This window comes from Pteronotus mesoamericanus, unplaced genomic scaffold (assembly GCF_021234165.1).
Source record: "Pteronotus mesoamericanus isolate MK-2021 breed Mesoamerican mustached bat unplaced genomic scaffold, CSHL_Meso_final scaffold_85, whole genome shotgun sequence".
In the NCBI taxonomy this organism is placed as follows: Eukaryota; Metazoa; Chordata; class Mammalia; order Chiroptera; family Mormoopidae; genus Pteronotus; species Pteronotus mesoamericanus.
Window position 1 is genome coordinate 65,202,409 of NW_026555329.1, and position 70,464 is coordinate 65,272,872.

At 48.4% G+C, this 70,464-nt stretch overlaps 2 protein-coding genes across 3 annotated transcripts; both read right to left on the bottom strand.

Annotated features, from left to right (window-relative positions):
* Positions 1-9,250: 9,250 nt before the first annotated feature.
* Positions 9,251-37,615, bottom strand: RBM28 (RNA binding motif protein 28). Of its 2 annotated transcripts, XM_054563889.1 has the most exons (20): positions 37,381-37,615; positions 33,512-33,670; positions 33,097-33,191; positions 32,632-32,707; positions 31,960-32,052; positions 30,891-30,962; positions 29,884-30,088; positions 29,582-29,724; positions 27,718-27,790; positions 25,083-25,192; positions 22,240-22,313; positions 21,313-21,448; positions 20,263-20,327; positions 18,392-18,550; positions 16,419-16,568; positions 15,996-16,070; positions 13,413-13,681; positions 12,677-12,776; positions 10,550-10,728; positions 9,251-9,614 (listed from the first exon to the last, which is right to left on the bottom strand). In XM_054563889.1, exons 1-19 carry the CDS (start codon positions 37,496-37,498, stop codon positions 10,594-10,596), a joined length of 2,307 nt encoding a protein of 768 aa, XP_054419864.1. In that variant the 5' UTR covers positions 37,499-37,615; the 3' UTR covers positions 9,251-9,614; positions 10,550-10,593. The 2 variants fall into 2 exon arrangements, with proteins under 2 accessions (XP_054419864.1, XP_054419863.1); XM_054563888.1 differs by having other exon boundaries at positions 9,251-10,728.
* Positions 37,616-42,084: 4,469 nt separating this feature from the next.
* PRRT4 (proline rich transmembrane protein 4) lies at positions 42,085-50,184 on the bottom strand. The gene is made up of 4 exons (XM_054563979.1): positions 49,518-50,184; positions 49,328-49,432; positions 48,857-48,976; positions 42,085-44,015 (listed from the first exon to the last, which is right to left on the bottom strand). Exons 1-4 carry the CDS (start codon positions 50,167-50,169, stop codon positions 42,190-42,192), a joined length of 2,703 nt encoding a protein of 900 aa, XP_054419954.1. The 5' UTR covers positions 50,170-50,184; the 3' UTR covers positions 42,085-42,189.
* Between the last annotated feature and the right edge of the window lie 20,280 nt (positions 50,185-70,464).

Consider the following 70,464-nt stretch of genomic DNA (forward strand, 5'->3'; position numbering starts at 1 on the left):
CTCAGGCAGAAGCCTATCACTGATCCAAAATCATTCAGCTTTTGAATAAAATACTTCTTTCCTTTTTCAGCAAACCTCTGCCTCCAGAGTTTGCCTGTGTTCCGCTGCGGGCGGCTGAATCCCACTTTGTTCAGTAATTGCTGTGCAGAGAAGACTCGCTAAGTTTATTAGCCCAAGTCCCAGCTGGATCACGTGTTCTGAGTCCAGTGAAAATGGGTGGGGCGCTTGGGCAGGCAGGGGGTTTGCTGTCCCAGAAGGTCTGCAAGCAGAGGAACAGGGGCCTTGCCTTTGCACACAGCATTCTCTTCTACTGTCCTCATCGGTGCCTCTGGGTGCGGGGATGGGGGTGGCACCCATATTTTACTTAATGAGATGACCCTTAGCACACACCTGACACACTGAGCACTTGGCAATTGTTAGCTCTTTAGGAACTATTGTTAGTTCAGGGCACCCGTCCTCCTGGGGAAAAAGAGCAGAGGCAAAGGGTTCTCTCCCTTGGCCAGCTGCACCCACACACAGCTGGCTTCGGGGCAGGAGCGCCCAGCTGGCAGCTGTCCCCCCAGGCAGGGAAGCAAGGGTATGTGATTTCCTGAGCAGTCACTTCAATCCTAATGTCCCTTTAATAGTCCTTGTCAAATTGCCATGTCTCTCCCCAGAGGTTTTCATAACTATGGAAAATAAATAGCCATTATCTGACCTCCAGGGAAATGAGGATGTCTGCAAATTCCAGGAAAGGCAGTTATAAAACCAAGTAGAGCCAGTGCACCCTCTGGGTATTGGCAACCGCGACGCGAAGCCAAGGTATGGAGCTCTGGCTACTGCCAAGGAAATCACAAAATAAATGTATTCACAGCTCAAACTCTCTTTTCACCTATTGTTATTACGTATTTGGGTGCCCGTGGCCTCAGGTAGCACAGGAGAGCCAGAGGGAGGGGGAAATACACTCTAAAAATGTGTGGTGAATATATGGTGATGGAAGATGATTTGACTTTGGGAGGTGGGCACGCAGTGCAACAGATCATGTATCATAGGAGTCGACACTTTAAACCTATATAATCTTGTTAACCAATGTCACCGAAATAAATTTAATTTCAAAGAAGTAATTAATTGATTTTTTAAAAATGTGATGACTGGTTTCTTTCTTCCAGGGCTTGCAGGGAAAGGAGCTGGTCAAGCAAAGGAACTCATTTTTAAGTTAATAATTTGTTATAAAAGCCTGTCATTATTGATTACATGAATGAAGTTTTAAAAGGTTGCACTGCCATCCAAAGAACGTGTGAGAAGAAAAATGTCCTTGAGAAGAAAAACGTCCTTCCTTTTCTTACCATGTGATGTGAAAAAGACAAACCATTTTTAACCCTAAAAACATTTGGTGTAGCTGGCAAAACGTGTTTTCCAATACCAGACACATAGTTCCCTAAATCGGCCCCAGGGGAGAGCTCTGGGCTGGCTCGGAGCCCTGCTCTGGGCCTTGCTGGAAACAGGATGTCTCCACCAGCCGTGAAACTGGGACAGGCACAACTGCCAGAGCTGTCGATTCTGCAGAGGAGAGTTATAAGAGGGCTTCAAACGAGCCCTGCTCAGCCAGTCTTCATTTGAATTGAGCAGTGCTCAAACCTAGCCTGTGTTATGAGGGCAGCATAATCAAAACTCTGCAAAACTCAATTGAGCCCCCTCACAGCCAGACCACCTTTCCTCAGGCAAGTTGCATCCGCTCCTCAAACAGCCAGCCTGCCCGACCCTGCCCAGGAAGGGTCAGGAGGAAGGGAAGAAAATGGTTCCCTTTGTTCTCCCTCTTTCATCTGGAGCAAAGTTTAAAGCCAGGAGGGAGGTGGAGGGGCCCACCACCCCTGACCCACCCACCCACCCATCCCCTTGGGCTCTCCCAAGGTATGGAGAGGGCCTACATCCCAGGACTGCCTCTGGGTCCCAGAACAGCTTCAGGGAGGCCCCAGGTCCCAGGCTGAGGCTGATTGGCAGCCCCCCAACCCTGCCTCTGCCCACACTCCACTTGATCTCGAGCCTGTGGCTGTGTCCCTGCCCCCTCTCAACAGCCACGGGCTGTTCTGGGCCACATCATCAGTGACCTGGTAACAAGCAGGGCAAAGGAAGGCCATGCTCCTTCAGGAAACTCTCTTTTGTACCAGTGGGGAAACTGAGACCCCTGGGAAATAAGCCCAGGGGCAGCAGAGATCAGCAGAGAACAGAGCACTGGCTGGGGGTTAGAAGGCGGAGCCCATCCCGTGCTCCTTCCCTGCCTGGGCCTCCGCTCTCCCCATCTCTGAAGTGGAGATTAGGGTCGTCAAACTGCCTAACACGTGAAGGGGGCCTGCAGTCTGATTTGGAGAGGACGTTTTAGGACTTCACGTGAACAATGCTGGCTAGGAAGGGGCCCACGCGCTCTGCCTCTAGGTTGTACATCATTTCATTTGTGCCGTTACCCACCCCTGAAGCAACACCAGCCTGCTTTGCTCCCCAGGACGCTGCTGTGGAGCTGGTGGCGTTGAGGATTGGCCAACTTCATACTCTGGGAACTAACGGCCACTGTGCTCCTGGAGGGGGGATATTTGTTGGGGTGCTTTTGAAAGCCAATTATCTATAATTCTGACACCAGCCTCAATTCTGCAACCAATTTTGATGTGTGGGTTTTTGCCCCCACACTGGAAATTTCCAATACCAGCTGGATGTTCTACAATTCAACTACATTCCAACACTATCATTCTGGAGTTGGGATCAGATCCCAAAGGTTAAGGGTTCAGCTCTGCAAGACTGTCCCTACCTCACCTCAGATGCTAATTGAAAACCCAGGTTGTCACCCGTGCTCCTGACCAATGGGCCCTGTACTGGAGTTTCAACCAACCCCCTCCCTGTGTTCCACTGATTTTCTAGAGCAGCTCACAGAACTCGCAGAAACATTTAGTTACAATGTTATGGTTTGTTATAAAAGGATATAACTCAGAAACAGCCAGAGGGAAGAGATGCATAAATGTGGGGAAAAGGTGTGAGATTCCATGCCCTCTCCATACACCATTCTCCCCTAGTCTCTACCTGTTCACCAACCCGGAAGCCCTTGGAATCCAGTCCTCTTGGGGTTTTATGGAGGTTTCACTACGTAGGCCTGATTGGTTAGCTCACTGGCCACTAGTGATTGGTTCAACCTCCAGCTCTTCTCTCCTCCTGTCAGAGGGTGGGACTGCAAGTTCCAGTTCTCTAATCACATAGTTGGTTCTCCTGGCAAAGTCCAAATATACCCTATGTTTCTCATTATAAATCATACCACATTATCTCATTAGAAGGGGATACCTGAATCCCATCTTCTCATTGCAGATAGTATAGTAACAATGTTCTGGACCTCGCCAACCCCTCCCTGCCCCCCAGGTCCCACCTTCCCCAACGTAGCCTAGAATGCAAAGACACCATCTTTCCTGCTGTAGAACCCAAAAGGAAAAATCTCATCAAAAGCACAATGCTTGAGTATCTTTTGGCTGAAAAATGCAAGCAGACAATGCAGGGTTAAACTCAGGAAAGAGGAAAAGGAAGGAAAAATGGAGAGGGTGAGAGTGAGAAGGGGACACTTGAGAATCAGCTTCTTCCGAGAGGGCTCTTTGTGCAGGCAGCGTTCAGGGCGCAGCCCTGTGCGGAAGCGCCGAGTCTCTCCGGAGCCCCTCAGGCAGCAGGGCTGGACTGGAACAGCAGGGGCTCAAGCCACAAAAAGGCCTAAGCAACATCTGAGGAAAGTTGCTGTGGGCTGAGGCCCAGGCAGTGCAGGGAAGATGAAAAGGAGAGAGAGGAACTGAACTTTACTGAGCACCTACTATGGAGAAGGAGGCTAAGAAAAAAGAGAAAGTGAAAACATAAAATGACAGGCTAGAGAGCGATCACTGCAGCAGGTGACTGTCTGGTAGCTTCCTCCTCCTCCTCCTCAGTAACCAATTCCTAAGGACAGCCATGTGCCAGGCCTGGGGCTAGGATTACAGGGTGAGTTCTTGCTATCAGGGGGGCTCACAGTCTACTTGGGGAGGCAAGACCTTCTACAGAAATGACAAGTGAGCCACAGTATCTGTCAAGTGAGTGGATGCCGACCAGTGTGTCGGGAACTGCGAAAGGGATCACTTTGCCCTGGGATGGCTGGGTCCCCGGGGAGAAATCGGCTTTGAGCCTGAACTTGAATTCTGGATGACACGTGAGTGGAGACAGACAAATCAGTATGGATGGGCAGTGTGAAGAGAACACAGGTGGTGTGTTCAAGGGAGCATGGCCAGCAGTTTATTTTTCTTACCATTTTGTGTTTCAGAGCCCTTTCACATACATCACCTCAGGAAGTGACTCTGCTGTCCTTCACAAGCCCAGCTCAGCCCTGGGACAGATGGCCTTCAGTGAGTTCAATGGAATTAAATGATGTCCTACTATGTGTAAATCATTGTTAAGAACTGCAAGGTGTGCCAAAAAGTTTAAAATGTAGTCCCTGCCCTCAAGGACAGAGAGGGTTTTGCTTCTGTCAAATGGCCTGTGAAGGAGATTCCAGGTGACTCTGTGGCAGTGAAGTCCTATGTCTGATAAAAGGCAGCACACTCTGAACAGCATGGACCGGTCCAAAGAAGAGTGGGTTTACCCTCTGTCAAGGTGCTCCACTTGGGGATGGTCCAAAAGGTGTCAGTGACTCTGCAGTTTTCTTCTCAGAATTGATTACCAGGCTCAGTCAGCCTCGTGCCTTTCATATTCTTCCCAGTATATTCCTCCACAGCAGAGGGTTGTCTGCAGCCAAATACCAGTTCAGAATCAGAAGCCAAAGTAATTGCAGATGTACCTATAACTTCCCTGCAGCTGGGCCACTGAATAACACCTGAATTAACTCTGCGAAGGAAGAGGACAGGAGTGAAAGCAGCAATATGAGGCAACGCACGTGGTTAATTTCTCAATGAGCCAACCTTGGGCTATTTCTCTCAGGCCAAGTAAAAGGCAGTCTTGTCTTGGCCTGAGAGAAATGAAGCAACCTAATCCTGGCCCTTTGAAGGGACAGGTAGGGCTGAGTGGGAGAAAGCAGGAGTGGAGCATCATCTGAGACAAACTGAAATACAAACGTATCTCAGGCATCCTCCGTCTGATGATGTGGCTACTGCCATGAACAGTCTACAGAGACGTTAAGAACTTTCCACGCTGCATGGGCAGAGTTGCAACTTATATGCCAATGGGCAGATACCCATCAGTCATTTCACAAAAAGGGAGTTGCAGGCGTACTACACACGGAACTGGCTATGTGAGTAAGATTCTTGACAGTCAGCACTCATTATAGCGTATTTGACCCCCTGCTTCCTCAGATGAGTGAAGGCCAAATACATGGTGAGAAGGGGGTTGCCTTGAGTCTTGAGGTTCCGGGCTCTGAATTTTTAATTGGAAAACCTCCTTTCAAGGCAAACACATACCAAAGGATGTTTGGAAGTGGTTTTGAACAATGAACTCATATGCCTTAACTCTGTAACAGAAGCTGCAAATCGCATGTGAAGACAGTTGAATAAATCTTGCTGCACATTAGGTCTAAAGGAGGGACTGTACGTCCTGGATCAGAGCAGGGAGCGGTTCTTCAAAACTGCCAAGTAGCCAAAACACACACACACACACACACACACACACACACACACACACACACACACACAACCCCTGTAACAGAGGTCTGGCCACATGGCTGGGCAGAGGGGAGGGACACTGGAGAGGTGTCGGAAAGTGCCAAAGGCAGAGGATTGAAGCTGCAGCTGAAACCACACGCAGGTGCCCATACCCCTGGGGAAGGGGAAGGGTAAACAACTAAGGAGGCTTGTGACCCAGCAGAAGGAAGTTTGCATAGCATATGCACAAACTGAAAAGGTCACATGTATCATGGAGGTGACACCCTGCCCTGGGCAGAGACGCTGTGCCCCTGTGCATGGCTAAAACCTCTCCCACCCGCTTCCACCGCTTCCGAATCATGGCGGCAGGAGAGGCAGAGACATTGTGCAGGCCGGCAAGTGCGGTGGACGCCAGCCCAGACGGGCTGGGAATCTGGACACTTCCGCCTCACGTGGGATTTTGGAGGGGAAGATTTAAAACGGAGGGCACGTGGAAACTCGTCCCCTTTTGTGCATTCCCCTTGTTAGCAGGTCAGGAGCCGGCTCGTGGAGGCCGAGTCCTGCACGCGGGCGCGCACCTCGCCAATGGCGGGCCGCAGCTTGCTGCCGCCGCGTGCCTCAGGGCAAGGTCGGGGCTGCTCCCGTTCTCTCCCTCTGAGAGCAGCGCACAGACCTGCGGACCGGAAACATTCGCTGCCCCGGGGGCGCGAGCAGCCTTGGACACCGAGGCCCCACAGACGGAGCGCCCTGCGCGATGGGCCGCAGTCCTGTGGCAGTGCACCCGGCTCCCGGAGGGGGAAGCTGCGGCGACGCAACGGAGACCTCGGTCCCACAAGTGCGCCCCCCAGAGAGGGAGCCCGGGATGGCGAGACTACAGACCTGTGCGCGCAACAGCCTTGGGCTCCCAGAAGGACAGTAACAATGGAGCGAGGTGACCGGACAATGATTCTGGTCCTGGGGGTGGCTGGCTTCTTTCTGTGTTCTGCAGAAAAGAATGGCTTGGAGCTGGGGAGCCCCCAGCTCCCCCAAATTGGGCAACCTTTTAATGAGGACATTTTTCCTTCCCCACCAATCTTGTGTTAAGCTTGAGTTCGGCGGCAGGCAGCCAAATTCCACTTTGTCCGGTAACACCCCCCACAAAGGAACAGCAAGCGCACGACCTTAAGATTCTTAATTTAAAGGAAATGTGTCTGAGCCAGACCACTGTGTGACCAGACAGGAAAATACTACTGAAACGTGATAGTCTTTATTGATGGCCTTCAGTCTTGGATGTTGACAGAAAGGTGGTTGTTTTTTTAACCAAGCAGTCTGTACCTCCACCTTCATGTTTAATCTACGAAATGCCAGTCTCTGAAGTGCGTAAGTGAGCACAACTCTCCTTGCTTTATTGCTCCCCCGGGAAGGGGACGTGGGGCTGCCCAGATAACCTAAAGTAAGGTGCGAAGGACGCCACACAGGGAACCAGGTTGGGGAGAAAGTGGCTATTTTGCCCTATTACTTTTAAAAAAGAGCATTCCAAGCAGCTGAATGTTTCAAACATTCCGGGTTGCTAAAGCTGACAGAAGAAATATCTAGATCTAAGAAAATCTGGCAAAGCTATTGGAATGAACACTGATTTTCATCTATCCTAAATATTGTTTTTGAATGTTAATTTACAAATATTTGTATACCAAGTAAAAAGTGTCTGTTGAGCAGCCAGAGTTGGCCAAGGGAAAACAGATCAACTGACAGGCAGGTTGTGAATATCCCATGTATATTTTTAATTAAGTATCTTACCCCCTCCACAGCATACAGACTTGGGAGAGATGTCGCATTGCCAAGTTATTGCAAGAACATTTTAAACTCCCCAAGTCATGCTGTCTCAAGGTAACTGGAGATAAAGCCCTTGTCCTTTAGTTCTCTCCAAAAGGTTTAAATATTTTCAATAGTCTCTGCTTTATCCATCTTTAAACCAATTAAGGGTATTTTTTGTTCATTGGTTTCCCAAGGTACTGCAATGAAGTAGCCATATCCCTGTGTCAGCAATAGCTCTGAAGAAAGCATCATTTATTGTAACACTAGGCTGGACTAGGGAATCAAGAACTTTGGGCTATATTTAACTCTTTCTCGGGCCCACCGAGTACTGTTTCTTCCTTTACCCTTTTATTTTTTTTCATTCAAAAAATATTTACTCAATACCTAGTATGTGCCAGGCTCAATTCTAGGTACTGTGTCTACAGGATCAAATAAGTTCCTGTCACAATACATTCCGATCACAAGAAATAAGTACCTGCAGGTAAAGATGAGTGCCAGGAAAAAAATAATAAACAGAGTAATAGAATTCAGTGCTGGCAGGACAGACGGGAGGGGAAGAAAAGTCCTACTTTAGTCAGGGAACAGCTCCGGGAGGCAGTGACAGCTCGGTGGAGATCTGAGCAATAAGCAAAAACTCTCCAGGCCAAGACGACAAACAGCAACGCCTGAGATGGGAAAGGGTCAAATGAGCCAAAGACAGGCCTGTGTGGCCAAAAATGACCGAAAGGGAGGGAGTGGGTAAGACTAGGTAGGAGAGGTGACAGGGATTAGAGAACCCAGGGCGCTGCATGCATTGAGGAAAAATGCACATTTCGATCACAGTAAGATGAGAACAAATGAATGGATAAAGAAAATGTATATATATATAATATTCCCCCATAAAAAACAAGGAAACCTTGCTACTTGTGACAACACAGATGGCCCCTGAGGGCACTATGCTATGTCAAATAAATTCAGAGAAAGACAAACACAGTATTATTTCACTTACCTGTGCAATCTTAAAACACACACACACACACACACACACACACACAAACCCCAAGCTCATAGGTGTAAAGAATAGACTGGTGGTTGGGGTGGGAGGCAAGAAACGCGTCGAAATGTACAAACTTCCACTTATAAAATAAACTATAGTTAATAACAGTGTATTGAAAATTTGAAAGTTGCTGAGAGAATAGATCCTCAAAGTTCTCATCACGAGGGGAAAAAAATTCTAACTATGTGTGGTGACAAATGTTAACTAATTGCGATGACCATTTTGTAATATATAAATACTGAATCATTATGCTGCATGCCTACAACCCATATCATATGTCCATTATCCCTCAAAACAAAAACAAAAAAAAAAAGGCGAGATGAGACACCACTGGAGGGTGCGAGGCAGGAGCTGAGCCGTCGCAGCCACAGCGCAGACTTAGGGGGACCAAGCACATGAAGGGCACTACACGGAGAATCACGTTTCCTCTCAAGGGGCCTCGGGGACTGGGGGAAGACATGAGGCATAGTGAGTCAACTCGGGACCAAACAATAATGAGCTGACTGACCTTGAGCACCTCTTCTGGCCCGGTCCCCCGGTGCTGGAGTCCCCGGGACCTGATAGCCTTACTACATGTACACTCAGGCTGCCCCGCCTGCGTTAAAGTTCCTCTTTATACTGAACCCAAGTCTGAGTCCTTCTGCCTTTTAATCATCTGCCCCTTAACACTTCTGGGCTCTACCAACAGCTACTACACCACACGAATTCTCTTCTCAAGCAGATTGAATAGCAGTTACTCATCTGGCTGTTAATGTTTTATTATGGAAAACTTCAAATGTTCACAAAAGAGAATGGTTTAATGAATCTTTATTTACCCATGATCAACAACAACCAACTCATGACCAATTTAGTTTCCATCTGATACTGTGAAATTCTTGACCAACTTCCTCATTACACGGGTCTCACAGGCGCGGTCTGGCCGGCTCAGAGAACAGGCAGCTCACCCGAGACATCCCAGCTCCGCGAAGACAGCCTGTTACACTGTGGCAGCGGTGCTCTTTCTTCATGATGCAGAACCTACCGCCTCAAACTCTCCCACCAGAGGAAATTTATGTTTGTTCCCTGTGATTTTCATCTTATCGAACGTAGTCCAGTCCATCCCTCGAGGCTACCGTGATCTTTCTGGACCTTGAGTCTCTTAATATTCACCATCCCTCCCAGCTTTTGTGACACCGTAAACTCTGAAAAGTAATGAAAGTCAGCTCTACCTTCTCTGAGGTTAATAAGAGAAAGAATATGAACACGCATAAATAATAGAGTTTAGAGCCGGGAAGGTACACACAAAGCCTTTGGTTAAACTCCTCCTTCCACAGACGAGTAAAGTAAGATCCAGAGAGTCTGCGTCTGGTTCCGGGCCGTCCATTAGGTTAAGGCAGGTGGGGCTGCGGCCTAGGCCTCCAGCTCACTGCCCTGCCAGCCTCCCCCTCCCTCTCTGAGTCGCCAGGCGGAGGCACTGAGTGATAGAAAGTGCGGATTGTCACCAGCCAGACTAGTGTCTGTGGACCACTGCAAACTGATATCTTGTCCACTGCCAACAACAGCCCCCTCATTTGGCAAGCAGGTATCACATATTGCTACCTGCCGGGCCCCCTGCCCTCAATTACTTTTCCAGTTTCTCCCACCCTCAGAGATTAGGTTGGAAATCATTTTTCTCTGCTCTATCTTAATCAGTTCCTGCAGTACGTAGGCCTCTGTAACTGAATTAGAGTTGGGGATGTCAAAAATGTTCATAAATAATAAAGGATTCACATATATTAGAAATGAGAGTCTGATTTTCAAAAAGCCACAAAATATATTATTTAGAGAAGACACTTAAAATATACATCTTAAAAATTCGGCACTCAAGAATGCATTTTACACTTGTTTCCATTTGAGAAACAGAGAATTAAAATGGGTAGCAATTACAGACACAACTTCACATGATAATCCAGATAATGTGCAAGGATCACAATGTTTTTCTGGTATTTTCTCTTTATGGTTAACTACCCACACACAAAGTCCAGATGTGTGTATCCCAGGGAGCCCCCCAACAAACTGGCGGTGCACTCGGGGGCTTTCTTTCCCTCAGTACAGACACGGCTGGGGGTGGGGGCAGGAAGGAGCCAGGGAGCTTTACCAAGACGCACACAATCCAGCTTCTCATCCAGTCTGCGGGCGTCGTCAGCTGTCAAACCATTTGCTCCTCTTTGCAAGAGGCGCTCCTTTCGAAGGTCCCAATAACTTCTGCTTATACTGTTCGACCAACTGGTTGAAGCGAATTTCTGTCTTATTTCCCTTAGCTTTTTTCTTAGGTACCTACAAATGAAAGAGTAAAGAAACAAGTCCATTTCAAGCAGTAAATATCCCCTTACCTTAAGGCCACCCAAGAAAGAAAACAAGTAGGTACAGAGATCTTGTCCACCACAGGGCGAGGACTCCACAGAGTGACCCTTGGAGAGAAACACCAGCACAGAAGCACCGTCCAATGGTCGGAAGTCAGGCCAGGGGCGCACGAGGGAGGGGCCCCCGCAACACTGCTCAGCTGCGCCAGAGGCTGCACCCGACGGCCGCCCGAACCTCCTCACAAGCTCACAAGCGAGTTCCGCCGGGAGTTGGCGTGTTTTCACTGCCTTTCCCCTCACCAAGAACTCTGCTAATGGGATGCTGGGGACAGTTTTATAAGACAGTGCGAGTAAGTCTGAGATTTTGCAGACACACAGATTTTTTGAGAATGATAGGAAACAAATGCTTCCTGTGCCCTAAAAGAAAGGGAGCGGGGGCAGGGGAAAGCAAGCTTGACCTCAAATGTTCAAGAACTTAGGACTATTATTTTCTCCTAAAAGGAACTCGGGCTCCTTGGAAAAATGGCTAATGCCAGGACCAGGGGAGAAATATGCACGATGAGCTGGGACATCTGGTTGTACTAAAAGCAAGGACACTAGGACAGGGCCATCTCACAAAGACTTGGGAGTCCACCTGACAGTGCTTTCTGCTGGCCTACCATGGCGTAATGATTGCATGTGATGGAAACACATCACCTATATAAAGACTCAGGGATTCGTAATACTGTAAAATCTTACTGGTCCCCATAGGAGGTCGACAGGACATCATCTCATTATTCTGGAAACTGATAAAGAGGGGAAAAAAAATCAAACATTTATCCTGCCTTTCCTCTACAAACGGTATTTTGTGGTAACCAAAATGTTGAAAATTCTTTTTTTTTTCTAGAATTCTACTAAAAAATGCAAAAGGATTGATAAAATTAGAAAATCACCATCCTGCAACCCATACTGAAAGAATGGATCTAGACAGCAATCCTCAACGGTGCTAAAACCATGAGGTGAGAGGCTGATGGGAGACTTTACAAACAGAAGGATAAGGTAGACAATCCCTCATCTAGTGATGAATTTGAGCATCACCGAAGATGGGGCAACCAGACATTAGATGCCTTATGATATGATGCAGCAGAAAGGTCACAGCATTACCTATGAATTACTTTGGCCAAGAAAACCGAACTTGAATCTAATCGAGCCTCTGAATCTAGCTACCAGTGTATAGACAATACATGGTGTTACAGGAACAAGTTAACAAGTTAAATGACACCACAGGGAGGCGAAGCTGCTCACCTCAAAATGTCATACATTCTAAAAGGCAAACGACCTAGTTCTCCAATAAATTAACAGCGTGAGAAAAAAAGAGGCTATTGAGGAAGACTGGATATTAGAGGGAAAAAATGCAAGAGATATAAAAGCCAAATTAATATGTGGACTTTGAATCCTGATTCATACGAACCAACTATAAAACATGTTTTTGAGGTAATTGGGGACATTTTAATATGGGCTGTGTATTAGACAACATTAAGGTTTCTTATTAATTTCATTAGATGTGAAATGACTATGTGTGTGTTTGTGTGTTTAAGTCCTGGAGATGCATTTTAAGGTATTTTTCGAAGCAATAAACATTTCCACATGAGGGACATTTTACAAGTGAAATAGAGTTTATGCTAATATTCTAGGGGCAGAGCGTGTGTATGGGGGATAGGTAACACAGGATAACTGAGCAAGCGCAGTAACTGATACGTGGGGGGCCTATTTTCCTCCTCTCCCCACCTGTAGGACTGCCCCGCAATGCCCTCTAACAAGCTGCAGTCCCACACTTGGCTGCAATCTAGAAGACTTTTCTTTTTTCCACAGCTCAAGGCACAAAAGTCACTGCCGGCCCCAGCAGAGCCTGTCATCCCAAAGCCTCTGCCCTGCAGACTCACCTGCTTGGAGGATAATTTCTGCTTCTCTTGCTTCCACTGGTTCATCTGGGGCTTCGGCTTTTTGGGAGGGAGAGACTTCACTTTGCCTTTGTCCCTCAACCTAGAACAAAATGGTCAAGTGTCATCCCAAATTCTTCCTCTAATTGGTACTCCTGAGGTTCTCTCGGCCAGGAAGATAAAATGCGTCTTCTTACACTGGCCTTTTATGGCCCATGATAAGTCATTCTAAAAAAGGACACTGCAACAGAGTGTCCTAAGGCCCAACATTTGTATATTCAGTTTTTGTTTTGGTTTAAAACCTCAAGGGAATTTCAAAAAAAACCTTAATTTAACAGGTATTTTCTTAAAGATCGACTTTTGTTCATAGCACTAAACTGTTGCCCCAACAGAAACAGCAGGGGAACCTCAAGTAGGTGGCGCTTCAGCTGACAGGCCGCCACCGGACAGCAGGGGGCTCTTGAGGAGAGCAGGAAGTGGCACGAAAGCCTGAAAGCCTGCCTGCATCTCCCCGCATCTCCCCATCTCCCCGCATCTCCCCATCTCCCCGCATCTCCCCTCTCCCCGAAGGCATGTTCTGGCCCCAGCGAGCCTATGCTTTAACCCTGAAAATGCGGGACTGGCACAGCACTAAGCATCCTGGTCATCCAAACAAAAGCCACAAAGAGGAAAAGGGCTAAGCAAAATCAAGCCCTCTCGGAGGCCACCCACTGTCCCATGCCGCCATCCTGCATCTCACCTAATCTTGGGGCCTCGGTGTGAGGGCAGTGCCAGCACCTTTCTTCTCTTCTTTCCATCAGGCAGCTCCACATGCTCCACTTCAGCCTTGGTCTGGAATCCTGACCATGAGGTAGAGCCCACCTTCCCCTTCTCCTTCCCCTTCTGCTCTGGGGAGGCCTGGCTTTGTTCTCGTGTGTGGTTTTGATCTGCTTTCTGTTTCTGGCCTTTTCTAAGCTCCCGTTGCTTCTGCTGGGGCTCACCAGTTGTGGACTTGGATTTCACTTTTTGCTGCATAAACAAGAGATCACCATCTGGTTTCTGAATGAGGTTTATATGCTGAAAACACTCGGCTCAAGAGGAGCTTCTTGTGAGCTTGGTGGAAAAACTGACTCCAAAAGACAGAGACTACAGGAAAGTGAATACACATACTTCACAGGCCCTAATATAGTAACAAAGGGTTACTGGGTGGGGGCACAAAATAACCATTTCCTTTTCCATGTGCAGAAACGGGGGGAAGTGCATGCACGCACAAGATGTAAAAGCCGGTGAGAAAAGAAAAAGGCTGGCGGCATGGAACGATTGCCAAAGGTGTGACCGATGTATAGTGGGAATACCAGGAGGAGACGGAAGAAATATTTGAAGTCGTAAGGGCTGAGAATTTTCCCAAATTAATAACAGATACTAAACCACAGATCCAGGGAGCTCCACAAATAACAAACAAGATGAATACCAAAAAAATCTACATCTAGGCATATTATATCAAATTGCAGAAAATCAAAGATAAAGAAAAATTCTTGAAAGAAGCCAGAGTGGGGGAATCCCTTACCCACAGAGAAACAAAGGTAACAGTACATTGGATTTCTCTTCAGAAAGCAGAGAAATACTTAAAGAGTTAAATACTTAAAGTTTGGTGGGGGGTGGGAGGGAATCACCAACCCAGAATTCTATGTCCAATGGAATTATCCCTCAAAAGTGAGAGAAAAATAGTGATTTTTCTCAGATAAACAAAATTTAAAGAAATCTGTCACCAGGAGATATGCCTTGCGAAAAACGCTAAATGAATTTCCTCAGAGAAGAAAAATGACCTGGGTTAGAAACTCGAATCTACATAAAGCAAGCATGAAGAGGACAAAGAAATGCATAAAGGATGGTACACATTTATGTTGCACTTAAGTGGAAAAAGAAAAAGAAGATTCACATGAAATTAATGTCGTCATTTGTGACTTTTCACCTGAAAATCGAGACAGACATATTGATACACAAAGACCTAGTGCACGCCGTTACGTGCCGGGCTCCACTTCTAAGCGGTGAGGGCACAGACGCAGAGCAGCGTCTGCCTCTCAGGACTCACAGGGTAACGGAGGCGAGAGACACACACACACAAATAAAGCAGAGTGAAAAAACTGAAGGAGAGTTTAAGGTAGTTCATGAAGGTACAAAAAATGAGATCTTAGTTTGAGAGAGGTGGAAAAATGCTACCTGAGGAAGTACATTTGATACAAATATGGAACCTGAGTAAAGTGGCAGGGGCACTTTTAAACAGAAAAAGCAGTATGAATCTAAATGTGGGCAACAGATAAACCATGTGAATTGGTTGTTTTTGTTCTTTGCTTTAAGTCAGCAGTTACAGAATCACCTGAAGCAATGACTTAAGGCAGTACACAGACCTAGGATAACAAAGTTGCCTTCAACAAGAACCCGACCCCAGGTTTTCCAACCCAGGGCAGTGTATTAACCACTGAACCCGCTCCCTCATTGGTCACGCTCACACTATCCACCACAAAGACTGCAGATGTTGGTGTATATACAAGCCAAGGTATAAGAGCAATATCAACTCTAAGAGCTTTGGTGTCAAGAACAGTCTGGTCCTACATGCCCTGGGGGAAGATGGGTAAGAGAATGAGCATCAACTGTGTGCTGACCATGCGCATGCGAGACAATTTACATGTGTTAACTCATTTAATCCTCATCAAGCCTGTGAGATGGACACTGTTAATCCCATTTTACAAACTAGAAAATGAAGCGGAGGAAAGTAGTAACTTGCCGAGGAACTCAGAAAGCAGGACAGGCTGAGTTTGAACACAAGTATTCCTGTTCCCAAAGTCTCTGTTCTTTCCTCTATATCACACTAGATTAAAAACAGTACTGAAACTATCAAGCATTACATTTCTGGAGCCATCTAAAAAGAAAAAAGATTTACGAAAAAGATAGCTAAACCTACAGGTAATGCAATCTTTAATCTTGGTCATCAATTTGATAAGTACCATCACCAAGCACCGTACAAGGACTGCTGATTGGGAATAACATCAGCCTGCTTCTCTTTCCTCCCTCCGCTCCCTTCTGTGGACCTACCACAAGACAGGCCAGCAGAGGAGCAGAGGCCTGGAGAGTTCTGGGGAGCTGAAAGTAAAGGGTAACACGGAACTTACTGAGTAGAGAGAGCTACTTCAAGGGGATAGAACCACAAACTGAACAAAACAGAAGCTTAAACATGGTCTTTAAAAATCATTTTAACTGAACTGTACACTTAAAAATAGTTAAGTTTTGTTATGTGTTATGAACCATAATTAAAAAAACAACAACAAACATTTCAGTTCTGTACCTGGCTGCGCTGCATCCTCAGTTCCTTTATTTTAAGCTTCCTTCGATCTTCCAGAGAGAACTCCACTATTGGTCTCTGCATCAGAAGACAGAATGTCATTCATTAGATTTCTTGACCTCTGAGTGCAATGCACTGAGCTGGCCCCCACCACTGCCCTCCTTTTTTTTTTTTTTTTTTTTGCAAGGCAGAGGTGGTTCCTCACTGACTTTATTTAAAGGTAAGGGGCTAGTTGTGTGAGCAGCCTATCCAATTTAGAGCTCCTGCCAATCATTTTATTACCCGAGTCACTGTTCATTGCCTCCGTCGACTTGGTACTCTCTCCCATCACTCAAATGTCAGAGAGGGCACCAGACACAAAGGAGAGGAACGGTTTCCTGCCAGTGGTCCTCAGGGGAACAGCTCTCCCCTCAGGACGAGGCTCACCTTCTGAGGCCCGAAGATGGCCGGGTTGTTGTTGATGTGGCGCAGGGCTGTCAGGGCGTGCTCGTGCTCCTGGAACTCGGCGAAGGCGTAGCCCAGGGATTGACCCTTCACCTTCCCAGGCACTCCTCTGAGGTCTCGCATCACCTTACACTATGCGTAGAAGAAGAAAAAGAATCGGTAATTACCGGATGAGGGGCCATAACAGATTCAATAAGAAATCAGGTTATTGGCACAGATTCTTCAACTCGATCACCGCAAGAGTCGTGCTGCAATCATACCTGTGACTGTCTCATTTGATAGAACACAACTACTGAGAGCACAGAACAAATTAAATTGGTATTTTCATGCTTTCTAAGAGTTTAATGCCAACCTACAAATAAGCATGCATACAAAACAAATTTGCCAAGGAGAAACTATAATCGCTAACTATTGATAATACAAACAGGTTGACAGGCCCATGGTACCTGGAGTTGTCTGTTATCCTAAGTTATCACTGAGGATAAAGTGTAGTCCCTGTATCTCATCATTGTAGAAACCACTCAGAAAGGAAATTGGGGAAAGGAAGGAAGAAGGCCTGGTGCCTTTAGATAAGAAAGACACTTCCACCACGGGGAAGCCCTGCCGAACACGCAGTCTCAGAAATACAGGAAGAAGCCTCGGCTGTCTTTGCTTGGCAACCAGCCTCCGCTGTGACCTTTCCCTAAATCCTTAAGCTGAATACAAGAGGTATCTCGGGTCACTGAGGTACAGTTAGGAATTCTGGGAAAACTGATCGTTTATTACTCCTAGAGGCTGCAGTTGTCACTTAATGGCCAGGTCTAGGTACCAGGAACACTGGATGCCACATTTGGTATATGTCCAGTATCTACTCAGTGCCTAGAACTGTGCTGTCTACCAGGGAAACCAAGAAAAGCATGAAGTGAGGCTCCAGTCCTCATGGAGCTTACAATCTTGCTGAGACACTACACTTACACCTAGGAAAGAATTACAGAGAAAATTCAATATAATGCAAATATTGTAAAACAAAAAAATGTCCCCAAATGACAGGTTTTAAATGTGTAGACACTTATTAAGTGTGGTGGATGCTGACACAGGAATAACACAACTGACCCCTGTACCAGTAACACTGAACAGTTTTACCAAGCGTGGGGGCAGGTATGGCTTTATGTTCACATTCTCTCATCTAATTCCCCAAACACCAATGCCACACATTTTGGCGAGGCTTTCAGAGGTTGGGAAAAGTACAGTGATGAAGCAGAGCAAAGCAGATTCATAATACTGGCCATGTTACTTTTTCAGTAAATACTGATCGACAGATTACTATGGGCCAGGTACGATGCCAAGGATTGGGTACAACGAGATGACACCTGCCCTCAAAGAGCTCAGTCTGGTTGAAGAAATGGCTGACAATTACAGGACAGCGTAACCGTAAGCGCTATGACCGAGGGATGCAGAGGGCACCCTGGGGGAAACGGAGAGGTTCTGTTCTCACGGTGCCTGACCACGTCTCGGTGGGAATCCAGGGTCTGTCTGACACAGGTGTTGCAGGCTCGTGTGGCTCCCTTGCTTACCACGGGGTGCTGAGAACGCTTACCACAGGCTAAGAGTGTTAAGTGGTAATAAAATGCTCTTCTGAAGAGCACAGCACACAGATTATTTTCTCTGCAAGAAAATTAACATTACAGCACCTGGTATAATGCTGAGCACACAGGAGGCATTCATTAAATGCTTGCTAAAATACTTCACTAGGGCAGAGACATCCTCACATTCTACTGCAATTTGGTCAGATGTGAAAAGCAGTTCTTAGAAGAGAAAAAAAAAATGGGCATGAAAACTGCCAAACTCAGCCCTGTCTGCTGGCAATGTGTCCAGAAGAAAATCTGTCAATCTGCTGGCACCACAGCCTGAAAATCAACGCTCGACCTGACCGAGGACGAGTACCAGAGTTCTGGGCTGGCAGAGCCAACTCTCACCTCCTTGATGCGCACCCCCTTCTCCCCTCGAGTGGCATTCAGCAGCAGCTTTCTGAGCTGTTTGTCATCCACGGCCTTGGGGAGGTTATGCAGGCAAAGCCTGGTGCGGGAGACGAAGACATTCTGGTCCTTCAGTTTCTGATGCTTCAGTAGCTCAAACTGAAAGAACAACAAATGGTTAACAGTCCAATCTACCCTTAAAAATGCAGGCTCATAGTTCTCCAAAAGGAAGGAACCATCATGACACCAACCAATAACTACACACATAAAGAAGGAGAGAAATCACCCACGCTGCAGCCTTAGGATGCCCGGCTTAAGGAAAGAAAGGTTCAGTAGCAAGAAAGGGTAGCTGATAGAGTCATGGGTGGACTCAGACTGGATCCACCCCTCACTGGAAAAGTTACACAGAATTTTTTTAAGCCACAATTCTTTTCACCTACGAAGTGTAACTGCAGATCAAAATATAACTTTTCAGCAGTGATGCAAGGCCAGAATGTGGAAATATACATAAAATCCTGACCTCAAAACTTGGTCCAGGATAGATAATAAATAATACTGTAGTTAACATTTAGGCCCAATCCTGATCTACCTGCCAACTCAAACCACCTAGGCCTTCAAAAAGGAAATGCGTTTTATTTAAAGAATACTTGAGAGAACACTGTCCCGTCTCTACTCTGCCACCCTGAGGCAAAGGGATGCCATGACCACGGAGCTGAAGCCGGCCGCACAAACACTGGCTCCAGGGCCGCTTCTCTAAAATCAAAGAATGACATTCTTCTCCCGATTTGTTTTTAAAATTAGATTAGTAGAAAAAAAGTTTTAAATTAATCATAAAGCCTTCTCACTGCTGCTGCTCCTTGTTTGGCAAAGGTACCAGCAAATCACAAAATAAACAGATCCTCTGGAAATGAGTATTTGAAAAGGCCTAAGTTCAACAGTCTGATATTCCTTTCAGGAAAAGCTGTGCCTGCTGTGAATGATGATGCATATCATCTAGTGAGCTTTTGCTAGAAAAATTCGTTTTAAGAGAAAATTAAATGCGTTCACTATTGCATTATGACCAGAAAAGGGGCCATAATGCCCCCAAATACCATCATTTCCAGATGCTCACTACCAAAAAGGCTGAGAACACTAGGTGGACGTTGTACACAGAGAAGACACCCTGCCTCCTGCGGTCGTGTGCTCTCATCTCTGTCCACCGTCTTCGGCACTTCCAGGTTTCACAGCCAATCCTGTTAACGGTTATGCATCTTTACCCTTCTAGGCTGGCTTAGCTTTTTGAAAGTAAGCTATCTGGACAAAAGCAAGTTACTGGGAACTGACATCACCAAGCAGCAGAGGAATTTAATGGCATCAGTTAGCAGTGGAAACTCCCATAACATGGAGTTTTCCAAAAATGATTTTATAATCTGGAGACATCATGCTCCTCCCCAAACTAGACATAATAACTATCCCAAGACTCACATCTACCTCCTTTCCTACTCATTCCAGCCTACTCTGAACTTCCTTTCTTATGTTATCCTGCATTTATACTGACACCTAATTATACTGAATACATAGCCCTAGCCTGTCTACTGCATGATTTCCAAGCACCCTACTCAGCAAACATTTACTGCTGCGCATTAGAAAAAGAAAGAATAAGATCCAGTTTCTATAATGGCATATAATGCTGATAGAATGTTATATACTCGTATCATGTTGGGTTACTTGCTGTTTCACCTGTGTGCTTCTTTTTTCTCTAACCACCGTATAAGTATGGCTTGTCACCGATACTCAGCTCTTTGATGAGCACCACTGACATTCAATAATTATTATTCCTTGATTTATAGTAAGTCATGCAAACCCTGGAGGCTGATGCCTAACCTACCCACCCGTTCTCTTTTGGCCATATCAGCGGCGCTCACACCCTCTGCAGCCTTCGTCCCAGCACGGATCACTGCAGAAAGAGGGAAAAAGGCCAGGACATCAGCAAGGGAATTTTCACTGAGCAACAAGAGGAATGTGATTTGAATGATGCAAGCTCTTTGTACAGGGCCCTGAGGACTATGCTGGCGAGGACACAGAGGCATTTGGGAAGGACCAGAAATAGGCTACAGGGCTAAGTTCTCAGCTCAGAGCTGCTCTCAAGATCTAACACTCTGAACATTTTGTAATTTTGTTCCTCTTCTCCTTCCCTCCCCTCAAGGAAGTGCCATCTGCATGCCCAACATCAGATGGAAAAGTCTAGAGAAAGTTCTGAAAATAAGTACATTTTAGGAATTTGGATTGCAAACATGCTCCACCTACAGCCTGCCCTTGGAATTTCACATCATCATCTTCTCATATACTTGGGGGCCACTGCTAAGTGGCGAGATAAGCCGACCCAGAAAACAGCCGCATCACCACACAGAGGCCTAGTACCAAAGGCTAACGACCTAGCGTTACTAGTGCAGGCTGTGCCGCGGCGCAGCAAGTGGGCTGACGAAGGCTGTATGGCCTAGACGGAGGGATTCTCTATGTTTGTTTGTTTTTTTAATTAAAGCTAATTTCTGACTATCTTTCTGGCATTAAGGGAAAGGCACTTTGCACACTTTAAATCCATGAATATCCAAAAGACTAATTTTAGTCATAATTTTCACTCTTTCAGAAAACCACTTCTTAAAAACGATGACAAGAAGCAAAGGTAATTTGCGGCTTTCTTCCTCCCTCTCTGCCCTGCCAGTCTTCCGAAGAAGCGGTCTAAAGGCCAGCAGGCAGAAAAGGCAACGAGGCTGGTTCATTTATAAATCAGCTAAAGGTTTCCCACAAGAAAGCGACACCTGCTAAAGTGGACATTTAGGTTTTAATATGAACCACGCACCCAAACAGCATGGCTGGGTCACTGTCACAGCATTAGGCCAGCCACCCAGAGGCCTCGTTTCCGTCTCCCTTCCACTACTCACAGCCTTCTCGGGCCAGGTAGAGGTTCCGGGTTCCAGCTGGCTTCTTCACCTTCTTTGTCCGGAGCTTTGCAGCCTCATCGCGGGTCACTGCCAAGTCAACCTTGAGCTGCCGGCCATCTAGTTTCAGCCCACCACCCTGTTAACAGATTGCAACCCTCTCTCTTAAAACACATAAGTAAAAACTAGGTACCTGACAAGGAACACCCAGGAAAGGGAAACAGTGGACCCCACTAAGCTATGGAACCCAACCCCAAAGTGTGCTGGCCCAGCCAACAGTATTCGCTACAGCTGTGTAAAAGGCCATGCGTGTACTTAGGGCAGTCAGCAGTAAATAACTTATTTTATGGGCAATGATTAGGCCTAAAGGAAGCTCAATTTAAGGAAAATGATCTGTAAACAGGCAAATTTTTAGTAATCTAAAGAACCTTAATGAAATGATAGTATTAACTCTGCTCAAGAAAATTTAAGAGACAATGACAATACAAGATAACTATCTCAAAACAATGTATACTTGGTTATGGAATACACAGAAAATCTGCGTCGTCCACACACTTTCTCTTGCAAACACCTAACTACACCTCATAGATGGCCCAATCCTTTCTTGTTCCAGTCTTTCTTGTCATCAGCCTAGGACAGAGGCTGACATGCAGATAGTGATCAATAAGTATCAGGTACATCTTTCTACCTGTTCTCACCTATAACATAGGGATAATAATTGCACTAACCGTATATAACCCTACAAAGCTGATGTGAGGGTTAAATAAGGCAATGCATGTGCCTATCTAATGAGAGCTCCTATGACACCCTAAATGTTAAAAAACTGTTCACTTTAGTATGATTACTTTACTATCTATTACAGAAACATCAGATGTTGCCCCAGGAACCACTACTGCCTAAATTACAGGGTAAAGGAAATATCTTCCTTACCTCGGTCTCTGGAGAAGCAGCTGCAAGGCATTTCTGAGCTGCTTCTTGAGTCGTGAACTGAGCAAATGCACAACCTGCACAGAGAGACAAAATTAAGTGAGAAGCTAAACTCCCATGGCCCACCAGGAAGCCAAAGACAACACACAACGGTGGCAGGCTGACGCAAGTGGAAGGGGTGGTAGCATCCTTTTGTTAAATTTCATGAGACGGGCACTGTGTCAGGCAGTAAAGGGTCAAAGACAGGTAAAGTAGCACATCTGCTCACAAATGAAATTTTATTACTTCTTTCATCTTTCCCAATGTTCCTAGAACTTTAGTCTTATCATCTCTCTCCTTAATAACAAATATCCACAAGAAATGCTGGAGAAATTCCAGCCTAACACTTTATTCAGCATCACTTACTGCATGCCTATTAGAGGATTTGGAAAATGAGGCAGCGATCACTTAACCCTGAAATTAATTACAGCTCGCCTGTCATCATTGTTACGTGGGAGGCATTAGACAAGGGGACACCCGCCTCTTGGAATAAAAGGCCCAGACCTCTATCAAATGCATATAGCAGTGAACCAGAAACCCAAGAACTCAGTTCTTAGCTCCTGCTTCAGAGCTTCCACAGGTACATCTTTCACTGGTTAGATGCAGGGTCAATCAGCGCATCCTATTTTCTGCTATTGAGAAAAAGCAGCTTTTATAAGCAAAGAAAAAAAAGACATTCACCTTTTGGTAAACTCCAGAAAAAAGAAATATAAATTTCATAATATTTTGTTAGTATTCCCTCACATATGAAAACATTTCATTTCCTAGAGCTACTGGGGCACTGCTCTTTTGCCCCCTGTAAGGATGAATGGCAGCCCTGGTGGGGGTGGCTCAGTTCGTTGGGCCCTGGCCCGCAAACCAAAAGGCTGCTGGTTTGATTCCCAATCAGGGCACATGGCTGGGCTGAGGGTTCAGTCACCGGTCAGGGAACATAGGAAAGGCAACCAATCAATGTTTTTCTCCCTCTATTTCTCCCTCCCTTTCCCCTCTCTAAACCCTCTCTCCCTTTTCTTTCTAAAAGCAATTTAAAAAATGTCCTTGGGTGAGGGTTAAATAAAAAAGAAGAAGAATGAATGCAGCTCATTAACTGAAGGAATGCATGGGCAGGCCGACCCAAGGGGCACAGTCTAGTGAGGTCTTCCGTGCCACCTCCGGGCAGGCCGAGTGTCCACCCTGCCGGTCCTTCACTTACATCTCTATTACGGCACTGGTCAGGTGGCACCTTTCCAAAAAGACTGGATGCCTCCGGAATAAGGGCCATGTTTCTTGGCTGCTTCTCTATCCCTAGCACCTACCATAATGCCTGACATTAATATTCAATATGAAGAAACAAATAATAAAGAAATATGGGGGGAAATGTTTCTAATAGGCAGATTAGCCTATTTGTCCGATATGAGAAAAATGGGTACTTCTCTCTGAATAGGTAAGAATTTTACACTTGGAATTTCCAGAGTCAGTACAGGGTTCGGTCTTAACACGCCCCTGAATGTCTAAGGTACTATTTAGCTCTCCCTGGCAGTGAAATGGCTCGCTGACAGGGGTAAACCAGAGGAGGCACACAAGGCTGCCTGAGCGAATATGCAGAAAAAGCACCAGAAAAATTTAGTATGAGCTAGGGAAAGGCATGCATTAATAAATATGAAAACTATGCTTATTAAGATCATTAACTCTCAGCTCCCATTAACAGACCAAAATAGAAACTGAAGCAAGTCAACTGTAGACTACATTCTGAAAATACCAAACAATACACCATGCACTCAAAAAGGGACAAAAGACCATCAGAGTAAAGTAATATCCTACCACACCTGGAACATTCTATGCAATTCTAGTTGCCCATTTTTAGAAAAACATACTAGAAATGGAGAAGGTCCAAGAAGAATAATTGAATATTAAAGGCACCTTAAGCAATCATTCTTGTTAAACCCACTAATTTTACAGATAAGAAACTGAAGCCCACAGCAGTGAAATGACTTGCCAAAAATCAGCCAGCTGCTCTATGGCTTAGCTGGGATTAGATCCCTAATCTCCAGGAAGCAGTTCCATTTTCCTTCCATCATACGGCCTTATGTACATCTTTCTTAGCTAAGTAAAACCCAAAAATGCTCAGGCCTCATCAGTTTGGAAAATAAGAAGATTTAGAATGTAGGTTATTAATCCACAGATAAGCTCCACGGAGCCCAGAAACCCTCAGAAGTAGCATTTTTCTGAGGAGAGGATTCATAACTTTTGGTAGATCACAAAGGAATCAAAATGAATGAATTCACTGCTTTAGGAGAACGACTGCAATTGATGAAATCAAAGTTTAAGAATGGGTTGAAAAGATATTTACCTAACAATAGGCTGAAATAATGAGTGGTCAACACTGGAAGTTCAAAAGAAATAACTTTAGGAGGAAAAAAACTAAGGCACCATTCCTGTTAGATAGTTTTCTTTCTGACTATTACCACTGCAACAAAGTTTCTATGAGCTTCCATCTCATGTCAAGCAATGTGGATTGATTAACACCCATGAGATGCTACCATATTTGAAATTCAAAGAACAACAAATGGAATTCATTACTCTAAAGTAATCAAACAAGGGCCTAACAAGCTAGACAAAATTATGGCTGGCAGATGCATGAAAGATGCTGAATTTGATGCTTTCATGGATGAAAACCTCAGAACATCCTCGGTGCTTCTATGGACCACAGACACCTGGGCTGAACGTGGACCCCTCAGAATGGTACACATTCGGTTCTCATCTAACCTCGTCGGTGCTATGGCAGCAGCCTCAGCTCTTTTAGGGACTGACCATCCAACAGAAAATACCTTTAGAATGCTCTGTGTCTGGATGCAACACAATGCGGACATATTTAAGGTCTCCGAACTGCTGGAGGAGCTCACCAAGTTCTTCTTCCTCTGAGTCAAAGGACAGGTTTCTATGGAAGACAATTAGGTCACAAGAAAGGTCAATTGCAAAAGTGAGATCCCATCTTCTGGTCACAGAATGAGTGAATCAGACACCAACTGCAGTGGTTCCCCTGCCCATGACCACACTGCCTTGTTCAGGAACAGCACCAAAAAGGGTGACCTTCGGTGGCCCTGCCGCTAATATAATATATGGCTCTGACCCTTGCCCTTCTTGGTCAATCAGATTCTCTCCCAGGAATTAAAACTTAAACAGACATACACAAAGCCAGAAGTTATAGCTGCAGATTGGCCTCAAACAGCAGTGCTCTCCGCAAGGAAAACTTCCAGGGGCAGAAAATTTCTGTATCTTGATCCGGGTAGTGGTTACATGAATACATGTACACATCCGTATGTAAACATGTATATGTCAATGTATATATATGCCCAGATATATAAATAGGAACAATTTTGCTGACTTGTGCACTTAGATTAACGTACTTTATAAAAACTGTAATACCTTAGGAAGTTAAAAAAAATGGCAGGGCATCCTCAGAGAAGGGGCCCAGCCACATCAGAGTTTCCCGCCTCCTTGAGATCTGCTCTTTGACAACTTTGATTCTATGAGCCAACCTAACATTTATCCAACAAACCTGCTTTTTCACTCAAGTTGGCCAAAATTAGTTTCCCTTATTACAAACAAACAACTCACAGTAAACTAATGAGAAAAGTCAAATGTGTCTCGCATCTGATAAGCCATTTTCTCCTCTGCATTGCTCTTAAATCCAGGTTTCAGTTAAACTTTTACAAAAGTTAGAAAATCCTTCAAGTGAAAATATTATAAAGTACAAATTGGCTGTCACAAACCCGTCATGGGGATGTAAAGTACAGCATAGGGAATACAGTCAAGAATATTGTAATAACTACGTATGGGCCAGGGGTACTGGACTTACTGGGCAGATCACTTCATAAATTGTCTAACCGCTGTGCTGTGTGCCTGAAACTAATATACAATAATACTGAATGTCATCTGTAATTGAAAGCAATTTTTTGAAAACAATGAAGAATTTTTTAAAAATCCTTCAAAATAACTCAAAAACAAACATGGTAAAGTTTAGTGGCTAAATGCAAAAAAAAAAAAGAAAGAAAATTACGTATTTCTCTCCATGGGATTTAAAAAATGTTGGCAGGAGATTCTGTTTTACTAAATTTCAACACAGTGTAGAGTCCTCATTTCCCCAGCTATGCATAGCCTTCCAGGGTAAGAAAAAGTCCCAAATAAGTATCTACAATTTTACTTCTCTTAAATTCAGTTAACATCCCCATAAACAATCCTATCTTATGGAGTAACTGAGATTTAAAAAAAAATAAATAAATGTTCTGCAGTAAGACACGTCGTAGTTACATCACTTCTTCTGATTTGGCTCATCATGTACACAGTTTTCTTTCTTCCATGCCTTTACCTTCCTAAGTTCTTTGTTCACTTAAAAGATGTGTCTAGAACAGTATCCTTGGTAATAAGATCACAGGCTTCTAAGTGTGATGTTTCTTCCTTCCTGTCAGAATCCTCGATGAGTACAAAATTATTTATATGGCAATTCCATATAACACAGTAAAAAGAAATTATGGAGAGGAATGCTATAAAGGAAGAAAATGGGTTACAGTACAGCATATACAGGCTAAACTCATCTTTGTAAATATTTATGATGATGTGGGCATGTGTGGGGGTGTTTTCTGAGTAGGGATTAAAATTAATTTTTTGTGTCTTTTTGCACATTTATTTCCCAGATATCCTATACTAGACATAGATGACTTGTATAAGAAAAACAATCTTAAAAGATTGTGCAAGAGGATAAAATACACATCTCCAAAATAAGATTCAAATGGCCCTGCACATTGGCGCTTAGGAAAGAACAAGAAGGCCGATGTGAGGCACGCTGAAGATATCCCAATCTTCTCCAAGAGCCAAGTCACTGCGGTCGGTAGGACTAAAATAGTAATGGCAACATGAAATAAAACCCGGCTCTAACCAACTGCCTCCCTCAGTTTCCCTAGGAACAGATGGGATACCTTTATTCTAGACACTACTTTAGAAGGTAAGTTAGGCATGAAAAAGAAACTGTTTGGTAAGTTAGGCATTAAAAAAGTGGTGCTGCCCTCTCCAGCACTCCCCTTAAAGCAAAGGCCAGCAAGCAAAACATTTCTCGTAGCTGAAGAACTAATTGGTTCCAAATGACGCCACCCCAAATACAAGGAATGAAATCTAAATAAAGACAAGATATGATGACCCCTGCTATTTACCCTGTCTAGAGTTCTGATTCTCCTACATTTCTCATTGTTTGGCATGTTCCTAGACCCAAATGTGCTAATGGTCTTAGAGGCATCTAACTTTCTGGCCTAGCTTATAAAACTAGTGCCAAAACAAACAAACACACAAACAAACAAACAAACAAACCAAGACAAAGAAGAAGAAAAAATGAAGGGAGGGAGAGAGGAAAAAAAGAGAAACCTATCATAGCAACACAAATAGAGCAGTTCCTGAAGTAGAAAGGCATACCTTATGAAAACAGTTTTCCCTTCATTCACATCAGAGAGTAATTTCCTCTTCTTTTTCTTTGAGACTTGTACATCTATAGTAAAAAGAAAAACAACAAACTGAAAAATACTAGTGTAAGCCATACAACAAAGGGCTAACTTCTTAAATGTATAAAGATCTTGCATAAATCAATTAAAAATCCAATTGAAAATGAACAAAGGATATGCAAATATACAAAAAGATGCTCTAACTCACTCATAATTAAAGAAGAACACAAGAAATGAGATACTATTTTTTCAGCAACAGATTGGCAGAAACCAAAGATAAATGAAATCCAATGTAGTAAGAGTGTGGGGGAAAAATAGATCCCATATACTGCAGTGAAAATGTAAGTTTTTTAGAAATATAAAACATGTAGGCCTGTCTCGCGTGGCTCAGTGGCTGGATGTCGTCCCGCAAACTAAAAGGTCACCAGTTCAATACCTAGTCAGGGCACACGTCTGAGTTGAGGGCCAGGTCCCGGGTTGGGAAGCAACAGATAGATGTATCTCTCGCACACTGATGTTTCTCTCCCTCTCTCTCTCCCTCCCTCCCCTCTCTCTAAAAAAAAAATAAAACCTTTAAAATATATACACGTGTGTGTGTGTGTGTGTGTTGGAGCATCATCCTGTAGACTGAGAGATTCCAGGTTTGACCCTGACTCAGGGCACATACGAAAGGCAACCAATCGCTATTTCTTTCTCTCTCTTTCTTCTCCCCACCCCCCACCTGCAGCCCAAAGCAATGAAAAAATGTCCTTGGGTGAAGATTAAAAAAAAAGTGTAGGACATTTGGGAAGAAAAAAAAACCCCACATACATTCATATATATAATACACACTATATTGTGCGTGTGTGTGTGTCTACCCTTAAAGGTATTAATTACTTTTAGATTCACCAAAAACGTGTAACAATGGTCCTATCTGGGAAGGGGCCCTAAGTGGCTGAGGATCTAGCCATAACGAAGACTCACTGTTTTTAAGAATAGATATACATGCTTATATATACACAGAAACTTTCTGGAAAGATAAGAAACAACAGTGGTTACTTTGGGGGACCTTGGGGGATTGGTGAGGAAGTTTTACTTGCTATATTATACTCTTTCGCAGGGTATTTTTTTATTAATATTCTCTCATTATTATGCACCAGTCCTATAATTTTTTCAAGGGAAAGGATGGTAATAGACAGCTGAATCTGGTTGTAGAATGCAAGGTCTCATAGTCCCTTCAGTATAAAAGTTTCTTTGATTGTAAGGTATCTACTATTCTCTCCTCATGGAAAAAGCTTATTTCTTCAGGTTTCTTAAATGGGCCAACCAAAATGCCAGATTTACAGAAAAGGAAGCAGAAGGGAATGACCTGGCAAGTAAATAAAAACCTCCATCCCGGCAAACTAAAGGACCAGCTATTGGCCACTCTTCATTCTGTAATGACCTTCCTCCCTCAATAAATGCATTGAGTTTACTCAACTTTTTTGATAAACACAGCAACAGGGTTTGCCCCAAGAGGTCCTTCATCCCCATCTCAACTCAAAAGAATTGTTTAAAATCCACCTTCATCTTAGATGCAGTCCCCTGTGTATCCAGTTAGTCAGCCAACTTGGACAATCAAGCGAGAGGCAGTGCCGCAGCATTAAGCGACATTTTAAATTCCCTAGAACTAGTCACCCTCCAGCACCACTCTGAATTCATTTTAAAAATAAAACAGAAAACTCTTCAGAAGGAATACAAAGTTTTCACCTTCAGCATTTCAACCTCAATTTGACAGAACACCTCAGGGCTCTATTTAAAGAGGCCTGCGCTGCACTGACGCACATTGCTCAGCATTCACTTAAAGATCCCAGGCAAACCTTCATCCTCCCGCTCTTCAGTGTCGGCATCGCTCTGACCCAGTTCCTCTCCGCTATCACCTCTGTCACTTTCCTCCAGGTCGCTGTCCTCCTCGGACTGATCCTCTTCACTGCTTTTTGCGGGCGCTGCTCTCTTGGTGACTCTGCAATGGCAGGGTTCATTCAGGACTAAGGACCTGGTGGGCAGGAAGGGCTGTCCCCCTTGATGACACACGGCAATTCTGCAACGATGGGGCAGGAATGGCCCTCACAGACAATCCTGAATCCTCCTCTCTTGTCTCAGAACAAGCTGAGTTGCTTACCTCTTATGAATTTCCACAGGCTTGGTCACCTTTGATTGTTTATTCTTCTCCACCTCTTCATTATCACTATCACGATCCTCCTCCTCCTCCTCCTCTTCTTCCATATCACCATCATCATCATCCTCTTCTTCTCCCCTGCCCTCTTCTTTCCTGCCATTCTCTTTACCTAATTTCTGATGTTGAGGTTCAGGTCTCTTCTCCTCACCTACACAGAGAGGTAAAGAAAGTTAGGAATTAATTCAGTATCTAAAGAAGGTTATTTTAACAACAGTCACTAATACCCTCAAGTTCCTAGTTTCTTTAGTTTTAGAGAATCTCATGTACTTTTCCAACTGAATAGAATAAAAGAAAGTATGAAAAAAGAAAACCAAAAAATAAGCAATAACAAAAGCCCCTCATCATTGAGATTGCCTTGGAGTCGGTGCCATTCATTCATCAAAAGCCTGACTGTGATCTGGCTCGGGATGAGAGGAGCAGCACCGAGCCTCCACAAGGAGCCTACCACCGCGCACGGCAGCCGACACAGTGCACACGCTGGAGCCCAGCCATGAACTTTAATCTCGGGGGGTTCTCTTTGAACTCCTGGTAGCCTAAAAGCCAATTATTTTCTAAATAAAATGCAAACTTTAAGTTTCCCTATTCTTAACGTCCCATCATTCCTTATTATGAAAAGCTGGGAAAGGACAGCAAGTACAGGAACAACGAACTCAGGCCCACTCCTCACTCACACCCACACGCAGGAGTGGGCTTAGAGTGCGGGGTGGGACCAGGTCGCCAGACGGAACAATAGGAATTGACAAAGAGCTCAGGGTTTCTGAGTCAGTAGGAATTCAAAGTTTTTCTTACTCCTCAGTATCATTTGGGGGAGAGGGGGTAATAATCTTATGCTTTTGTATGTTCAGCCCAATATTCCCACCGACAGCAGGTTTCCTTATACTTTTATAGTAGAGCCTTTTTCACACTCATCCCAAAACATACAACCCCTCCTACCTAGCACCACATCTTACCTGGGGCAGAGGCAGACTGTGTATTTTTGTATTTGTCTTTTGCCACAGCCCAATCCACAGCTATTGTCCGCCCTGTTAGACAGAAAAGTAACATCTTTTTAACATTTCTATCTCCTGTAAATCACTTGTTATTCATCAAAGAGACGGTAAAGAATAAAAGGAAAAAACATTTACTGCCAATTTAGAAGATGGTGTTCCTAAAATAAAACTGCGAGCCCTGGCTGGTGTGGCTCAGCGGACTGAGTGCTGGTCTACAAACCAAAAGGTTGCAGGTTCGATTCCCAGTCAGGGCACATACCTGGGTTGCGGTTGGGGGCGTGCAAGAGGAAACAGATCAATATATCTCTCACACATCGATGTTTCTCTCCCTCTTTCTCCCTCTCCCCTTCCCCTTTCTCTAAAAATAAATAAATAAAATTTTTAAAAAATAAAATAAAACTTTAAGTAGCTGTCTATTCTTTTTAAACCTTAACCTTTTTATCAATGAACAGAAATTTTGTCTTTCTACACAGCCACACCTGGGATAAGATAGAATTTTAAAAAATAATTATACCAGTGCTTCCACTTAGATCAACAAGTTTCCAGTTAGACCAGCAAGAGGCAAAACAGGTATACTAGAATAATATGCGCCATACTCAGAGGTTAGACGGTCTCTAAGCCAATCCTTTTTTTAGTACCTGGTAAATCAATACCCAGAGTAGCCTCACTGTCAGTTTAATTGCCCGCAGATGCAGAATAAAGCTTATAACTAAGAGGGAAAGACCTGCAAATCCCACATGCCCTAGACAGCAACCTACATCGATCAGTGATTATTTCTGGAATATTTTTTCATTAGGGATTTAAAAGAACACTCATCATCAAATAAAGAAAAGAGAACAATGAAACAAGTTCCTCTGAGTTTAACCCTAAGATCAAGTGTTAGAAATACATCACCAAAATAGCTTCTATATTAGCAGTGAGACTCTCAACAATGCAAATACCTTTTGAAAATGTAGAAACTTGGTTACTGTGCTAATTCACCCAAACACCAGAAATACCTGAGTCAATTGCATGGGTATAGAAAACTCACCCTTTATCTCTTTCATGTTCATATTTTTGAGAGCCTTTCCTGCTTCTAGGAGGTTTTTGAACTGAACAAAAGCAAAACCACGCATCTTTCCATCTGTGTGCAAATGTACAAAGATGTTAGAAGCAGCCGGGACGGGGCGGGGGGCGGGGGGTCAGCCAAGAGACCTAAGAAGGTAACTACAGCAACCCAGGTGACAAGATGGCCCAAACCCTGCCAACCAGCCACCCTCTTAGCCAAAGCTTACATGCTCCCGCTGAGGATACCCTGTCTTGGGCTCAGAGAGACAGTTCACTTTCTCAAACTGTAACTTGTCTTCTAAAACTTGTTCTGATTTAACTAAAAATACCATCAGGGCATATCTAAACTAAAAATATCTAACCGCAAATACCACCAGCACTATAACATGAGTATTTGTTACTTGTCAAGCACTGTGCCTAATATTTTATATACATCACGACATCTGGGGCTCACAAAGAGTGTGATACGAACCTTGTATTTCTAGTTCTTTTTAAGTTTTTACTGTTGACACTATTAACAGATGTCTCTCATTCTCCCCACCTCCATCCAGCTGCAGTTCTAGATCTAAGCGCTTAGTTCAAGGGTGATATGGAAAAAAAACATTACGTTAAATAGTATTGATCTAACCCACACCAAATGAAGGTCTGCTAGTACCTGGTTTCCTAGGGATGTTAACTTCCAGGACAGCTCCATATTGAGCAAATATTGTCTTCAAGTCATCTTCTGAACACTGAGGACAAAAGTAAAGAAAGAAAAAAATTATCCCAGCAAATAAACATGAAACACTAATTACTCCGTTAGTTTGTTAATAAGAATTTGAATATTTTTACTCCTTTTTTACTTTTGAAACTAGGAAAAACATTTCTAAACAGAAGACATCTTGCTTTGTGTCTACAAAGCAAAAAGGACATATAGCAGAGGGCTTTTCCTCCCCTCTTTGAGGGCTGTTCTCAAGAAGGCATCCTGTTGTGTTAATAAATTCTTATGTATACAGGCCATTTTCTGAATTCAACAAGAATAAGGTTCATTCCCAAAACGCATTACGTCCTGTGCAGCATCTTGGCAAGGAGTTCCACCAAAAGCTTTGAGCGCATGCAGCATTTGCATTCCATCACTCACCTTAAAGCTCAGATTCCGAATAATTAATCTGGCTTTCTTATCTGCTACTTTGGCTTTTTCAGGCTTCTGCTCCTTCTTTGGGGACTCTGAATTTTCTAGAAAAATAAGAGGGAATGGACTAAGCCTGTGTTCCAAAACCACCCACCTCTAGGCCCAGAACATCACAGGAAACAAGCTACTAACAACAGATGGCATTTACCACAGGGTTCACTATGGCAACAGCCAGGACCACAGGATTTTTCAGACTTAGAAGTAAACAAAAGACTAAAATGAGTAACCAAATATATTGAATGGTTTTGGATATCAAAAGCAAATTAAGGAAACTTTAAATTTAGAAGCTCCCTCCACCCCCACTGCACCTCTCCACCTCCTCCTCACCCAGGGAGAAAACTCTCTTTGGTTACTGGAAACTCACCCTTTCCTCCTTTTTCCTTGGTTTTGTTCCTCAGTTTTTTCTTGGCAACACTCACGTTGATCTTGTGGCCCTCAAAGGTGGTGATCTCCTTAAGGGCCTTCTGAACATCTTCTGGCATAGAAAACGTGACATAGCCAAAGCCTCGGCATGCCTTCTTCCCTGGGCAGGGAGTGGGTGGGGGACAGAGAACCATCAGCCGAGAGCCCTAAACCAGGCAATTCTCAAAGCCCCAGACTAGCAGACACACTGCCAGGCCATCCTATCATCAGTTTGTCAAAATCCTCAGGAGGGATAGAAACAGGCTGACATCGGTGGCCCCTTTGCCACTTTGCTCAGAACTTTTTAGGCTTCCTCTTCTCATTTGGTGTCTTCAACTGTTGGCTCCACTTCCTCCTCTTTTCCTGACAATCTCAAGACTACGGAGATCCATGATGAAATTTATACCCCTAAAAAAGACCTCCACGTCAAATATAAGGGAACATCGCCAGAGAGGGTAGGAACGGCAAATTTGGCAGCTTTGGAAATTACATGCAATGATGCAGCTCCTCCTCACAAGAGATCAGCAATGATGGCGGAGCGAGGCCCTGACCAAAGAACCTCAAACAATAAACCGTGCTTCAGGCACCTGTAAACACCATGGTTACCAACCCTTAGTGACCAAGAGCAAATGAAACCTTTCCAAAGCAGCTATAAATTTCTTATCTCACCTTATCTTCAGAACACACTAATGTAAGTAAAGGAAATATTATCATCCTTTGTTTCCAAATGAATCATTTGAGATAGAGGAAAGCAAATGAATTGGTTAATGTCCCCCAGGAATCAGCACCTGAATTCTTCATTACAGCCTCACACTCTTTCCATGCGACTCCATCAATAGAAGGACCACAGAAAAGAATATTAGGACCAAGAAAATGAATAGTTACAAAATAAAAACTGTAACCCACCTTTGCTTTTTTTGGTACGTTTTTCATTTAACATTTTTCGGTAGTAAAATTTTAAGTAATTTACTGCATCAAAAAGGAAAAAGGCAGACCAAGTAGTCTGTCTACTACCCCAAGAAACACGGCTCACGTGTTCTGCTTCTTTTTCAACTACACTTGAACCTGCTTCAGTTACAAGCTCTCACATACGGGACACTGAACCACTTAAACTGGTTAAAGATGACCCTTGGAACGAGGAATGTACACTGTGATGTGGAGATCGGTCCTTTTCTCCAGGAGCAATTTCTCACAAAAGCCTGCGCGCTCACCTTTCAGAAAATAAGACCAAGAAAAATCAGGGCTCTTCCTGCTCAGTACAACCAAAACAAAGCAGCTGAAACCCAGAGGAGTTCAGCACCAAAATAAAAACATGTCCTCACAATAAACGCCATGCGTTGTTTATGTCTGCACAAAACACCCACATGTTTACTTGAATCCTCACAACAATTCTGTGAACTCAGTCCCATCTTAAAGAGGTTAAGTGGCATGCCCAAGTTACCAAAACAGAGTAAGACTTCATTCCACACCCCCCTCTCCTTTCCCACTAGGTGAGGCACTCTCCTCAATACATCTAGGCTGCGTGAACAGAAAAATATAGTTTTTTTCTTTCATTTTTAAAATTTTTTATGAGCTTTTTTGAGCCAAACTAAGGACAATAGCCAGGATAAGAGTTTCTTTAAAAATTTAGACCACATACACAAGATAGAAAAGGTAAGGTTACACATAGCCTATATTCTGGGGACCCAAAGAATTCCCACTCAATAGCCTGTTCTTCCCTGAAACACAACTATCCTGCACCATAATGTTTCTTAAATTGTTTTTGACAACCCACTGTAATGAAAGTAAGTCATGGCAGAACCCAGTACACATATATATTCTTTATAAAAAACCAAAAGAAAATGTTACGAATACATATGCTTTACCATATACAGATATATTTCTTCTACTTAAAAATCCTACTCAAGACTCACTAATGGGTACTGATCTGCAATTTAAGAAAAATTGCTATACAGCACTCTCATTCTCTCATTCAACCTCACCTACACTTAGGAGGACAAAGAGCCAGGAAGGTGTTACAGTTCATATAGCAATCAGAGCCATGTTGACAATCCTACTCTAACTTCTGTTACTAACACAATAGCAGCTAAGGATGGAGTGACTGTTAGCACACTGTTAGCCTGCCGACTCACCTACTCTGATACTACTGGTGGCAGGGGGCACAGGATGCCAGTGCCCACCAGGTGTCTGTTGAGAGGCAAAGGACACCGAGAGAGAGAGAGCCTGATGACTTAGCAGGGAACTAAACGTGTGTTCTGGGTAACATCAGGTGCCTATCTCAAGTATCCCTTGAAGTCCAGGGAAGGGGAAGGAATGCTTTTACAAGTAAAACCCTAAAAATTCATCCTTATTCCAATACACGCCAACCCTCCCTCACAGTGATGTGATGAGCATCAAACAGAATATGAAGCATACAGCGGGGTTCCACAAGGCAGTACACATCTCCGAGTGGCTCAAGCCAAAAACCTGGGACTCAGACTTGACTCGGACTCCTTTTTTCCTCATACCCCACACCCGACCCATCAGCAAAGGCCCTCAGTTTTAACTTCAAAATATCCACATTCCAATCACTTTCTACCACCCATTGCTACCATTCTGGTCCAACACCATGATCTCGCACCTGGATTACGGCAAGAGGTCTCCCTGCTTCTGTCCTATTCTCCAACAGCCTATTCTCAACCCAAGAGCCTGACAGCATCTTGCAAAATGTAAGCGAGATTGTATTTACTACTCCCTGCTCAAAGCCAGTAGCTTCCCATCTCAGAGTAAAAGCCAAAGTCCTTGCAATGTCCTGTAAGGTCCTACATGATCCGATAGCCAGATATTATCTCCTAATTCTCTTCCTTTCACTCAAGTGCCCCTGTCTCCATGCTCTTTCTCCAACATACAAGGCACAGTCCCCTTCAGTATCATTGAGCTTTAAGTTTCCTCTGCCTAGACTGCTCCTCCCCACTGAAAGATACGTGTTCACTCCCTCACCTCCAGGCCTTCCCTGGCTACTCTGCACACCTTATACACACCCCAAACACACATACACATGCGCACACATGTCCTTCTGTTACTAACACAATACACACACACACACACACACACACACTCCCTATCCTTCTTCCCTGGCTTATTTTTCCCTTAGTATTTACCACCATTATCACTACATATTTTGCTTATTTGTTTATTGCTTGTTTTCCCCATCTCTAAAGCATATATAAGAGCAAGGTTTGGTTTTGTGCACTGCTGTATCCCCAGGACCTTACAACACTGCCTGGCACACAGTAGGCATTCAATAAATATTTATAAATAACTGAGTAAATGAATAACATAATGGTTAAGAACTCCGGGTCTGGTGATCAAATTCTGGGTCTGCTACTTACTAGCTGCACAAACTTTACAGCTAAATTACCAAATTTCCCTAAGCCCTAGATTCCTCGTCTGTAAAATGGGGCTAGGACTCTCCACCTAACAAGAACGCTGAGACAATTAAATGAGATAACACGTATGGCACTCAGCACCGTGCGTGGCAATCAGCTGCCTCTCAGTAAGCCTTACCGATGTTTTACTGAAAGGTTGCTATTTTCAGTTACCAGGAAGATCTTGTATGTGAGCGTGCATAATAAACGGAAAGCGCTTTGACTTCCAGAAACAGAAGATCTTTTTGGACTCATTTAGGGCAGAGCCAGCTTGTAAAAGAAACTCAATTCCCAGGCCCTTCTCTTAGGAGCAAGTAAAGAATTCTGGTAGGCTGGAGTTCATGAGGGTGGTCTCACGACCGCCCCCCGACCCTGTCCCGCTCCCACGAACCCCGGCCCAACCCTCGACCGCCCCGCCCCCTACCTTTCTCAGTCACCACGAAGCACTGCCTCACCGGCCCCACCTGACTGAACAGCTCCTCCAGCTGCTCACTGCGGGCCGAAGGAGGGAGGCGGCCCACGAACAGGGTGAGCCCGGCCATGAAGCCAGGAAACAAGCTCGCGGGAACGCGAATGAACCAGGCAGAAGCACGCAAATCAAGGAGCACGCTTCCGCACGGACACCACGCCAAGCAGCCGAGAGATTCCGGAAATGCTCTTCACTCAAAAGAGTCCGAAGGAAAAAGTAGTGGGAGGGGAAAACACGTTCCGGAACGGGTGGGGGGGCGGGGAGAGGTAGCTCGGGGGCGGAGCTTCTTGAACTGGTCTCCACCCCTCGTCCAAGCGCCACTCCACCCACGCCCATCCGCCTCCTGCCAAGGCTTAGCTACTTTCCACCCTTGCTTAAAAATCACATGTCCAGTACATTGATCCCAAATTTACCAGAGCAGGCATAAGTCGTTTTTGCTCGCGGCCTAACCTAGGATCTGACACATAATGGATGTTTAAATAAATATTAGTTTCTAGCCCTAGCTGGCGTGCCTCAGTGGATTGAGAACCGCCTTGCGAACGGAAGTATCGCAGGTTTTATTGCCAGTCAGCGCACAAGCCTGGGTTTCGGGTTGCCAGAGGCAACCAACTGATGTTTCTCTCTCACATGGATGTTTCTTCTCCTTCTCCCTCCCTTTCCCTCTCTCTAAAAATAAATAAATAAAATATTTTTTAAAAAATAAAATGGGGCCAGAATGCACATACACACAAGTACATCACAAACGTCAAACAATTCTCATGTTTTCGGAGAAGGTAGACATCTGTCACACTGTAACAGATAACTATAAACTGTGCCTATAACGGTTCGCAAATTACAGCTGCTAAAGTACACATATATAGTACACAAACATTCTTTCAATAAATATTTACTGAGTTCCTACAATGTGCTAGGCTCTAGGGATAAAATTGGTGAAAAAGACAGGATCCCTGCCCTCATGGAGAATACAGTCAGTGTGAGTAGACCGACACCTGTAACCTAGGTTCTCCCAGAGACAGGGGAAGGTCTCTCAAGTCATACCAGACAGGCACAAGGCTAAGGGAATCTCAGTGGTCAGGAGATCTGGGTGCTCCTGGATCATGAAACACAGAGAATGTTTGCCATCCCATTAGGCTCAGAAACTGAGTGCAAGACTGCAGCACCCTGCAGAATATCCAGCTGAAAAAGTACCCAGTGCATTTTTTAAGAATCATTTTTAAATGGTATGACCTGAACATATGATAGTGAAAATTCAAAATGTACAAATGGTACAGTGAAAAATAAATTTCCTCTTACCCATTTACTTGCAATAAATTCTGGATGGATGGATGACTGGTTGATAGTAATGGGGGGAAAGGAAGAACCCAGCATCAGATTTATGAAGCCCTAGCTTCAAGTAAGTAATAAATATACACTTAAAAGAAAATGCCACAGATATTCTGAAACACATAACTCAGGAGAGAAAGTACTGAAATACCAAACAGATTTTTAAGGCTGTAGGGTTAATCCTATCCAGGATAAAGAGAGAGAAATAGACAAAGGAAATGGGAGGGTCCTTCAAATAAAGTTGGATTGAAATTCCACATTCCTTCCTTTTTTTCCCCTCCTCTTCTGCCCCCTCACCACTTTAGCAATCAAAATTCCATCCCCATAGATTAAATTGCAAGCTTCAGGGCCCCAGCTATGGGGCGGCCTTCCCCGTCCTGGCTGCAGTGCACACCAAGAAAAGAACCCCGAGGAGGCTGTTCCAACATTCCTTTAGGGCACCCCCTACCATGCCAAGTTTTAAGTACTTAGGACCCAAACCTCCCTTAAGGGACAAAATGATATTGTGCCCCTGTGCCCATCAGGGGGCAGCAGTCACCCACAGTGTGGAGAAATTTTGGGTCCCAGGGGAGGATAACAAGGAAGCTGACACTTTTTACACTTCCGAAATTTCAGACCTGGCTCCCCGTCCCAGTCTCCCAGACTCAGCCTCAGCCCCATCCCCTCCTGTCCATGCATATCAGGAACGCCACATGGTTCTTCGATCAGGAATATTTGCTCATCCATCTACCCAGGACACACGCAGGGTTCTTTATTAAATAGCAGGAGTCGTGGTACCTTGCACCACACCAGCAACGCGGCTGCCAGGGGAAATAAACTACTGGCCTCTCTCTCATCCATCACTGTGCAGGAGCCGGGAAAGGAAGCGTGAGGGGCCTGCGCTGCTCTCAGACAACCTCTCCCAAATCCCACCCCTCTGGCTCTGCTCCCCCTTGCAAACCAAACCTTCTTATATCATTGCACACTTGCTCTAAGCACTTCTCACAACTGTTATTAGCTACTTGTTCTATTGTAATAATTTTAAGAATGACTCTGTACAGTCTGCCTTCCCCAAAAGACCTTCAACTTTTTAAGTTCGGGGCTGGCATTACCTTGTTCATCTCTCTGGCCCCAGCACCTAACACATTGTAAGTATTCAATAAAATATTTTACAGAAATTGAATGAATGAAGCTGTTTGTCTCTCAGTTCCCTATAGTACTAAGAATTGGAACTGAAGGGCGCATGTATGCAACAGAATTACCGAGACTCCTGTGGAAAACCTGCTTTAGGTAAGGGCTGAGTTATGAGACAAAAGGGAAGGGCTGTCTCATCAAAGTCTCAACCTCTTTATAAAGTCAAAGATAATTATTTGGAAAAGGAGCTGGTGAACAACCAGTTGTATTCCCCTACCTCCCTACCTACTCCATCTCACCAGCCCTGTTCAGAGCTTCCAGACAAAAAAGCTGTGTGTGTGTGTGTGTGTGAGAGAGAGAGAAAGAGAGAGAGAGAAGCAGATAGACTGATTGGGTTATACGAGGCTTGGATTGCTTTATCAGGAGGTGTGTGCATGAACCCAAGAACCCTTCATGGGGACAGTGAAAGAGCAGCTGGCAAGGAGTAAGGTGAGGAAGAGACAGCAGAGAGAAGTTGAGCATGGGCAAAGGCAAACAGCAAGCGCTCCTTCCATGGCACGAAGCAGCTCTGATGCTAGGGCGCTACAGCCACTAGGACACCAATGAGAAATGCCTGTAATTAGGAGGCTGGCAGTTCTCTGGGCCTCAGCCCAGAGTGGCGATGCAGCAAGAATTTCTGAGCCAAGCAGAGCCAGGTGATGGAAGAGACGTCGTCGGAACCACGCCAGTCCCATCCCTCGGCCAGGCCTGCCCCGCCCTCCTCTCAGTTTCTTCCCTGATACAGACTCCTCACTCCCTGCCCCCCAAATATCAGGGACTCCTCTCTGCCTTCTGAGATTCCCGGCCCTGAACCCTCCTCTCAGCCAGAACGGATCTCCATGTGCAAGGAGAGCAGGGCTTCAATTCTCCCACTGGTGCACTGGACCCCGTCTCCCTGCCTGCTTCCCCCTTGGCCCCCTCCCCTCCCTTCTCAAATCCCCACCAGCTGATAGACAGAATTGGAAGAAAAACCACTCCAGTTTCTGTTTTTCCTCTTCAAGCTTAGTATGCGTTCCCCTGTAGGTCTCTCTGTAATGTGCAGGACATCTGCCAAACCACTGTCAGATTTTCGTTTTCAAACCTAATCTATGACCCTCTTTTAGTGCTACTCTGAACTTGCTGCATTTTAACCAAATGATAAGTGTACACTACAGAGCTCAGGGCCAAACACTCTGGACAAGGCAGGGGGGTTCCAGAGTGCTGCAGATGTGGATGTATTCATGGGTCTCCGCGCTGTGAGTTATGCTTTGGTAGGTAGGATGAGGCTGGGGTTTGGGGAAGATTGGCTTCCTTCCAGGAGGATCTGCACCTGTGGAAGGTAAGGGGTTGCAAGTCTAACCTTGAAGGGGCCCTGCCGGTAGGTGGAGCAGGCGTGAATTCCTCTGGGAATGTGGCAGAGACACTGCTGGGGCTCCCAGCTCAAGTGGTCAAGCCCTTGATATGTGTATCAACATTTCCATGAAGAACTTTACCACTAACTGGTCCCTCGCCCCCTGCCCACCTGTGACCTGAAGTCCGGCCCTTAGGACTGCAGACATTTCCACCGAAGGCTGGAGAGTTTCTGCCTCGCCTCTCAGGGCCATGTTCCATCTCTGCAAAAGCCACTTCCCAGAGAGTCCAAGGGTCATCAAGGGGCTGCTCCCAGGACCTTCACTCCTTCCAGCCACAGGACAAGACTCCTTGCAGCTGAGAGTGAAGGTCTCTTCTGGTTCTGGCAGAGCCAGAGCTTCTGTGGCCTCACCTAAGCTTTTCCAAGAAGGTCAGACTTTCTCCTCTGAAAATATTTTATTGATAAATTAACTCTAATGGCACTCACCTCCCTCCCAACAGCTGTAGGGTTTCCTAGATGGGCCATGGACCCTTCTATAGGAAAGGGTCATGTGGAGAACAGCAAGTCTCCCTCACGCAGGGATGGGATTCCTGGGCACGACAGAGGTGAGTATGGGGACTAAGGGGCATCCCGAGGTCTTCTGAGGATAGCTCCTCTCACTCAGCACCAGGGTGGGGAGTGGTGGCCAGGAGTGGAGCACCTTGGAGCTTTATTGCTGGTGAAAGCCAAGGAAAGAGGGACCCCAGCCAGCCTAGGATTGCAGCTGAGGGCATCAGCACCCAAGGCTCCAGAGAAGGTGGCACTCATTCCCAATCAACAGAGCCTGGCTGCTAAAACACCCGCCCAGGAGCCCCTGGATGGGGAAAGGAGACGGGGAGAGGTGTGTGAGCCAGGCAAGACTGGGGAAGGGTTACAGTGCGCAGGTCTCAGGCAGAGCAGGCGCCCACTGGGCTGCCTCCTCACAGGTCTATGGTGTCGCTGCCCACACTCAGCTCGTCGATCTGTCGGCAGGCGTCCAGGAATTGCTCCTGCAACAAGGCCTCTTCGACCTGCAGCTCAGAAGCAGGCTCTGGGGAATCGTGAGAGGGTGGGGACAGGGCCTGGTAGGATCCTGAGGCTGGGAGGCTAGGGCTACTTCCCGAGGCCCGCGGGGGACTGAGGACGCAGACCAGCGGACAGCGCGGGGGCCTCTCTGGGCTGGAGCAGAGTAGCATGGACGAGCTGTCCCGGGAGAGTCCGCAGAGGGAGCCTGAGGATGCGCTACTGCCCGCGGGCCAGGCCCCAGGAGAGGGAAGCTCCAGGGGCACAGGGGTACCTGGGGCCTCCTCAGACCGCCCACTGAACCCAGCCTTGGTCTTTGCCCCAGGAGACGGGGTGCTGTAGAGGCCGAGGCCAGGCAGGGCTTCCTCAAAGGCGGGGCCCTGAAAGAGGCCCGGAGTGAGCAGGGCCTCGCTGCACAGGGCCTCCTCGATGCTGCGCCTCAGGTTGATCGGGGAGGGCGGGCGGAAATCCACGGTGTAATCGCTGCAGGGGGAGGAGGCCGGGGAAGGGGCTGGGTTGGCCGCTGCCCCCTCGAAGCCCCGGCAGGCGCCTCCCTGGAGTAGCAGGTCGGGGCCCGGCCCTGCCAAGGCGCACAGCTGCAGCAGCTCCGCGTCGCCACGCGCGATGGCGCTACCCAGAGGCTCCTTGTCCGGGGGCCCAGTGACCCAGCGTCCAGGCAGCAGTGGAGCCGCGTGGCCGGGAGACAAGCGGAAGAGTTTGGCCCAGCAGCGCGGCGGCACGCGGCGGCTGCAGAGAGCAGGGTACAGGCCCAGCAGCGCCAACGGGAGCGCGACGCCCACCTCGCCCAGACGCAGGCCTAGCTGGAAGGCCCACCAAGGCCAGGGCCCCTCCAGGCCAGGCTGGCCGCCGTAACCCAGCGCGTGCAGCACCTCGTAGCCCTGCAGGGCTCCGCTCAGGAGCCCGAAGGTTCCCGCTACCGGGGCCGTGCGCGCCGCGCGCCTCCAGGAATCCCGCGGGGCGAAGGGGCTGCGCGCCTGCGGGAGAGGGGTGGCGCCCTTGAAGCCGGACCCTCCCAGGGGAGCTCCGGCTCGTCGGCGCCGACCTCTCCAGCAGGAGAGCGCCAGGAGGAGCCCGGACAGGAGGGCGGCGAGGAAGGCGTGCAGCCCGCGGGAGGCAAGCCGCAGGGGCCTCAGCCGGCGGTGGGCGGCGCTCCCGAGCGCGGCGGCGGCCGCCAGCGCCAGGCCCAGGAGCAGCAGCGCGGCGAGGCCTGCGGGACACCGCGGAGGGCGGGGCCGGGCCAGCAGCAGGCAGGCCAGGCCCAGGCCGGCGGCCAGGCAGGGCAACGGAAGGTCCTGCAGTAGCAGCCAGGCGAGCGCGGGCAGCCGGTCGCTGTGCCCATAGGCGTCGTAGAAAAGCGGGAAAGCCCGCGTGGTCCCGGCGGAGAGCAGGAGCACGTCCAGCAGCGCCAGGCAGGGGGCGCCAGGCGGGCAGCGCCAGGGCAAGAGGGCCAGAGCCAGCAGCGCCAGCAGGGCCACCAGGCCAAAGAGGGCGCCTACGCCGTACACATGGGCCTCCCAGGCCAACCCCCAGCGAGCTCTGGCCTCTGCCCAGTCGGCCTCCAGGGTAAGGAAAAAGAGGGGCAGGGGGGCCGCAGGAGGCTGCCCCTCACGTTCAGGTAATTCCCCAACGCCGCAGGACGCTGGACCGCATTCTGGCTGCACGGAAGGGTTCCCAAGGCTGGCAGGAGAGGGGTCATCTGGACCCGAAGTGGGGATGGTGGCGTCTGTGGTCAAAGAAAATTTGTCTGAGACAACTGTTCAGCGCTCACCCTGCCACTCTGTTCTCCCCGCCGCCGGTAGCCTGTACGCCAGAGTCCTCGTTGCATGCAGGACACACTTGTCTTAAATATGACACTCAGCTGACCTCTCACCTCCTGGCCACCCCTCTTCCCCTCCCCCATCAAACTCCTTACGCAGTCGTTTCGGCCCTCATCGCTTTCCACCACGCAGTTTCACCTCCGGCTCCCTCCTTCCTTCATTCCCCTTCCTCACTCTGTGATTCTACTGGTTTTCCTGAACAAGTCCCAGAATTTTACAACTGGAAGGGACTGTGGAAGCCCCTCCAGGCCAGGTCTTTCACCAGAAAGGAAGCTTCATAAGAACAAGAACTTCGGTTTGCTTTGTTCACATGTGAAGCCCTGTGCCTAAAATGGTGACTGGCACAGAGTTGGCAGTGAGCGGGTGAATAAATGAGTCTTCTTATTTGCCAGATGAAGATATTAAGGGTCTGCTGAGAAGCAAAATGACTTGTCCAAGGTCACAAATGGCAGAGCTGTCACTAGAATCCATAGCTGAGACTCAGTTTGAGCCCCTTTCCACGATTCCAGAGCCTATTACTAATATAGTTTGCTTACCTCTTGCTCTGCAGCTGTAACTCCCAGCTCCCACCTTGGAGAAGCTCCCCCTGCCTATCCGACTGCCTCCCCTTCTCCCTGTCTCTTCAGGAATAGCCCCTACACACAAGCGCATGCGTGGGAGCGCGCATGCACGTGATCACACTCTTGTGCATGTGAACACACACATGCAGCAGGAGGAGAGGTGAGACAATCATGTCCCCATCCAGCACCCTGAGGGGGACACCCTTCCTATTTACCAGCCCTCCTGCTTGCCTCCGCCCTGAACCTTGGCCAGCCTGTGGCTGCAATCCCCATTCTGACTCAATCACAAACTGGTCTAAGGCTCTTAATATAGATGTCCCGTTGCTTCTAAACCCATTTTATAGAAGGTGACATTGAGGTGAACTGCCCTGGGTCTCAAGGATACCCTTGAACTCCTAGGAAAGACCAACTGGAGAGATCATAGTGGGATAAAATGCCATCTGAGTGAGTGGGCCCCTCAAGGGTTGCCCTGGCGCTCACTAACTCAGGCCCCCCAGCCTCATCCTGTGCTCCATCATCTTCCCCACATCCTGAAGGAAAGAGAAGTCAAGTAAGAGAGGGTAGGGGGGTAAGATCCCTAATTCTCCTCTCCTGGAGCAAGAGAGGAGTTAGAAGGAGTTAGACCCAAGCGTTCTCCCCACGGCCAAGGAGCAAGGGAGGAGAGCTCTCCCCCCTCCACCCAGCAGTCTTAGCAGAGCTGTAGCCGCAGGAGGGGATGGAGGTAGAAAGATGGTGGTGAGGGATGGGGGCAGCCTGGTGGGGGTCAGGAGGTGCACAGGAGGCAGAGGCAGAGTGAGAGGGAGGGTCTTCTGACAACCAGACGCCAGCCCCAGCTGTCTGGCCGCGTCTAACCATGTCTCTCTGCCCGGTGATACAAGGAGACCCCAGGAGCACCCCACCCCTGGCAGTGCCTGCTCCTGCTGGGACATGCAAAACGGAGCAGCCTTGAGAACAAGGAAAAGGAGTGAGGAGGGCAGAGAGGGGCTCTACCGAGAGAGGAGGGGAAGGCAGAATCAGGCCACTGTGGAGGGCAGAGAGGGAGCAGCCGAAAAATTAAATATCCACAGCTCACTGCCTGCTGCAAATGGCAGCATGTGCCCGGGTTCCCGCTGCATCGCATTCAAGTCTGAAACGGGGAAGCGTGCCTACCACATAGGCTGTTACAAGGGTAAATGGATAATGTGCGCAAAGCTGTTTGTGCCTGGTGCATAATAAGCATTCAAAATATGACTGTCATTGGTGTCATCATTATCGGCTAATGTCTATCACCCGTCAACAGTTTGTGAGACTGTGACCATTTCTGGCCGCAAATTAGTACTTAATTTAACAAAAGACTGTTGTCCCTTAGCACATGCTAAACTTACTTAGAAAATCAACAATGAGTCAAATGAGTGACATTGACACATCCTTTGGAAACTCTATTTGAAGAACACTGTTTAGAGGGACTGGCCGTCCCTGAACACCTAATGAAGACACAGCCAGGAGTAAAGACACACAGCTGGGAAGGGACGGCCTGCAGAGAGATGAGCGGTGGGCGTCAGTCTGATATTAGAGGGATCAAATGCATATGCTCCCGCCCTCGTCCTCATCCTTTAGTCCCCTCAGGTGCCCTTGCCCAACCCCCTTCTTCTGCAAAGTGGATGAGTTTGCCTGGTTCTTCCTTGGCCATGGTGGGCTCTGCAGGGGGCATGGAAGACCGTGCCCAGGGGCCTCACAGCCTGAGCCAGCCGCCACCCGCTAGGCCCTCTCCTTGCTCACTGCGCAGACAAGAGTGGCTCTCAGACATCTGCTCTGCTTCTTAGCCGAAGGCCACAGGAAGCCCTGTCTCTCACCTCTGTCCCAAAGCGCTATGACAACTAAAGCAAGTTTCAATATTCCTAAGAAGCCAGAAAAGGAATAAAAACCAGAAAATAGGCAAAGCATAGGTACAGCCCAGGTGTCAGAGGAGGGGTACACTGCTCTCAGGGGGCAGGGCATGACCTGTGTGTCCAGAACTGGGCCACATGTGGGTGGGGACAGGTGAAGAAGACTCAGCTTCTGTCTTTAAAAGGGTTCACTTGACCTCAGCCCCTGTCTCCCCTTTCAAAGCTTCCCCAGAAGGAGCCCTCGGTTTCCTCCAGAAGAGCCCAGAAGATGGTGACTTCCTAGGATCCCTCTCCTGAGCAGGCCTCCCCTACAAGATGGTCACACTCTGGCCCTGTGGCCCCTCTTGACCTCGGGGACAAGGGAGGAGGTGGTCTGTCAATGTGAGTAATTGGAGAGGTCGGAGCTTTCTGGGGAGGAGCTGGAGAGAGGGGCTGGCAGGATTTATGGAAAAGTCAGGCCTGATTACCCACCAGCTGCCCAGATCAAAGGGCTGGGGGACCGCAGGCTCTGCTCTGGACGCCAGAAGCGGCAGCCTGTTCCGTGTCCTGGCCCCATCCCACTCCCAGCCCCCACCTCCAGGATTATGGGTGATTGATAACTTTCAAATTGACATTTGAAATATTTAACAACCGGAAATGGCACAGGTGCCAGCCGGGGCGGGCAGAGAGTGGAGGGGAGCGCTCAGGAGCTAAGGGCAATGGGCACTTAGCAAACGGTATGAAAGTCTTTCAATGTGTTAACAACCTGTACAACTGTTCCTGTGTATACTGGCCGATATGAGCTCTGTCCGAGGTGAGGTGAAGGGGACCTAATGAAAGAGAGCAGAAGCCCTGGGGTCAAAGGTTAACCATACCTAGGTTAGAAAGATCCTAGAGAAACAGGGAGACTGCCTTTGTCCCCTAACTGATTGACACCACTCCCCACACACGCTGCTGGCTCAAGGAAGGCCCCTTGGCCTTCTCTCCAAGAGGACTGTAGCCCTCTCGGGTTTATCCAAGAGGAACAGTCAGGGAGAGGCTGGTTTCCTGCAGCCCTCAGCGAGGAGGGGCGAGGAGGGCGGGGCCGCTGAGCTGGGCTGCCTCTGATACTGTCCAGACTCATTAAACCTGCCTGGCCAGCGCTGCCTGTCGCCAAGACTGACAGACTGCCAGCCAGCATCCTCCCCCTGCGGCCACAGAGCCCACCCCGAACCCCACAGCGGCTCCACCACTGCCACACACCGGGCTGCACTGGGGGGGCGGGGGAGACAGCGGCCTCCTGCCCCACGAGCCTGGGAGCGCAGTGACCATGCAGTGTGAGCCAGGGGCAGGTGCTGTGTCAAATCTAGAGCCGCAAGAAGTGAGAGACAAGTGGTCCCTCACGTGGGGTGGCTGAAAGGGTTCACAGGCACAGTAAACCCTTTGCAAAGCGAAGATGGGCCTGGAGGTCCCTCTCCACGGCTCCCTTGGCCTCACCCGCCAGAACCTCTCCCCAGGCCACGTGCCTCCTGTCCTGTGGGGGATATGCTATCCCGTCCCATCTCGGGGTTGCGGTGCCTGAGAGGCAGGGTCTAAAAGTATATTTGAGATGCAGTGGGGGAAGAAGCAAGGTTAACAGCTACTGTTTAGTGAGCTTCTGCTTTGTGCTCAGCCTCATGCCAGGAGCTTACATTATTTGGAAGCTTCACAATAACAAAACAGGCACTATTATTAAACCCTCAATATATGAGAAAAATTAAGGCTCAGAAACACTAAATAACCTGCCCCAATGTTACCAAGCTGGTTAGTAGGTGAATTGGGATCTAAAGCCAAGTCTCAAGATTAAGGAACCCCTGGTCTTTCCTCCGCCAGATCGTCTATGTGCTTTCTTGAGCGAGGATGGCATTTGTCTGCTCAAGATCTTCAATGTCTTCCCAGTGAGGAGCCCAGCTCTGCCCATATCTGACAGCACGTCATGTCAAATCAGACAGCAAAGGAGAGAGCCCCAAGGTCTGAGCGGGGGCGGGGAGGCAGGCCAGGCAGACTGCAGTGCAGGGCAGGGTTGGCGCTGAGGCTGTGGAAATCGCGAAGTCGTTCCTGTGTGTCTGCTTGCCCCTGATACATCTGTCTCCATCCTGCTCCGCCTGTGATCGCAGAACTCCCGAAGGACCTTTGCTTAACTCTGTGTGGGACTATCCCCAGCAACGCTTGTTCTCATATAATTAATATGTGTCTCCATGGTGATGATGAAGAGAATGGTGATTATAATTATGATGACAATGGGTCCCAGAATGCCAATTAGTGGCCAGCATGTAGTAAGTGCTCAATAAATAACTATCGAGTCCAAACAAATGGGACACTTACCTAGTAATGCTGTTGCAATGGAGGCAGAGCTTAGGGAAGCAGTCGGGTCTAGTGGGCCTGGGCTTGGGAGCTTTGTCTCCAGGAAGGATGAGGGCATGGACAGAGTGGTCCCAGAGAACCCTGCAAAGGGAGCACATGCGGTTTCAGTGCCATCTTACCAGCTGGCCTTGGCCTCTGGGCTTTTGGTGAAAAGCCTGTCCTTCCCCAGAACTTGCCCTAAGAGAGCCACTGTCCCAGGAGTTAAAGCCACGTGTCCACCGGGAGCTAAGCTCCAGGGACCAAGCCAGACTCAGTGTGGCAAAGAGGGAATTTCCTCCTGGGAGCAGTGGCCCATGTCCCAGGGCCTGGAGGAAGCAACGCACACCTCCCGCTGCGTCAAGGGCACAAGGAGGTGCTGGTTAGGCCCCTAGTACAGCGCCTGACATGTAGCGGTATCCTGTAAATGTTTGTTGCAATGAAATAAACACTCACCTGGAGAATCCGAGACTCTGGAGGCAGAGCTTGGGGATGTTGTTGGGCCTGGGAGGCTCGCGCCTGAGAAGTTCCGGAGTGGGGACAGAGTAGTGCCAAAGAACCCTGCAAAAGGAGCCCTGGCTGAAGCTTCCTCCTACCTGCCAGGCAGCCCAGCAGGGGTTCTCCTCAGGGAAGAGCGGGTACTCACCAAAGGGTCCCAAGCGCCCAGCAATCTCTGCCAGACTGGCCCGCAGGCTGGGCAGCAGGGGCAACGTTCGATGTCCGAGTGTGGGGGCTGCGCCTGCTCTCAGCGCCATGTCAAACTTCAGTTCCAGCTCAGTCTGATGGGGCCTGGGGGCACTGGACGATGGTGCTGTGGCTGTCAGGGCAGTATTCCAGGTCACAGTGCCCAGCCTGGGCTGATAGGGAGCAGTAGGCCGGTCCGTGGGCCCAGAGAGGGGGGATGTGGATTCTGGAGGCAGGGAGGAGGTCCAGGGAGTAGGGCTGCCTTCAGCAGAGCCCCACTCAGCGGGGGAGTTTCCGAGGGAGCCCACCAGCAGTTCCCAGAGGGGGTCGGTCCTCAGTCCTCTGGCCACCTCTTCCTCCAGCTCCTGGCTCAGCCCAGGAGAGAGCGGCTGGGTCTCCGTGACAGGGCTCCCCCAGGCGGCAGCCCGTCCCCGAAGGTGAAATTTGAAGTTAAGTCCCAGGTTGAGAGACAGCATAGAGGCCTCACTCTGAGGTGGTGGGGTCAACGTGGCAAGGGGGGCCCCTGGGATGGAGGAAGCAGGCTGGGGGCCTACGGGAACAGCAAGCAGGACCCCAAGGAATAGCCCCAGACCTAGACAGCCATGCCCTGCCATGGCCCTACTTGGTCTCAGGTGGCCTCGGCTGGCAGGGGACTCTTCGGCACCTTTTGAGCACGAGGGTCCTGGGGAGAGGAGAGGCACCATGAGCCCTGGCTGCCTGGGACAGAGGGCCTCAGAAAGAGGCTTCTGGTCACAGAGAAGCAGGTGGCAGGGGCAGGAGGCAGAGGGTCCTGCCCAGGAAGAGCTGCCAGCTCCCTCCTCCATTCAGGCCCCCGCACAAACCTCTCCCCGACAGTTTCCCTAAGGCTTCCCTCTCCTTAAACCCCTGCCTCCCCCACTTGCTCAGTCTGGGTACTGGGGTATGACAGCAACCAGCTGCTTTCACCCTTGACTGATAGTAGATGGGGTGGACTTGACTCTCAGACTCAGATCCCTTCCCTCACTCTCTTTTATCATTCCCTTCCACCCTCAAATGTGCATTGAGGCTGCTATGCGCCCAGCACCCTTCTGGTAATACAACTGTGAACAAGCTAACCCTCAGGGATGAGTCTCAACCTATGCCCACCCCCACCCTGGGCCCCAACCTAAAATGCCGACCCTCTATTCACTCAGACCTGGGAGCACAGGGCCCTGGGGGGGGCAAAGCCCAGGGCAGGGTGATCTGGCAGAGATGGAGAGGGCAGTCCAGCTTTCTGGTCTGGCAGAAGCTGTCCCTTCAGCCTCTCCCTCTTCCCTGGGGCTTGGCGTGCTCCCTTCCCTTTAACCCTGGGAGTATTTGGGGGAGGGGCAGCTTGGCTTCCTGGGAAAGATGGCAAGGCAGGAAAGCTGGGCAAGGGGCGCTGCTGCAGGAGACTCCTACCCCCTCCCCAGAAGCCCCTCCCTGCACACACATCTGGTGGGAGTGGGGGAGGGTGAGCCAGAGTCGCACGTGCACCTGGCACCCTTACATCATACACACAGCCACACCTAACACCCATGACACACTCACCTACTCACCCTTCACACAGCCCTGCACACAAGCGCGCACACACATTCAGTCCTGCTGAGCCCCTCCCTCGTGTATACGCTCGGACCAAGCTCTGTGAGCTTCCCAGCCTACGGTCTGTCTCACACACACACCCACACACACACCTACCTCACAGACACACAGCCTGTGCAGTCACACTGAGAGGCGCACATCCCTACACACATTCACACACCCCTTACGGATCCCTTACACATTCACACAACATCCCCCCCACTCCACACACACCCCCATACACACACACCCTGCAGGCGCCGGTGCACTCGCACACAAGCGCGCGCGCGCGCGCGCACCCACACACACACACACACACACACACACACACACACACTCCCCCTGCACAGACTGGCCGACCTGCTCCTCTCGCTCCCTCCCGGAGGCGGGTCTCCTCTGCGAAGTCTCCAGAGAAGGGGCGGTCGCGGCGGCCCTGGCGCCCAGCTGGGCAATGATCCGCGGAATCTCGCGCGTTCTCTCGGTTGCACCCGACGCCCCTCGGCTCGTCCGGGCAACAGCGGCTTCGCCGACGCGCTGCCAGGGGTCTGGCCCGGCCCGACCCGCGGCCCCCTGCGCTGTCCCGAGGCGGGCGCTCCGGCCCAGCCCCGCGCCGCGCTCCCTCCCCGCGGCGCCGCCTCCTGGCTGAGAGCCTCGCTCCCCGGCTGAGCAGCCCGCGCCGGGGCTCCGCGGCAGCCGCGCTCGGACTGCCCTCCCACCCCCTTTCCCTCGCTCCCGCCCTTCCCTCCCTCTCCCCTCCTCCTCTTCCCACCCCACCGCGGTCTGCGGTCCGCGGTCCGCCCCCCACCCCGGCCGGCAGGCGGGCGCGCACGTCTGTGCCCGACTCCCCCACGCGCGCTCATTCACCCAGAGCTGCCGATCAGCCGCGGCGGGCGCGGACGCCTCGTTCTCAGCCTGGCGCCGGCGGCCACAGACTCCCAGGGAGGCCCATCACACACATCCAGCCGCCCGCGCGCCTTCGCCGGGAAACACACCCGCGAGCCAGAGCACCGCGCGCGCGCGCTCGTGTACATACATACACACACACACACACGCACGCGCGCACGCGCGCGCACACACACGCGCGCACACTCACACACACACGGCAGCCGGCCCCAGAATGGCACCCCAAGCAAGAAGACCCACGACGTTTATTAAGCCGTGAGTAAAAGTGAAATAGGCACTTCTGCACCTTTTACGTCGTTAGTCCTCACCACAACCCTGTGGGTGTCCCCATTTCACAGAATTGAGGCTCAGAAAAGTAACGAATTGGCCCAAGCTTACACAGCTTGCGGAGTCTGGAACCCAGTCTCCTTGCTGCCCGCTCTACCGCCTGGACTTTCACCGGTTGCGCTGCTGCAGGGAATGCCTCCCCAAGGCACAGGTGGACGGGCGACTGTCGAGTCGGTGTAACATTTCTTTCTCGCTAAAACGGATTTCTCAGAACTACTTAGAATTTCAGAAACGTCTGCCAGAGAGAATGGTGAGCTAAGCCGCTTGGGAGAGGAGGCTTAGAACTTGTGTCCAGTCAGGGGCCGGAGAAAAACGGTGAAATCAAGGAAGGAGCGTTGCCGCCTCAGGGACAGGAGAGCCCGGGCCAAGGCTGCCACCGGGCTGAAGGCGACCGACCGAAGAGTTGGGTGGTCGCTGCGAATACTTCGTGGCCCTTGTTAGGCTGTCGCCGTGACTGATTGAAGTAGGACTGACTCATTTACGTTGTCTTGAGTCTCTAAGTCCCTTAAAATGCTCCTCCAAAAAATGCTAGTGTGGGGGGTGTAAAACACTGGGACTCCCTGCACCACATAAAGCTGTCCCCCCAGCATCCAGACATTCGACCGTGTGCCAAGCACCATGCTGGCTGCTTTAGGAGTCTCCTCACTTATTGCTCATCACAAGCCACCCAAAGAGAAAAATTTTTGTCACCCTTTATAGCTTTGGATGTAACCCTGCCCCCTCCCTTTCCTCCTACCCTCCCTAGTTGCTCAGCAAGGTTCTTGGTGGGGGCGGGCAGGCGGGGGGGGGGGGGGGGGGCGGGGGGCGGGAAGGCTTAAAGAGCTAGGCTAGCCCTTCGCCTGTAGTACATGCTCAGTGAATATTAAATAAGTAACAAACGAATGAATGATTCTGGGGTCCAAATGAGCAAGGGTTGCATTTTAGAAAGGCATCTGATTTGACTTTGAGTGAAAAATAAAGATGATTATTATAGAATTGTATACTTGAAACCTATATAATTTTATTAACCAATGTCACCCCAATAAATGTAAAGTTTTAAATTTAAAAAAGCATCCAGAATTCAGTTTCTTTTCACAGAATTCCCCCAACCAATAAAAGATAAAATCAGACCACCAACCGAACCCCTCTCCAGAGAATTCCACTGGTGAAGTCTGAGATCTGCCCCTCATCTCTAGACAAGACACTCAGAGGCCATCCCCTCAGGGTTCACTGTAGGGTCTGGTCCCTTAGGGGCTGCCCGGAGCCTGCAGGCTGGGGGCCAGCCTCCAGGTTTCTCTCATATAGCGAATAAAATTTATCCCACTAGAGACATTTTCCTTAAATCTCCTTACAGAAAGGCTCATTTCCTGCTAGTCGTGTTCACTTAAAGACTGCTAAATGGAAAGACAGAAATAAACAAACCCCAGTACATTAAAATAGCAATCCTCTATTACCAAGTAGAATTATCCCCAGGAATTTTTTTTTGTTAATCTATTTCTTCTTTCTTTCTTTCTTTCTTTCTTTCTTCCTTTCTTCCTTTCTTCCTTTCTTCTTTCCTTCCTTCCTTCCTTCTTTCTCACTTTCAAATACATTTGTCTCCATTTCCCCGCCACCACTTTCCCCTGCCCCACTCACCTCCACCTCCCACCCTCAGTCCTTCTCCACTTTGGCTTTGTCCATGGGTCCTTCATACAGGTTTCTTGATTGACCCTTTCCCTTCTTTTCTCCGTTACGCCCCTCCTCCCTTCCCCTCTTGTTACTGTGTTTGTTTTTTTCTTTCAATATTGCTGGTTGTATTTTTCTTGCTTGTTTGTTTGTTGTGCTGATTAGGTTCCAATTATAGGTGAGATCATATGGTATTTGTCTTTCATCCCCTGGCTTATTTTGCTTAAAATAATGCTCTCCAGTTCCATCCATGCTGTTGTGAAGGGTAGTAGCTCTTTCTTTCTGCTGCATAGCAGTCCATTGTGTAAATGTACCATAGTTTTTTGATCCACTCATTTATTGATGGGCACTTAGGTTACTTCCAGCACTTGGCTATTGTAAATTGTGCTGCTATGAACATTGGGGTGCGTAGGTTCTTTTGAATTGGTGTTTCAGGATTCTTAGGGTATAACCCCAGCAGTGGAATCGCTGGGTCAAAAGGCAGTTCCATTTTTAGCTTTTTGAGGAAGTTCCAAACTGTTTTCCACAGTGGCTGCACCAGTCTGCATTCCCACCAACAGTGCACTAGGGTTCCCTTTTCTCCACAGCCTCGCCAGCAGTTGTTGTTTGTTAATCTGTTTATGATGGCCATTCTGACCTGTGTGAAGTGGTATCTCATTGTGGTTTTAATTTGCATTTGTGCATTTAATTTGCATTTAAATTGCTAGTGATGCTGAACATCCTTTCAAATGTCTCTGGACCCTGTGAATGTCCTCCTTGGAGAAGTGTCTGTTCAGGTCCTTCACCCAATTTTTAGTTGGGTTATTTGTCTTCCTGGAGTGGAGTCATGTGAGTTCTTTATATATTTTGGAGATCAAACCCCTGTCCGAGGTATCATTGGCAAATATATTTTCCCATATGGTTGGTTCCATTTTCATTTTGCTGATGTTTTATTTAGCCATGCAGAAGCTTCTTATTTTAATGAGGTCCCATTTGTTTATTCTTTCCTTTATGTCCCTTGCTCTAGGGGACATATCGGTGAAAATATTGCTGCGTGGGATGACAGTTTCCTGCCTATGTTCTCCTCTAGGACTTTTATGGTGTCATGACTTATATTTAAGTCTTTTCTCCATCTTGAGTTTATTTTTGTGTATGGTATGAGTTGGTGGTCAAATTTCAATTTTTCACATATAGCTGTCCAGATCTCCCAACACCATTTGTTGAAGAGGCTATTTCTACTCTATTTTATGCTTCTGCCCCCTTTGTGGAATATTAATCGACCATAGAGACATGGGTTTATTTCTGGGCTCTCTATTCTGTTCCACTGATCTATGTGCCTTTTCTTATGCCAGTACCAGACTATTTTGATTGCAACGGTCTTGTAATATACTTTGATGTCAGGTATTGTGATCCCTCCTACTTTGTTCTTCTTTCCCAAAATTGCTGCAGCTATTCAGGGTTGTTTATGGTTCCATATAAATTTTTTAAATGTTTGTTCTATATCTGTGAAATACGTCATTGGTATTTTAATATATTTTAACACAGATTGCATTAAATCTATAAACTGCTTTGGGTAGTATGGACATTTTGATGATGTTAATCCTTCCAATCCATGAACATGGTATATGCTTCCATTTATTTGTGTCTTCCTTAATTTCTTTCTTCAGTGTTGTGTAGTTTTCTGAGTGCAGGTCTTTTACCTCCTTCATTAAGTTTATTCCTAGGTACTTTATTTTTCTTGTTGTTATAGCAAATGGCATTTTTTTTCCTGATTTATGATTCTGATATTCCATTGTTGGTGTAAAAAAATGCCTTCGATTTCTGAATATTGACTTTGTAGCCCGCCATTTTGCCAAATTCACTTATTAGGTCGAGTAGTTTTTTGGTGGAGTCTGGTGGGTTTTCTATGTACACTATCATGTCATCTGCAAACAATGACAGTTTTACTTCCTCCTTTCCAATTTGGATGCCTTTTATTTCTTTTTCTTGTCTAACTGCTAGTACTAGGACTCCCAATACTATGTTGAATAGAAGTGGTGAATCCCAGGAATTATATTTTTAAAAAATATATTGTAAAGGGAAATTAGGGCTCTGGGTGTAGGTGGTGATTGAATGCATACTTCTAATTTCACTCCCTCCCAAAACTCCATTAAAATGTTAATAAAGAGGTTTTAAAATCAAGAGATAAACTTATAAGGATGGACAGAACAGAAAAAGAGACAAGGGCCACAAAATTTTTGAAACAGGATGGCAAACACCCATGTACTTACAGACTTATCAGCCCTGAAGAAAAAGATGTCAGGTGGCAGTGCGAGACATTGAGAGCCAACCTGATTTACATTGCGACGTTCTCAGAAGGCCCAGAATTTGGCAATCCAAGGTACCTCTGGAACTGTGGGAAAGGTTGCTACTCTAAGAACTAGGGGGGAGGGGGCGGGGAGAGGGGCACTGGAAGAGATTAGCCAAAGAACATATATGCAAGTATGCAGACCCCATGGACACAGACAACAATGTGGTGAAGGCCAGAAGGGGGATGGGGGCTGGGTGGAGGGGGGCAAGGGGTAGGGAATGGAGACATCTATAATAGTGTCAACAACAACAACAGCAACAAAAGGAACCAGGAACAGGAGTTAGATTTTTAGATCTCTTCCCCAACTCCAAGCCACTGGGGAACAGCCACCGTTCCCCTGTCCCAGCCAGAGTCTGGAGGATTTACCTCTGAAGAAGGAAAGATAGAGGGTATCTGGGTTGGAGAAGCTTCAAGTACAGTTATGAATGGAGATACCACACTGAAAACTGTGAAAGCAAGGAGATTACATGACAATGTCAGATAAAATGCTGGCTGCAGAGACCCTGGGCCTTCTCCCACCATGAGGCTCTCAAAGCACTGGGGGCAGGACCTTTGTGGAACTGGAAGACTCTACTCTGGGGTGCGCACTAGCCCAGACAAAAGACCTAAAGGTACTGACACAGGCGTTTCTCCCAAGGTGGCAAACCCAACCTTTGAGCTCAGTCTTTGAGGAGCCTCCTTCCCACCCCTGCAACTTTAATCATGGCCAACAATTACAAAATGTCCAGGAAATTTTCAAATGCAGGAGAGACAAAACAAACCACCAGAGAAAGTAACTTGGAGCAAACAAGTTATACAGAGAAAACAAAGTGTCAAAAAGACTGCTGTTAATAGCCTTAGAGAGATAAGACAAGATACAGCATCCATGAAACAAGAACAAGATAAGATACACAGGAACATTCAGAGAATGGCAACAGCAACAATTATGTCTTGAAAATAAAATCACAGCAGAAGCAAAAACATCAATAGAAAGAAAGAAAGATAATGTTGATTCAATCTCCCTAGAATGTAAAGCAAATATGCTAAGATGCAGAACATACAGGAGAGAAAAGATACAAACATTAGAGGACAATTCTAGGAGGTCAACATCAAGATAAATAGAAATTCCAAAAAGAAAAAAAAAAACAAAAACAGAGGAAAATGGAAGCGAGGAAATCACCAATGAACTAATCTGAGGAAATTTTCCAGCATGAAAGGACACGAGTTGCCAGATCATAAGCGTGGGCCACTAAGACCCAGAACTGTAGATGAAAATACACACACCAGTGCAAATTAAAGAGAAGATTTGGAAACTCCCAGCAAGGGAAAAAGAAAAAAATAAGTAATGTACAAAGGATTATGTATCAGAAAGTCATTAGACTTCTCAACAGCACCATTGGACGTTAAAAGCAATGGTTTCAAAATACTGAAGAAAACATAATTTCAACCAAGAATTTATATCCACTCAAGCCACCAATCAAGTTAAATGACAGAATATATACATTTTCACTCACATAAGATTTCAAAAAGTTTACCTCCCATGTACAGTGTCTGGAAAAGCTACTGGAGAAAGTGCTCCACCGAACCCAGAAAGCAAACCCAGAAAGCAGGAAACACGGGATGCAGGTCCCAGGAGATCGCCACAGGCGGAGGCGGAGGGCGCCTGGGGGAGAGTGAGGCGGTCACCCGGCTGTCAGCGGTACCTCAGGAGCCCACCAGTTCAGACTGGAGCAGTGTGACCGACTCAGGACGATTGTCGTCACCAAGATCTTTGATGCCAGGGTACCACCTGGACGCTCAGGCCGGAATGTTTGGGTGAGGCTGCTCCGATTCTTATCTGCACTCGCCTTGTCCTGACCCAGTGCAGCCGGCGGCTGTTTCCCCTCCGCGCCCCGCGGCGCGCCCGGGAAGCGCTCTACCTCCACCTGCTCCGAGCGAGGGACGCGGGAGCGAGCTCCGAGGCGGAGCGCGCAGAGCAGCCCCGCCCCTGCGAGCGTTCCCTGCGGGCGTCCAGGTCCGGCTGCCGCTGCCGCCCTCGCTTCAGTGATCTCTCTGTTGCCCGGGATTCCCTCGTGATCTTGCCCACGGACAGTCCCGGAAAAGGTCCTTGTAAACTCTCAGAGAAGCCAAAGCCACACGAGGGAGAGGCTCTGCGGCATCTCTTCTCCCCTAAGTCTTCACCTACACGAGATTGCCCTTTCCTTTCACAGTTAGGGTTATGCTTGTTTTTCAGCACTGTTTGGGAATGTACGCGTGAGCACTGAAACCAGGAACAAAAGCAAGGGGAGGATTAACCTAAAAGTCAAAAGACTTCTTCCCTGAGGTGGGAGAGGCAACAAGGAAGTGGTTGAGGCTGGGGGAGGGGTTTCTAAGATAGTGGTCCCATTCTATCATATGTCTCACCCTATGTGGTGGATACAGGGGTGTTCATTTTATTATCTTTTTAAAAAAGAATATATATATACTTTTGTCCTGGGTGGGTAGCTCAGTTGATTAAAGCATCGTCCTGATATACTAAGGTTGTGGGTTTAGTCCCAGTCAGGGCACATACAAGAATCAACCAATGAATACATGTCTGTCTGTCTAGCTGTCTCTCTCTGTGTCTCAATAAATAAAAAAAGAAAAGAATATGTATTTTTTACTTATATTTTTATGTACTCTTCTGAATGATGATATCTTTTTTCAGTATCAATTTAACTGTATTAAATAATATATCAATAGGCCAACTAAGAAAACTATAATCATTTTAATAGATATTTAAAAGCTATATTCAAAAATTAATAATGAAAGGATATCTCCTAAATTGACAAAAATCCTTTTTCAAAAGAATATCTAATCCTATACTTAACAGTGAAATAAAAAGTTTCCCTTAAAATTAAAAATGGAAGTTCTGCTATTAAGGCTGACATTTAGCTTTGATTTGTGGACTGTTGTCAAAGCAAAAAGATGAGAAGAAAAGGAGAAGGAAAATGAAGAGGAATAGAGAAAGGAGAAGGGAGGGTAATAATAAATGTAAAATATTGGGAAAGGGTAAAGGAGAAGCCAAAATATCATTATATTGTGAAACATTTGGAAAATATTAGAAAAATATAATTAGATTAAGGCTAAGTATCCTCATCAATAGCTTTTCTGTATAAGGAGTGGAAGAAAAATCACATTCTACATAGGCAAAATACATTAAAGAAACAAAGGAACTTGCTACAAAATGAAAAGAATCTATGTGAAGAAAACTATAAAACTTTACTGAGAGATATAAAAGAAGCCTCAATAAATCTTTTCACAATGTATATGAATATCAAATCCTCACACTATACAGTTTAAATATATACAATGTTGTCAGTTATATGTCAATAAAGCTGAAAAAAAGGAAAAGACCTTGGTAAATGGAGAAACAAGTCTTGTTTCTGGATCAACACCTCAATATTTTATAAGGTCATTGAATTCTTGATTTATATGTTAAGTACTATTCCAAATAAAATAAAATATCAATGAGATTTGTAAAATTTGAAATAAATATTCTAAAGCTCATCTGTAAGACTAGCAGGCAAAAATTCTCAAACGCCTTTGAAAAGAGTGGCAAATAGCACGTATGGCAGAAGCTTGCTCTTTTGGGTAGTATGTATTCATTTACATAAATATTATTACACTACAGTACATAGCTACAACAATTAGAAATTACTTACGTAAATATTAATTTATGTTACATACCTACGATGGTTTTTTACAAAACTGTGATTCTAGCACACGAATCAACAGGAAGGTCAAAGCATCGGAAAGGAGCACTAACCCAGCTGCCGCCCCATCTCTTTGCTCTTCGCAGCAGACGTTCCCCAGGGGGCCTGCGCCATCATCTCTACCTCCTTTCCTCCCACACCTGTCGGGCTTCCATCCCACTGCTCTCCGAAACACCTCTTGTCAGGCCACCGTGGCCTTTAGATTGCCAAGTCCAAAGGACCTGAACTTCTTCCTTGACCTTCCTGAAACAGTACACCCATCGGCCACTTCTCTTCCTCGCACACTCACTCCTACTAATACTGCAGACGCTGCACCTGCCTGGTTCTCCTCCTTCGCCCCTCTGCCTCCTCCACATGCAGCCTCGCCTAGGTCACCTCCTCTGGTTATATGGCTTTAAATACCAACTCTGACCTCTAAGCTCCAGGCTCATAGTGTTCACCCACCTACCTGACGTCTCTACTATGAGATGCTTCAAACTTTTTGTCCAAAATAGAATTCTTTTCCCAACCATTCTCCGCCCCCCCCACAAAAAAGAAGTCACCAAAAGAACTTTTCCTTCAGCCTCTCCGTTCTTTCCTCTCTTATTTAATAGTACTACCTTTCTGTACTCAGTTGACTAAACCAAAAATATGGCTGTTGCCGTATTCCTCTCATTCCTCTCTTGCTCTCATGCTTACATCTAATTCATCAGCAAATCCAGGGAGTTTTCTCTCCAAAAACCTTTTCACATCGATGCCCCTCACCTCTCTCCACCACAAGCACCATCTCACCTAGATTACTGCCTCCTTCCCCAACCCCTGGCAACTACTGATCCTTTTCCTGTCTCCATGGTTTTACCTTTTCCAGAATGTCATTTGGTTGAAATTACACAGTATGTGGCCTTTTCAGATTGGTTTCTTTCATTTAAAGTCTAAGGTTCCTTCACGTCTTTTCACAGTTTGACAGCTCATTTCTTTTTAGTGCTAAACAATATTCCACCGTCAGGGCGGACCACAGTTTACCCGCTCACCTACTGAAGAATGCCTTGGTGCTTCCCCAGTTTGCACAATGATGAATAAAGCTGCTATAAACATCCACGTGCAGGTTTTCTTGTGGACATAAGTTTTCAACTGCTTTGGGTAAATACCAAGGAGCACGATTGCTGCATCGCATGGTAAGAGTATGTGTAGTTTTGTAAAAAGCTGCCAAAGTGACAGCATAATTTCGCATTCCCACGGAGGGTTCCCGCTGCTCCACATCCTCGCCAGCATTCGGTGGTGTCAGCGTTTTGGATCTTAGCCATAAGTAATAAATGCCTTGTGATGTCTCATTGTTTTCATTTGCAATTCCCTAATAACATAGGATGTTGAGAGTCATTTCACCCGCTTATTTACTATCTGTCTATCTTCTTTGGTGAGCTGTCATTCAAATCTTTTGCCCATTTTAAAAACTGAGTTACTCATTTCTTTATCGTCGAGTTTTTTGTATGAGGGGGGTACCCCTCAAGAAAGCAGAATTATCTTCTTGCAGTACAGGCTCCCCCCACTAGGTGAGTGTTCTAGAAACCCATCTGTATCAGTGTACCAGCTGGCATTGTTGTGAGAGGCTGTGTTAGGTTTCAATGAATTTTTTTTTCCAGACTCTTTCAATTCATTCGCCCATTTCATGCGGGGTGATTTACAAGTGCACCTGCCCACACTGCGCTGAATGCTCAGCAGTTTTTGACCACAAGCGGCATGACCCCCATAACCCCCCCCCCCCCAATTCACCCAATCTCACCCCGAGTGACTTTTTTTTGCCTCCCTGGATGAAAAAAGTCCTCAAAGTGAAACGTTTGCTGATGTGGAAGAGGTGAAACAAAAAACAGCAGAAGCACTAAAAGGCATCAAAATCAGTGAGTTCAAAAACTGTTTTGAGCAGTGGGGAAAAAAAGTCTCAATAAGTGTATTGCATCAAATGGAGAGTACTTCAGTTGGTGACTGAAGTTTAAACATGTAAGAATAAATACACAATTTTGAATAAATAAATTCCATTTGGGGGTGTCTCCCTCATATATTTTAGACAACAGTCCTTTATTAGATGTGTCTTTTGCAAATATATTCTCCCAGTCTGTGATTTGTCCATAGATTGCTCTTTAATCAGTACAACACACCTCACCCCAATGGGTGCCGTAACACCTTGAACACCTCCATCATCCATGATTCCTGTGCTCTTCCTGGATCCCATGCTAGGGTCTCCTCCCCTCCCCGCAGCGGCCTGGTTAACCTCCCCTCTGCAGCCACTTCCCTGTCTGCCTCCCTGAGCGCAGCTCTCGTCTCTCCCGCGCTGAGAGACTTTCACCCCTTCTCCCAGGACAGAGGCTGCACCTTCCAGGGATGCTCCTGGGAGGGCACAGGGGGCCAGGAATAGCATGGGACTCAGGCATTGGCCTCTTGAGGGTGCAGTTTGGTTTGGTCCTGAGAGGCAGAGGGAGGGGCGTGACGGGGTGAAGGAATTAGCCAAAAAGAGACAGGTCAGGAGCGGGGGCTCCTCAGCCCAGCTCTGTGGGGCCATCCCCTCCCAGGAGGTCAGACGCTTCCCAGCACCCGGGAGGCCTGCGCCCGCAGGTGACTGCCTGCTCTCTCCGAGAGAGATGAAGGAAAATGGCGGTGAGGAGCAGAGTGGTGAGAGGAAGGAGGCGTGAGGAAAAGAGATGGGAACCCAGGGCCCTGCCCTGCCCTGGTCCCCACCCTGTCCCTCCTGTGACTGGCTCCCTGTCGGGGAGGAGACAGGGAAGCCTGGCAGAGGGTCCCGCAGTGAGTCCCAGCGTTCCATCTCTTTGTGTCTTTAGCTCTGGGGGATTCAGGGTGGATAGGGCAAGGGTCAGGGAGGTCTGCTGCACACTTTACTTTGTAATTTAAACAACACAAAACCATGCTTTACTCCTTTGACAAGGACAGCTGTTCCAAGTGTCTATTTTGTGGGTCTCCATCTCCTTGTTTCTGCAGCCCTTAGACTTAGCTCAACCTTATTGGTTCCCAGTGTGTCACGTTCCTCAGTTGCAAAATGGGGATATTGACAATCCTTCCGTTACGGAGTTATCAGGAACACTGAATGCATTCGTGTGTATGAGGTGATTTGACCACGTAGAACTGGCACATAAAAATCCTATGGACATGGCATGTTTTCAATTGTTTTCAGCAGTGACACATAAAGCCACTGAGGGTGATGGAGGAAGTGAGTAAGTTTGGAGGCGGTAAACAGAAGAGATCGGTGGGGGATAGGGGGACCAGGAGGGGGTGGGGACACAGAAGGGATGAAAGTGGCAGGAGAGGGTTCCTGCTGGGAATGGCCTAGGAGGCGCGCTCTAGCCAGCGGGTAACGGGTAAGGGAACGCGGTTGTGGCTGGTGAGAGCTGGGATGCCATCTGCAAAGCTGATCTGTTTAAGTTTTATAGGGCAGAGGAGGCCTCAGGGAAAAGTGTCCTGATTCTCGCATCCCTGTGAAAAAACACAGTCCTTGCTTGGAGCAGAGGTCCCCTAATCTGCCCCCTCCCACCCTGATGCAGACCCATGGACCACCCAGGCAAAGGACAGGGGGCGGGGTGGGCGATAGGTCAGTGGCTGCGCTGGGGAGGGGCGGGGGGCGGGGGGTCTGCTCCAAGCCCCTCCTCCTACACAATCTCCAGTACGAGTAAACCCCGGCTGGGTTTGCCTTTTGACAGCCTGAAGCCTTCCCACAAATGCCTAAGGAGCTCAGCTGTTTCCACAGCAGGGGAATGGAGACCCACTGCCCTGTCGACCTGTGACCCTCCCCCTCCCTGGAAATGCCCTCATCCTCCAGGTGCTCAGGGGACAGAGAAGAGCTGCTGACGGGCCTGTTGGGCTGGGGGAGGACGACAACAAGCTAGCACGGCATCAGGCATCCCGTGTGTGGTCCGTGGTGGGAGGCACGCCCCTCTCCCTTTCTGCCAGCAGCCCCGACACAGGCAGGGCGCCCCCAGCCCCCCTGCGCAGGCCTCCCTCCTCCCTGTGGCCACGGCCGGGCCAGGAAGAACTTCACAGCAATCTCTGGTCCTCATCTCAGCCCTCCTCCCTGTTTCCTGATACCTGAGGCCTCCGTTAGGTAAATGGCAGAATTACTAAATGGCAAAGTTGATGCTGAGGACAGTCGAGGACATCACCTTCCAGAGGGCCTGGGCTGGGCAGGGAATGAGGGAGGGGACACGCTCTACGCCTGGGGCTGCTGGCGAGAAGACAGGCAGCCTTCCGGGTACCCTGAGGGCCTTTCTCTCTCTCACCCCACCCCCCTCTCCTGCCCTCTCTCCTGGGCAGTGAGTGGGAAGGTTGATATCTAGAGATCAGGCTGTAGGTACGAGAAGCCTGTGTTCTTCGTGTTTCCTACGCTCGCCACAGGTGTAGCCCCCGTCAGTTGCCTGCAGGAGCGGGGCTGGTGGAAGCCCTCAATGAAACCTTTCCAGAAAGAAGGGCTCGGGCGAAGGGGCCTATGTGGAAATGCGAGCGCTCTGGCTATCGGAGCAGATTGCCTGGAACACATGTCTTGTTTTACAAGGTGAGATAAGCCACTCATTGAACTCTGTCCCTAATTCTGAAGTCCTAATGATGAGCCTGAATCAGACTCACTTGGGAGGCCTGTGTTCTGGTGGTCCTGTCTCGGGCAGAGCTGTGAAGAAGGTCCCACCCCTTCTCTCAGGGCTGGGCCGCTGCTGATAGGGGGGTGAAGTCATGTCTGCCAGGACAAGGACAGGAAGAGACCGGAGGGTGGGGACCACCGGAGATTCAGATTCGGAGCAGGCGGGAGCTTGGGAGGTGCTAAGGGAACCCAGAGGCCGCCGCTGAGAAGCTGAGGTGAGGAGAGGCTGCTTCATCCGGGCACCCTGGGCAAGGCTGTGTACTTCCCTGAGGCGCTAGGCTCTGCCAAGTGAAGGAAAGTGGGTGGGCTGTTCTTGCCCAGCCCTCACAGCCTTGTCTAGGGCAGGGAGGGGGATATATTGTGAGACCTCAGAAAATACTGGCTCATTGGGTGAGCACAGGGGAGGAGGGGATGACGGTGGATCCTCCCGATCCACACCTTTCCCTGTGCGCTCTGAGGACCAGCATCTCCTGGAGCTCCTCCTCCCAGCCAGCCTCCCCTGGCCTTGTCCCGGGGCTGAGTGAACATGGCAAAAGGCTGCTTCAGAGAAGGAAGCCGTGCAAAGGGGGTGAGGGCAGACCTAGAAAAGGGTTTCTTGATCCTTGGATGTGGAGCCCCCTCCTGAGAATCCAGTGGAAGTTCTGCTCCCTCTGCGCAGACAAATGGACAGACTCACAATCTTGTACACACATGGCAGGAGCTCACAGGTCCCCCAGAGCCCACCCATGAACTCCAGCCCACAAAGTCCTCTCTCTCCTTCTATGCTGACTGCTGCCCAAGTGCCTGCCCCTCTGTGCCCCAGGCCTGGGCCCCACGGTCTAAGGCACAAGCCTTGCCTCAGGGAGCTTGCAGGCCAGGCCCGCAGGCAAACCCAAAAGACTCAAAGCCAAAGCTGATGTGGCCGCGTGCAGCTCCCAGGAGGACGAGGTTCATTCCCAGCCTAGGAAGCAGCCTGGGGACCACAGCAAGCCCACAGGCTCTGGAGTTGGCCAGACTCTTCATCCTCACGGCGGGGATCCACGCTCGCCTCCTGAGGATGGTGTGAGATAATGCCAATGACAGTAAATGTGCCACAAGTACTCCCTCTAACTATGGAGGGGGGTGAGCATGCCAGCCAGGTGCGGGAAGTTGAGGAATGGCCCTCCAGAAAAGTCCACGTCCTAAACTCCAGAACCTGTGTATGTGACCTTCTGTGGCAAAACAGACTTTGCAGCTATGACCACGTTAAGGGTTCTGAGGGGAGGAGATTATTGTATGTTGCCCGGTGGGCCTGATGCAATCCCAAGAATCCTTGGAAAGGGAGACAGGAGGGTCCGAGTCACAGGAGGAGTGAAAATGGAAGCAGGGGTCAGAAGGACGGGGGATATGAAGACGGAGGAGGGGGCCACAAGCCAAAGAAGCCAAGCGGCGTCTTGAAGCTGGAAAATGCAAGAAAGAGGATCCTCCTTAGAGCCTCCAGAAAGAGCACAGCCTGGAGGACTTATTTTAGCCTCCCAACCTTCAGGACGGTAAGATAGTAAATTGTGTGTGTGTGTGTTTGATGATTATAGTGTGTTTTTTAAAGATTTTATTTATTAATTTATTTTTTGGAGAGAGGGCAAAAAGAGTGGGAGGGCAGCATTGATTGGTTGCCTCTCATTTGTGCCCCAAGTGGGGACCAAACCTGAAGCCCAGGCATGTTCCTTGATCAGGAATCAACCCGGCAGCCTTTCACTTTACAGAATGACCGATGCCCAACCAAGCCACACCAGTCAGGGCAAATTTGCATTGCTTTAAGCTTCCCAGTTTGTGGTAATTTGTTACAGCAGCAACAGGAAACTAATACGCTAGGCCTTGCCAGAGGAGCCCAGAGCCTGCTGGGGCGAAGCTGTGGAGCAGGAGGGAAGTGAAAGGGGGATTTTTGCAGCCAGGCGAGGCAAGGAGTGAGCCTGTGGACAGAGGCCAGCATGGAGTGCTCAGCCCGTGACCTCAGCCTTGGCCAGCGGCAGCTGCCCTGGCATCCGGACGCCCGTCAGCCCAGGGTTACATGCCTCACTGAGCCAGAAAGGGATCCCAGTGCAGCCGGGCCCCAGGCAAGGCTGGGGTGTGGCAAAGAAGGCCGGTGCCGGGGAGGGAGCCCGACCAGCCCTGGGGCTGCAGAGGCCACAGGAGTGGAGGGAGGAGGCCAGGAGGGGCTGGCAAGACACCAAACACCCTGGGGGCTGCCAGCACAGTCCTGCCCAGCCTCGCTCCTGCTGGGCAAGAAGCACTCCTTCCTCTCTCCTTTTCCCGCTCCAACCCTGGGCTTTCCCCTGGGAGAGTGGAGAGAGCAGTGCTCTGGGGCTACAGAGGGAGTGATGGGGTCGCAACCTCGTCTGTGGCCGAGCGGCCAGGCAGCCTTGGGCAAATCACTCTGCATCTCTGACCCTGTTTTCTCCTCTGGAAATGAAGATGACAATGATCTCCACTTCATATATTCATATAATTTTTACATTTATACACACACATATTTATAATATATCTCCTGTCGGTTTGTTTCTCTGGAGAACCAAACTAATCGAGGGAGTCAGAAGTTCAGCGCTGGTTCCATTCAGCGGGAGGTCCTGGTGGAGATGTGGAGTGAGCAAGGCGATGTGATCTCAGGGAGGGAGAGCAGATTAGATCTTTGAACTGAATTTGAATCCTCCAAAGCTCTGTCCCTTGACCCAGTTGAAGCCGCCTTTCTCCCCACACAACTGCTGAAATGGAATCCTTTCCTGCTTCTTCTACCCAGAACAGGGCTCCAGCTTCATGTCCTTCTTGGAGAGCTCCCCTGTCCTTGGTTTCTCTAGAGGGTTCACATAACCTCCAGAATCCTAAGTCCCGTCCCCTCCAACTCAGCGGCTCAGTGGTCCTCTGACAGAGGGGTGCCCCCTGCCACCCACCACCCAGGCAGGGCCAGGAGAGCTGGGCTGGAAGGGGAGGATTCGGTTTTGTCTCTCCTGATCCACGGCTGCTGCTCCCGGTCTCCCAACAGGCCTCACCCTCTGCCCCTTGGGGGCTCGGACACTTCACACCCACCGGGAGGTGGAGTGGAATGGACAGATGGGAGGACATGGAGGCAGCTGCCACTTGGGGAGTCACTCTGTCTCTCTGAGCCTCCTTTCCCATCCATAATAAAGGAATATGTGCTACTGCCTCACGGGGTTGCTGAGGCTCAGGCGCCTCTGACAGTCACCGGTGCTCAGCAATACACGGCAGCAGAAAGCAGGTCTTTCAGACTCCTCTCCCCACCCCCGGACAGCTCGCTCCTTTCTAAGGGGTTAGATTTCTTTACCCCCATGCCTCCCCTGTTCTTCAGAAGCCATATTTACTCTGGATGTGGGCAACCAGGGAATGGTTGCCAAGGGCAGGGCTTTTAGAAAGGCTGGCTGTTGCCGAGGAAACTGCCCCACTCCCGCTCCCTGGGGTCCCAGCAGTCGAGGGGTCCTGGCGCCACCTGCTGGACTCAGTGCCACACTGCTCCCAGAGCACCCAGCCCTGAGAGTCCCTGCCCCGGAGCTAGAACACCCCTGCGCCCGCACCTGTCTCCCCCGCCCCCACCGCCACAGCTCCATCATAAACGATCCTTCCTCCTTTTTGTCCCTAGATTTTCCCAGAGGCCAGAGACAGGGAAAGGAAGTGGAAGCACCGCAGACGACAGGGAGGGGCAGGGGCTACGTTCTTTCCCACAGAAGGACTGAGGACAGGGGAGCAGGACTGATGGTAGCGAGGGCGGTCTGAAGGGAGTCCCTTCCCCCAGCTGACTTCCTGAAGTCGGAGTCCGCAGGGACACACATTTGGTCCCACTAGCCCGCTTTCCACGGGGAGGGAGCAGTGGGGAGGAAGAGGTTCAAGTTGGGGCTGGGAGTGACATGTGGGGTCCCAGCGAGGTCCTTACACAACCTCCCCTCCTGGCTCCCTCCAGCCTCCCAGCAGCTCTGCTCCAGTGGTGTCCCTAGTTCTGACCTCCCTTTTCTTCTCAGGGGAGAGCCTCCCACCCACCTTGACAGCTTGTCAAATCATCCCGCCTCAAAGGGAACGCTGAGGAGAAGCAGAAAGCTGCTCTGCTGCGGAGACCGGGTCTCCGTGGGACGCTGGCCGAGGCACCCCGGGCTCAGCCTGTCCTGAAAGGGGAAGGGTGACATGAAGCAGCTGCTGCAGGGGGTCAAAAGACGGGAAGCTGTCGGGATGCCTGAGGCAGGCCGTGGGGGTTGCTTCTTTCTTCTGTTAGGATCGCAGGTAGAGAAACTGAGGCACACAGAGGCTGGCGTCTGTCTGTCCCAGGCTATGACTGCACTGTGCCTTGTTACCTCCCCTGACTCTAGCTGGGCTGGAGGCTGAGCTGACTTGGGAGCCAGGTACCTAGAGGCTGCTGCATCCCATGGGAGGGGGCAGAGCAGCAGGTGAGGTACCAAAGGCTCCTGGGTCCCCGCCCCAGCTCACCCTCCCTCCTGAGCTGAGCTGGACCATGGAGGGGGAGCCTGGTGGAGGCGACTCCCACATCCTGCAGGTGAGGGGCCCTGCCCAGAGGACAGCGGGTGTGGAGAGCCTGAGAGAGGTCACAGGGGGCACTATGCGTTGACCCTGCCACTACCCTCTGAGCCCGTGACCTGCCTACGCTGAGGTCTCCTCAGCTGCTGGCAGAAGGGCTGCTGGAGGTGGGGTGGGGTGGACAGAACTGGTCCCCCAACCCCCTAATAACAGGAGCCTGTATGTGAAGCAGGAGGGGACCCAGAGAGGCAGGCCCTTACAAGCCAGGAGGGATCTTGAAGTGACAAAAAGCTCAGGGTAAGGGTGGAAGGAGAAGCTGAAATGGCCCTCAGGGAGCTAGTCCGGTGTCTCCCGAGCTACCTGGTTGTGCAGAGCGCCCTGTTCTCAGCCTGGGGGTGTGAAAGGGAAAGTTGAGCCGGGCGTGAAGGGCCTTTCCATCTGTCCTCCAGAGTGTGACCGTCATGGCCCTGTCCGCTCCATCCGCCTGCACTGCAAGCCTGGGCCCCTGGGTCCGCCAGGCCCCAGCTGCTGCTCCACTGCTCCTGCAAGCCCAGCACCCGCAGCTGGGCCTGGCCTGAGACTTGGATGTCCTGGCGTGGGGAGCGAGCTGAGCCACTTCCGGGGCAGGCCCGGGTGCTGGCGCCACTAGGGCCGGGGGCCCTGGCCAGGGTCGGCTGCTGCTGAACTTCTGCGCAGATGCCGCTGCTCATGAGCCAGGACCTAGGTGTGGCCCAGCACCCGCAGGGCCACATCCTCAGCAGCCTGGTGAGGGCAGCCTGCTCGGTGCTGGGCGAGCATCCCAGGGGAGGGAGAGAGGGCACGTGGGCTGCACAAACCAGGCTGAGCTCCAGAGTCACATGTTCTGCTGCCCACGGGGCCTGTGATCTTGGTCCCAAACGTGGCTCTGAACTGCCTCTGAGTGTCCACTTGATGTGGCCTTCCTACCCTTTGTCCCACCTGGACGTCCATCACTATGGCTGAATTTACAACCCAGAGTGAGCGTGTTGTCTGGGTCATGACTGGCATGCGTTCACCTCCAGCATCCACCCACTGGGAAAGCGGAGGCCAAAGGCAACGCGACAAGACTAATTTACTGAGCACCTATAAGCTTTTACGCATTCTCTCACACAGCCTCTGCAGTGAAGCAAGAGGTAGGGCATATGCCTTGGAAAGAGTCTCAGAAATCGTGTAACTGGATGCACGAATTTCCTCTGAAAGAGCAATTCTCAGACTTCGGTATCAGAACCACCTGAGGCTGAGTGGCAGCTCAGGGGCCCAGACCACATCCTACTTCGGGGAGCCTGGGCCTCCG

What these genes read in the sequence shown, in the direction of transcription:
- RBM28 (XM_054563889.1), bottom strand. Translation starts at nt 37,498, where the DNA reads ATGGCCGGGCTCACCCTGTTCGTGGGCCGCCTCCCTCCTTCGGCCCGC. An exon ending in TGAGGATGCAGCGCAGCCAG is followed by an intron (nt 13,682 to 15,995) that starts GTACAGAACTGA and finishes TTGTTTATGCAG; the next exon opens with CAAAAAGTGAAATCCAAGTC. An exon ending in CACCGAGGCCCCAAGATTAG is followed by an intron (nt 12,777 to 13,412) that starts GTGAGATGCAGG and finishes ATTTTGTTCTAG; the next exon opens with GTTGAGGGACAAAGGCAAAG.
- PRRT4 (XM_054563979.1), bottom strand. Translation starts at nt 50,169, where the DNA reads ATGGCAGGGCATGGCTGTCTAGGTCTGGGGCTATTCCTTGGGGTCCTG. An exon ending in CAGAGTCTCGGATTCTCCAG is followed by an intron (nt 48,977 to 49,327) that starts GTGAGTGTTTAT and finishes CTCCCTTTGCAG; the next exon opens with GGTTCTCTGGGACCACTCTG. An exon ending in CATTGCAACAGCATTACTAG is followed by an intron (nt 44,016 to 48,856) that starts GTAAGTGTCCCA and finishes CTTTGACCACAG; the next exon opens with ACGCCACCATCCCCACTTCG.